Raw genomic sequence first — 72,089 nt, 5'->3', positions numbered from 1 at the left:
GCAAATTGACTGAGAAATGGCAGATGGAGTTTTATCCAGATAAATGTGAGGTGTTGCACCTCAGTTGGGCAAATGCAAGGAGACAGTACACTGTTCAGGGAAAGGTCCTTAACAGCATTGCTGAGCAGAGAGATCTTGGGATCCAAGTTCATAGCTCCTTGAAAGTGGCTATACAGGTTGATGGTAAGAACGCTTATGGAATGCTTGCTTTAATGAGTCGAGGCATTGAGTTCAAAGTCAGGAGGTTATGTTGCAACTTTGTAAAACTCTGGTAAGGCCTCATCTGGAAAATTGCATACATTTCTGGTTGCCCCACTGTAGGAAGGATGTTGAGGCTTTGAAGAAAGTGCAGAAGAGGTTTACCAGGATGCTGCCTGCTTTAGAGGGCATGTGCTATCATGAGAGGCTGGATAAACTTGGGTTGTTTTCTCTGGGGCATCAGAGGCTGAGGGGAGACCTGAAGGAGGTTTACAAGATGATGAGAGGCATTGATAGAGTAGACAGGGAGTATCTGTTTCCCAGGGTTTAAATGTCTCATACCAGAGGGCATGCATTGAAGGTGAGAGGCAGTAGGTTCAAGGGGGATGTGAGGTGTAAGTTTTTTTACTCAGAGTTATGGATACCTGGAATGTGCTGTCTTGTATGGTAGTAGAAGCAAATACATAAGAGGTTTTTATTTGGATGTAAGGAAGATGGAGGGACATGGACGTGGTGTAGCTGGAGGGATTTGTGTTTTGGATTTGCTGTATAGCTGATTTGTCACAACATCTGCCTGTGTGTTTACCAACTGCTCTCTCCTCAGCCCTATCACTCCAGTTCCCATCCCCTTGCCAACAGCTCTGGCAAACCCGCCTGTAACCATATTGGTTCCCCTCAGGTTGAGGTGTAATATGGGGGCCGAGGGCACGAAAGCAGAGGGTCATCACTACCTTGGGTATTCTGGTGCCAAGCATTTGACAGAGACACTCCTAGTGCTTCCCCTTGGCACCACTGGCAGTGGACTAATCCAACTCCTCCACCTTGGGTGACAACTGCAGGAACAGTGCTTTGGAAGGTGGTACTGGACATGGGCTTGGAAATGACTGGCTGCAAAAGCTTCATCTGGAATGATGAGCCAAAGGACATTGAGATGCAAGCACAGCCTCAGAGAGGCTAGGGGAGGGGGTCAATGATAGGGGTCAAAGCGACCAGTGAGCCATGTCCCTGCTCCTTCAGTACCAGTGAGGGATCTCCTGGAGGCTCTGACGCTGCAGCACAGGACCTGGAGGAAGCCCGACGTGGAAATGCAGGTGCTCAGTACATTTCAGCCGAAATGACAGGAGGTCGTGACCAACTCAGGCTCCCTCTTGGCTTCAAAAGGTGGAGAACCCTTGGGAAGCTTCCTTGAGGTGAACCGGCAGGAAGGGAAGGTTGAAAGGGAATCCCTAGGAATAGGGATGAGGGCAGCTATCCAGGTCCGATCTCATGATTGCAGCTGCCGAAGAGGTTCAACCCTCACCAAGAGCCCCTGCCACTCGGAGGAGGTGCCACTGGGGCCCACATACCCTCCCTGGGTGTGCCACTACAGGAACAAAGATTTCCCCCACAGGAATTGTGGAAAGACGCTGCGGGAATGTCCAAAAGAGTGGTTCCCCTAAATGAGCTGGTGCCAACAGGAGACCAGGGTCCTGAGACTGGCTTGGTGCCAGCAGAGAGCATGATGTGTGCCTTTGGTGAAGCATGCACCAACAGTAGCTGGAGGAAACCAGCCTGATTCTGCTAACGGTGGGTAGAGACTCCTCAGAGGCATCTGGGGCCTGACAAGGACCCTTCTTCTATTCTGGGATGTCTCGGTACTAATGTGTACTGGAGTTTACCCGACTAAATGGCCTGGGAGGTCAGCAACTGGTTGTCAAGTGTCCTTAACCTGCCGCTCTCACTCTGTACCAACGGGTGCAACAACCGAGGGAAACCCCTGTGACTCTGTTTGCCTCAGTGCCTGGGTGGCAATCACAGCCGTTGGCTAGAATTGACCATGTGGATTGGGCCCTTATTTATTGCTTTTAGTCTCCTTATCTAAGAAAGATGTGCTGGCATTGGAGAGGGTCTAGAGGAGGTTCACAAGAATGATCACAGAAGACAGGAAAATGGGGTCGAGAGGAATAATAAATCAACCATGATGGAATGGTGGAGCAAGACTCAATGGGTCGAATCGCCTATTTTAGCTCCTGTGTCTTACCCACTGCTGATGTCAGGCCCACAGCCTAAAATTTCCCGGGTTATTCTTAGAGCTTTCTTAAACAACAAAACAACATTCAATCCTCTGACACCTCACCCGTTGCTAAGGATATTTTAAATACAGTATCTCTGCTGGAGACCCTGCACGAGCCTCCAACAATGTCCAAGAGAACACCTTGTCAGGCCCTGGGATTTATCCTCCCTAATTTGCTTCAAGACAGCAAACACCTCCTCCTCTGTGATCTGTACAGCATTTCTGACCTCGGTGCTGCTTTGTTTCAATTCTGCAGAATGCGTTTGTCCCTCAGCGTTGTCGACATGGGGATCTGTCGTTGTGTCAGAATCAGACCAGGTGGGAGTGTTGTCCACAGAGAACATGTCATTGCTGCAGGGAGCCACAAGGTGGGAGTGTTGTCCACAGAGAACATGTTATTGCTGCAGGGAACCACCAGGTGGCAGTGTTGTCCACAGAAAACTTGTCATTGGGGCACAAAATACTTGCAGGTGCTGGGGTCAAAGCAACACTCACAACACGCTGCAGGAACTCAGCAGGTCGGGCAGCATCCATGGAAATGATCAGTCAATGTTTCAGGCCGGAACCGTTCGTCAGGACTGAAGAGGGAAGGGGCAGAGGCCCTATAAAGAAGGTGGTGGGAGGGTGGGAAGGAGAAGGCTGGTAGGTTCCAGGTGAAAAACCAGTAAGGGGAAAGATAAAGGGGTGGGGGAGGGGAAGCAGGGAGGTGATAGGCAGGAAAGGTGAAGGAGGAATAGGGGAAAACACAATGGGTAGTAGAAGGAGGCAGAACCATGAGGGAGGTGATAGGCAGCTGGGGGAGGGGCAGAATGAAATAGGGAGAGGGAGGGAATTACCGGAAGTTGGGGAATTCTATGTTCATACCAAGGCGCTGGAGACTACCTAGACTAGTGGTCACCAACCTTTTTAAGCCCAAGATCCCCTACCTCAACCTCAGTGAAAGGCAAAATCTACCTACTAAATCGTTTCGAGAAAAAACAGCTCAGATCGTACTTCCAATTTGAGGCCTTTTATTTGGGCGAATTGTATTTGAATTACAAAAAATACTTTTGTCAAACTTTCAAATTAATTCAAACAAGAAAACACTGTAACTAGCAGATCAAACAGGCCATAGCTGTCTTTCTTTAAGAATATTACAATACTTCACACCTTTAATTCTAAGCCGGAGGATTGGAGAGTGGCTCATGTTGTTCCGTTGTTTGAAAAAGGATCGAAAAGTAACTCGGGAAATTATAGGCCGGTAAGTTTAACGTTGGTATTTGGTTAGTTATTGGAGGGAGTACTAACAGACAGAATCTACAAACATTTGGATAGACAGGGACTTATTAGGGAGAGTCAACATGGCTTTGTGCGTGGTAGGTCATCTTTGACCAATCTATTGGAGTTTTTCCACGAGGTTACCAGGAAAGTGGATGAAGGGAAGGCAGTGGATATTGTCTACATGGACTTCAGTAAGGCCTTTGACAAGGTCCCCCATGGGAGGTTAGTCAGGAAAATTCAGTCGCTATGTATACATGGAGAGGTGGTAAATTGGATTAGACATTGGCTCAATGGAAGAAGCCAAAGAGTGGTAGTAGAGAATTGCTTCTCCGAGTGGAGGCCTGTGACTAGTGGTGTGCCACAGGGATCAGTGCTGGGTCCATTGTTATTTGTCATCTCTATCAATGATCTGGATGATAATGTGGTAAATTGGATCAGCAAATTTGCTGATGATACAAAGATTGGAGGTGTAGTAGACAGTGAGGAAGGTTTTCAGAGCCTGCAGAGGGACTTGGACCAGCTGGAAAAATGGGCTGAAAAATGGCAGATGGAGTTTAATACAGACAAGTGTGAGGTATCGCACGTTGGAAGGACAAACCAAGGTAGAACATACAGGGTTAATGGTAAGGCACTGAGGAGTGCAGTGGAACAGAGGGATCTGGGAATACAGATACAAAATTCCCTGAAAGTAGCGTCACAGGTAGATAGGGTCGTAAAGAGAGTTTTTGGTACATTGGCCTTTATTAATCAAAGTATTGAGTATAAGAGCTGGAATGTTATGATGGGGTTGTATAAGGCATTGGTGAGGCCGAATCTGGAGTATTGTGTTCAGTTTTGGTCACCAAATTACAGGAAGGATATAAGTAAAGTTGAAAGAGTGCAGAGAAGGTTTACAAGGATGTTGCTGGGACTTGAGAAACTCAGTTACAGAGAAAGGTTGAATAGGTTAGGACTTTATTCCCTGGAGCGTAGAAGAATGAGGGGAGATTTGATAGAGGTATATAAAATTATGATGGTTATAGATAGGATGAATGCAAGCAGGCTTTTTCCACTGAGGACATGGGTTAAGGGTGAGGGGGAAAAGTTTAAAGGGAACATTGGGGGGGCTTCTTCACACAGGGAGTATGGAATGAGCTGCCAGACGAGGTGGTAAATGCGGGTTCTTTTTTAACATTTAAGAATAAATTGGACAGATACATGGATGGGAGGTGTATGGAGGGATATGGTCCGTGTGCTGGTCAGTGGGACTAGGCAGAAAATGGTTTGGCACAGCCAAGAAGGGCCAAAAGGCCTGTTTCTGTGCTGTAGTTTTTCTATGGTTTCTAAGTTTCATTATTTAATTTTATTTCAACACGAGAAATAAATGAATAAAAATTGACTGTTGCACTCAGTGTGATGACTGAATACTTTCTGCTAGTTCCCTGAAATTTGGCTCATAACAAATGATGCTTCAATAGCAGCCTTATTTTGAGCAGCATGTTTTGTGAAAAACGATTGCTGGGCCTTCAACCCCAATTTCAGCTCCTCAACTTTCCAGGCACGAATTGCGCTCTTTGGGGGTTAGGTGTCTTTAAATTCCTGGTGGTTGGTGTTGCGGAGCCGCTCCAGATTCCCTCTTTTAGTCAGTGCTTGTGTTTGGTGGCACAACACACACACACACTTGTCTTTCACCAAGTGAAATAGAAATTCCTCTTCCCATTCTGGATGGAATTTGTATGTTTGTGCCTTCTTTCGTGGAGCCTCTGCTATGTTATCAGGATATCACGAGCGATTGCCGATTGCGTCACCTCTGATCTGAGCCGACATTCACCTAATTAATTAGCTTGTTTATTTCGGCTTTTTTTCTTAAAAATGTGCTGTGTGCAACCCGACTACCGCTGCACCACTGCCTGCTTCGCGGCCCGGAGGTTGGGGACCACTGCCGTATATTGATGTTTGCGACAGTCAGTACTCTTATCCCGAATCTGATTGGTCACGTTGATGCAGCACAGGCTACGCTGTAAATGCGGTGCATGGCGAGGGAACTAGACACATGCGCACCGGGCAGAAAGAACGGAACTAAACCCCCGCAACCCGGAAACAATCTCTCTTTACAAACAGCTTTTTAGCGAAAATATTGCTATATTACCATTATCCTAATTAGTATTACTTACTTTTATCATGCTCACACTACAACAGTATTTGTGTATTTATTTTTGATTTTTCTTCGGGATCTACTGGGAAAGTCTGAAAGATCGACCGGTCGATCACGATCGACGGGTTGGCGACCCCTAACCTGGACGGTATATGAGATGTTGCTCCTCCAGCCTGAGTTTCGCCTCATCATGGCAGTAGAGGAGGCCAGGTATGGACATATCCGAATGGGACTGGGAGGCAGAGTTGAAGTGGGTGGCAACCAGGAGACCCTGTCTGTTGTGGCGGACGGAGCGGAGGTGCTCGACGAAGCGGTCCCCTAATCTGCGTCGGGTTTCACCGATGTAGAGGAGACCGGACCAGGAGCACCGGATGCAATAGATGACCGTAACAGACTCACAAGTGAAGTGTTGCCTCACTTGGAAGGACTGTTTGGGGCCCTGAATGGTGGCAAGAGAGGAGGTGTAGGGACAGGTGTAGCACTTGTGCTAACAGGGATAAGTGCCGGGTAGGAGATCCGTGGGGAGGGACCGCTCCCTGCGGAATATGAAGAGGGGTGGAGAGGGAAAGATGTGTTTAGTGGTGGGGTCCTGTTGAAGGTGACCCAAGTTGCGGAGGATAATGTGCTGGATCTGGAGGCTGGTGGGGTGGCAGGTGAGGCATTGGGGCACAGCCAGACACCACATTGAGTGAACGGTGCAACACACACAAAATGCTGGAGGAACTCAGCAGGCGAGGCAGCATCTCTGGAAAAAAGTACAGTCGACATTTCAGTCCGAAACTCTTCAGCAGGACTGGAGAAAAAAGCTAAGGAGTAGGTTTAAAGGGTGGGGGAGGGAAGAGTGAAATCTGGAGGAGGGAAAGAAGTAAAGAGCTGGAAAGTCGATCGGTGTAAGAGACAGAAGGCAATGGAAGAAAGTGAAAGGGGGAAGGAGCACCAGAGGGAGGCAATGTGTGGGCAAGGAGATGAGGTGAGAGAGGGAAAAGAGGATGGAAAATGGTGAATGAAGGGGGAGGTGGGGGAAATTACCAGAAGTTTGAGAAATCAATGTTCATGCCATCAGGTTGGAGGCTACCCAAACGGAATATAAGGTGTTGTTCCTCCAACCTAAATGTGGCCTCATCACGACAGTGGAGGAGGCCATGGATGGACATATCGGAATGGGAATGGGAATGGGAATGGGAAGTGGAATTAAAATGGGTGGTCACTGGGAGATCCCGCTTGCCCTGGCAGACGGAGTGTAGATGCTCGGCGAAGCGGTCTCCCAATCTACGTCGGGTCTCACCGATATACAGGAGGCCACACCGACAGCACCAAACACAGTATATAACCCTAACAGACTCACAGCTGAAGTGTCGCCTCACCTGGAAGGACTGTTTCTGGCCCTGGATAGCAGTGAGGGAAGAGGTGTCGGGGCAGGTGAGGCACTTGTTCCACTTGCAAGGATAAGTGCCAGGAGGGAGATCAGTGCGGAGGGACGAATGGACAAAGGAGTGGTGTTGGGAGTGATCCCAGTGGAAAGCAGAAAGTGGTGGGGGGAGGAGGGAAAGATGTGCTTGGTGGTGGGATCCCACTGGAGGTGGTGAAAGTTTCTGAGAATTATGTGGAGACGCAGAGGCTGGTGGGGTGGTAGGTGAGGACAAGAGGAACCCTATCTCTTGTAGGGTGGCAGGAGGATGGGGTAAGAGCAGACGTGCGTGAAATGGAAGAGATGTGGTTGAGGGCAGTGTTGATGGTGGAGGAAGGGAAGCCCCTTTCTTTAAAAAGGAGGACATCTCCTACCATCCAGGGCCCTAAACAGTCCTTCCAGTCTTTTCTCCAAGGTGGGGGAGTCTGAGAGTAGATGGCACAGGTTCAAGGTGAGAGTGGAATGATTTAAAGGGGACCTAAGGGATAAGTTTCCCACACAGAAGGTGGTGGGCACATCGATTGAGCTGCTGATGAAAGATTCAAGATTCAAGATCTTTAAATGTCATATCCAGTACATCAGTGTAAAGGAGAACAAAATAATTGTTATTCTTCATCTGAATCAGCACTGAATAAAACACAAAATGATTAAGAACACAATAATAAAAAACACAATAAATATAACTTATATACATAGATTGATTGTAAGTGACGCTAGGCACAGGAGTGTCTGTACATTGGGAGACTGACAGGATGTGATAAAGTAGTGGTGGTTGGGGGTGTGGAGAGGTGAGGTAGTGGGTGGAGGTGTTGATCAGCCTCACTGCTTGGGGCAAGTAACTGTTTTTGAGTCAGGTGGTCCTGGTGTGGATGCTACATAGCCTCCCTGTTGGGAGTGGGACAAGTAGTCCGTGAGCAGGGTGGGATCCTTTATGATGTTACTGGCCCTTTTCCAGCACCTTTCTGTATATATATCCTTTTTAGCTGGAGGGCTGGTGCCAGTGATGCTATAGGCAGTTTTGACTACCCATTACAGAGCCCTCCAGTACACCACAGTGCAGTTTCTGTTCCAATCAGGGATGGAGCATGTTAGGAAGCTCTCTACTGTGCACCTGCAGGAGGTTGTGTGTACAGATGTGCATAGTCCAGCTCTCTTCAGCCTCCTCAGAAAGTAGAGGTGTTGGTTAGCTTTCCTGATGGGAAGAGGCTCTGAACTCTCCCAATTGTAGAGGAAGTAGTAGCTGCAGGTACAACTACAAATACAGCATTTCAATACCATTTGAACAGGTACTTGGATAGGAAACGTTCAGGGCAAAAAGCTGGCAGATGGTACCAGCTCAGGGAGGCATTTTGGGCTGAAAGCCTGTTTCCAAGCTGAATAACTCTGAGTCTATGATCTGTATCCTTTTGCAAGAGAACTGGCTGAGATATTGGATTCATCATTAGTGACAGGTGAGGTGCCGGCAGAGTGGAGGGTAGCAAATATGCCTTTATTTAACACCAAATGACCATAAGACACATTAAAGAATTAAACCATTCAGCCCATCAGGTAGACTCTGCCGCTCCAACATGGCTAATTTATTGTTCCTCTTAACCTCATTCTTTTGCCATCTCCCCACAACCTTCGATGCCACGATTAAATCAGAATCTGTCAACTTCTGACTCAAATATACCCAGTGATGGCTTGCACAGCTGTCTGTGGCAATGAATTCCACAGATTCAGCAGCCTCTGGCTAAAGACATTTTTCCACCTCTGTTTTAAACGGACGCCCCTCTATTCTGAGGCTGTGCCCTCTGGTCCCAGACTCCTCCACCATAGGTAACATCCACTGCACTGCTAGACCTTTCAACATTTAATAGGTTGCAATGAGATCCCCCCTCATTTTTCTAAACCCCAGGGAGTACAGGCCCAGAGCCATCAACTGCTTCTCATATATTAACTCTTTAATTCCTGGGGTCATTCTCATAAACCTCCTCTGGACCCTCTCCAATGCCAGCACAATTATTTTGTAGACAAGGGACCAAAATCTGCTCACAATGCTCCAAGTGCGGTCTGCCCAGTGCCGTAAAAAGCATCAGCATTGCATTCTTGCTTTTGTATTCCAGTCCTTTTGAAATGAATGTGAACGTTCAATTTGGCTTCCTTCCCACCGACTCGACTTGCAAGTTAACCTTCAGGGAATCCTACACTAGGACTTCCAAATCTCTCTGCTTCTCTGATATTGGAATTTCCTCCTCATTTAGAAAATAGTCCACACTTTTATTTCTTCTGTCAAATTGCATGACAGTGCACAATATTCCATCTGACACTTTGCCCATTCCCTTAATCTGTCTAAGTCCTTCTACAGACACTCTGCTTCCTCAACACTACCAGCCCCTCCACCTATCTTCATATTGTCTGCAATCTTGGCCGCAAAGCCATCAAATCCTTCATCCAAATCATTGACATAAAACGTGTACAGAAGCGGTCTCAACAACTGCTCCTGTGGCAAATCACTGGTCACCATCAGACAATCAGTTCGACCCCCTTTATTTCCACTCTTTGCCGTCTGCTCATCAGCCAATCTTCTGTTCATGTTAGTATCTTTCCTGCAATACCATGGGCTCTTGTTAAGCAGCCTCATGTGTAACATCTTGTCAAAGGCCGACTGAAAATCCAAATAAACAACATACACTGACTCTCCTTTGTTTATCCTGCCTATTATTTCCTCAAAGCATTCCAACAGATTTGTCAAGAAACATTTCCCCTCAAGGATACAATTGGCCTATTTTATCATGTGCTTTCAAGTACCCAAACTTCATCCTTAATAAGAGATTCCAACATCTTTCCAAACTCTAAAGTCAGGCTAAATTGCCGATAATTTCCTTTCTTCTGCCTCCCTCCTTTCTTAAAGAATATCATGACATTTGCAATTTTCCATCCTCAGGAGCCACACCGGAACCTATTGATGCTTGAAAGATCATTACTAATACCTCCACAATCTCTTCAGCTACCTCTTTCAGAACCCTGTGGTTTAGTCCATCTGGTACACCTCCATGCTTTTCAGCTTCCCAAGCACCTTCTCCCTGCTCTTCAGTTTTAGCAACGACACTCCAGAAAAATTATAAGACATAGGAACAGGTGGGCCGTTTGGCCCAACATGCCTGCTACACCATTTCATCACGGCTGATCTTTTTTCCTTCTCAAACCCTTTCTCCTGCCTTCTCCCTGTAACCTTTCACATCCTCTCTGATCAAGAACCAGTTAACCTTTGTCTTAAATACACCCAATGATGGGGCCTCTGCAGCCGCCTGTGGCAACAAATTCCACAGATCCCCACCCTGTGGCAAAAGAAATCCCTCCTTATCTCCATTCTAAATGTGTGTCTTTCTATTCAGAGGCCGTGCATTCTGGTCCAAAGCTCCCACAGTATTGTAAACATCTTCCCTACATCAATTTCATCTCGGCCTTTCAACACTCAATAGGTTTCAATGAGGTCCCCCCTCATATTCCTGAACTCCAGGGAGTAGAGGCCCAGAGTCAACAAATGCTCCTCGTACGATGACCCTTTCATTCCCAGAATAATTCTCGTGAACCACCACTGAACCCTCTCCATGTCAGCAGATGCTTTCTTAGATAAGGGCCCAAATCTGCTCATAATATTCCATGTGAGGCCTCACCAGTGCCTTATAAAGCCTTGCTTTTCTATTCTAGTCCTCTCAAAATGAATGCCAACATTGCATTTACCATCTTCACCACGAACTCAACCTGCAAGTTCACCTTTAGGGAATCTTGCACAAGGACTTCCAAGTCCCTTTGCAATTTGGACTTTTGAATTTTTTCCCCATACACTTTTATTCCTTCTACTAAAATGTATGACCATACACTTCCCAACACTGTATTTGATCTGCCTCTGCCACTTATTTTCCCAGTCTCTGAATCTACCTATGCCCTTCCGCAAACTCCCCGCTTCCCCAGCACTACCAAACCATCCACCTATCTTCATCTCGACCGCAAATTTGGCCACAAAGTCATCAATTAGTCATACAAATCATTAACTTTCACATAGAAAGAAGCAGTCCCAACACAGGCCCCTGTGGAACACCACTAATCACTGGCAGCCAACCAGAAATAGCTCCTTTCTTCCCAGTCTTTGCCCCTGCTGATCAGCAAATGCTCTGTCCATGCTGGTATCTTCCCATTAATACCATGGGCTCTTACCTTGTTAAATAGCCTCATGTGTAGCACCTTGTCAAGGCCTTCTGAAAATCCAAGTCCATAATGCCCACCGCTTATCCTTTGCCTATCCTGCTTGTTATTTCCTAAAACAATTCCAACAGATTTGGCAGGCAGGATTTTCCCTTAAGGAAACCATACTGACTTTAGCCAATTTTATCATATGCCTCCAAGTACCCCGAAACCACATCTTTAATAGTCAACTCCAACATCTTCCCAACCACTGAGGTCAGGCTATCTGGCCCAAAGTTTCTTTGCTTCTGCCTCCCTCATTTCTTGAAGAGTGGAGTGACATTTGCAATTTTCCAGTCCTCCGGTACCATGCCAGAATCTATTAGTTCTTGAAAGATCATGATGACTACCTCCACAATCTTTTCAGCTACCTCTTTCACAATCTGGTGTTTAGTCCATCTGGTCTGAGTAATGTATCTACCTTCAGACTTTTCAGCTTCCCAAGGACCTTCTCACTAGTAATAGCAACTGCACTCACTTCTGCCCCCTGTCACTCCCAAACTTCTGGCATACTGCTATTGTCTTCCACAGTGAAGACTGATGCAAAATACTTCCTCACTTCATCCGCCATTTCCTTGTGCCCCATTACTACTTGTCCAGCATCATTTTCCATATCGACTCTTGCCTCTCCTTTACTATTTTCATATCTGAAAAAAATCTGGTGTCCTCTTTTATATTATTGGCTTGGTTACCTTCATATGTTATCTTTCCCTCCTTATGCCTTTATTAGTTGCCTTGTGTTGGTTTTTGAAAGCTTCTCAATCCCACTAAATTTTGTTCTATTAAATGCCCTCTTTTTTGCTTTTATGGTGTATTTCACTTCTCTTGTCAGACAGGGATGCGTCATCCTGCCTTTAGAATAGTTTTTCTTTGGGATTTATCTATTCTACACCTTCCAAATTGCTCTCAGAAACTCCAGCCTTTCCTGATTTGCTGCCATCCCTGCTACTAACTTCTTTCAATCAATTCTGGCCAGCTCCTCTCTCATGCCTTTGTCATTCCCTTTACTCCACTGTAATACCGATACATCTGACATTAGCTTCTCCCTCTCAAATTGTCAGATGAATTCCAGCAAATGATGATCACTATCTCCTGGGGATTCCTTTACCCTAATCAATTCCAGCTCATTGTACAATACCCAATCCAGAGTCGTCTTTCCCCTGCTCGATAGTCATCTTGCAGGCACTCCACAAATAATCTGTCTTGGGATCGAGCGCTAACCTAATTTTCTCAATCTACCTGCATATTGAAAAGCCCATGACTATCATAACACTGCCCTTTTGATATGTCTTTTCTATCTCCTGTTGTAATTTATATCCCGCATTCCAGCTACTGTTAGGAGTTCTGTATATAACTCCTATCTGGGACTTTTAACCCTTGCAGTTTCTTAATTCTACCCACCAGGATTCCACATCTTCCAATCCAATGTCACCTCATTGTCAGGATTTGATTTCATTTCTTTACCAACATAGCCATTAACTTTGCCTCCAACTTTCACCCTGCCCTCAAGTTTATCTGGTCCATTTCCGATGCCTCCCTCCCCTTCCTAGATCTTTCTGTCTCTATCTCTGGAGACAGCTTATCTACTGATGTCTACTATAAGCCTCCTGACTCTCACAGCTATCTGGAGTATTCCTCTTCTCATCCTGTCTCTTGCAAAAATGCCATCCCCTTCTCACAATTCCTTCGTCTCCGCCACATTTGCTCTCAGGATGAGGCTTTTCATTCCAGGACGAGGGAGATGTCCTCCTTTTTTAAAGAAAGGGGCTTCCCTTCCTCCACCATCAACTCTGCTCTCAAACGCATCTCCCCCATTTCACGCACATCTGCTCTCACTCCATCCTCCCGCCACCCCACTAGGAATAGGGGTCCTCACCTACTACCCCACCAGCCTCCGGGTGCAACATATTATTCTCTGTAACTTCCGCCACCTCCAACGGGATCCCAGAACTAAGCACATCTTTCCCTCCCCCCCTTCTGCTTTCCGCAGGGATCGCTCCCTATGCGACTCCCTTGTCCATTCGTCCCCCCCATCCTTCCCCACTGATCTCCCTCCTGGCACTTATCCTTGTAAGTGGAACAACTGCTACACATGCCCTTACACTTCCTCCCTTACCACCATTCAGGGCCCCAGACACTCCTTCCAGGTGAGGCGACACTTCATCTGTGAGTCAGCTGGGGTGATATACTGCGTCCGGTGCTCCCGATGTGGCCTTTTATATATTGGCGAGACCCAACGCAGACTGGGAGACCGCTTTGCTGAACACCTACGCTCTGTCCGCCAGAGAAAGCAGGATCTCCCAGTGGCCACACATTTTAATTCCACATCCCATTCCCATTCTGACATGTCTATCCACGGCCTCCTCTACTGTAAAGATGAAGCCACACTCAGGTTGGAGGAACAACACCTTATATTCCGTCTGGGTAGCCTCCAACCTGATGGCATGAACATTGACTTCTCAAACTTCCGCTAATGCCCCACCTCCCCCTCGTACCCCATCCGTTATTTATTAATATTCACACATTCTTTCTCTCTCTCTCCTTTTTCTCCCTCTGTTCCTCTGACAATACCCTTTGCCCATCCTCTGGGTTTCCCCCCCCTCCCCCTTTTCCTTCTCCCTGGGCCTCCTGTCCCATGATCCTCTCATATCCCTTTTGCCAATCACCTGTCTAGCTCTTGGCTCCATCCCTCCCCCTCCTGTCTTCTCCTATCAGTCTGGATCTCCCCCTCCCCCTTTCAAATCTCTTACTTGCTCTTCGTTCAGTTAGTCCTGATGAAGGGTCTCGGCCCGTAACATCGACTGTACCTCTTCCTAGAGATGCTGCCTGGCCTGCTGCGTTCACCAGCAACTTTGATGTGTGTTACAGTGTGTATTCTTGGATATGAAGTTCCCAGCTATAATCTTCTTCCGGCCACATCTCAGTTATGCACACAACATCATACCTGCCAATCTAACTGTGCGACAGGATCATTAACCTTATTCCATATAAAGTGTGTATTCATATATAAAACCTTCATCGCCCTTTTCGATGTTGTCCCCATGTTTCACTTCAAACCTGATTTTCCCAATCTACCTCCATATTGAAATCTCCAACAATTATTGTAACATTACCCTTTTGAGATGCTTTTTCTATCACCCACTGTAATTTGTATCCTTCGTCCTGGCTACTGTTCAGAGGCCGGTTTGTAACTCCGATCAAGGACTTTTTACCCTTACAGTTTCTCAACTCTACCCACAAGAATTCTACTTCTTCCATTCTGTTGTCACCTCTTCCTAAAGATTTGATTTCATTTTTTTTATTAACAGAGCCACTCTGCCCCCTCTGCCTATCTGCCTGTCGGTTGTCTCTTTGGATGTTAAGCTCCCATCTATACAGTGTCTGAAGTCACCATTTTCTTTACCTTTTTTTGAAAGTCACCTCACACTGCTTTGTCCATTGTCATTTCTTCCCCATCTGTAGTAATGACTTCAAGGGGTGGGGCACAGTAGCCAGGTTTGGCAGGAACCTTTGGACTCTTTTTCCAGCTCCATCTGCAAGTAGGAATCAGCTAAATCCACATTGGTGAAGTGTTTTCCTCCAGAATGGTTTGCAATGATATCCTCCATCCTAGCCAGAGGGTATTGATCTACTTTCAGTACTGGGTTGATAGTAACCTTAAAATCACCACAGATCCCGACAGACCCATTCTTCCTGGCTACTGGGACCACTGGCATTGCTCATGGTCTCCACTCAACCTTGGAAAGAATTCCTTCAGCCTCCACGTGATCGAGCTCACTGGCTAATTTATCACAGATGTTGTAATGAACCAGATGGGCCTTGCAAAACTTGGGTGCGGCATTTTCATTTAACACTATGTTACCCTTGATATGTGAGTTTTCTAGTGCCATCCTGGAATTATGCCATGGTATCATCCAGTAGCTTTCTTAATTCACTATTATATAGCTTCATTGACCCAGCTGGTAGCGTAGTGGAATCAGCGTCGGACTTTGGAATGAAAGGTCCAGAGTTCGAATCCAGCCGGCTCCCCTGTACGCTTTCCATCCGTGCTGGGTTACAAACTGGTGATCTCTTTTGAAACTCACCCGGTAGAAAGCAATGGGAAGCTACTGCTGTAACTTGCCTTGTACGTGGTTCCCCACTACATCAGTGAGGCGTGGAGGGAATTGTCCGCTAACCGGAGAAACTCCGGATGCGACGTACATTTCCTTTCCATAGCTTCAGTACAGGGGACGAGGGCATGCAAATGGTGGATGGATTTCCTATCATGTTGCAATTGACTCAGCCAATCACTCCCCGACACTGGTGGTCTTTCTGTTTTTACCACATACAAGCTCAATGTGAATTGTTGGTTGTTGTATTTCACAGTTACTTCAGTTATTGCCACAGGATTGACCCTTTTTTCCAGAACAAATTCTTAGTTGAATATCTGGAAGCTTCAGTTCAGTATCTTTGAAATGCCGTTCAAACTCATTTTGTGGAATGAAGGAACAACTGAGCCAGCATCCAATTCCATTTCAATTTATTTTTCATTTGCTTCTGGTGTAAGCCATATTGCTTGTCTATTGTTGATGTTCACTCTGTAAATCTCAAGCATACACAGTCCTGTGTCACTCTCAACGTGATCAGATTTTTCATCAACAGTGTGCAGATTAGAGCTCTTTTTGAAACTGCAACTTGACTTTTTAGCGATTTCTCTTCCCTAAGCAGTCCATTTATTTTTGCCTGCCTGACACGCAGACAGTATGTGTCCTACTTTGCTGTATTTTCTGCAACTTTCACCTTTCGACCTCCATTTGTTTGATGAATGTGAGCCCCTGCCATAATGGTAACACAATTTGTTTGGCCAGGTTGGTTTCTGTTTAGACGTTGCAATTTTGTTCACACTCACTTTCATTCCTGCCTGCAACTCAATTGCATCTCTGACTGTGGTTTCCATTGAAACAGTGATTTCAACTGCTCTTTTAAATGTAAGTTGTGCTTCACTTAGGAGCCAGTTTTGAATGCACTGTTGGAAGATTACACAAACTAAACAATTTTCTAATGCATCTTTAAGCCCATTATTGAACTGAAAATGCTCGCTAGAAAATTAATAAGAAAAACGTACTTTCTTACTTACTTGGAACCTCCATCTGTGCTTGCCCAAGTCGGTCCTTGCCTCAGCCTGCTGAGCCAAAGCCAGACCACTCTAACACTTGCCCACCCCAATAATGGCCTACAGTTCCTATCTTTTTATGGCCACATATTGATTTCATTCGAAAACTTAAGAATGACAGCTAATAAAATCTTAGGAGTTGAAGAATGGTACAGATGACATTTGTGGGAGATAAATTGGCAGAATGGCAGTGAGGGAAGGCCAGGAGACAGAGTTCATATGGACGTCAGTAAGGTCTTTCATAAGGAAACACAAAGTAGACTATTCTGGAAGTGCAGATGACAAGGAATCCGGGGATAGCTGAGTAATCTGATCCTGTCACAGTTTGCGCTGACAACGACTGGCCTAGATACAGAGGGACAGCAGACTTTGGCTTGGTGAGCACTGGCAATGACTCAGCCCAGGTGTGGAGGAACACCAGTCTTCCATGGAGATACGGAAACAAGAGGTTAGACACGGGAAAGGCAACAGAGCTTTGGTGGCACAACCAAGTGACACCCCATGACAAATCATTCTAAACACACAGAGGGACTCTGCAAACAGGCTAAACGAGAGTCTGCTTTAAATAATCAGAGAATGTGGAAAACCCATGCCAGTCACGATTAACTTGAGAAGATTAAACAGAAAGCACAAGGGCATAATGGGTCTAGTTGAGACACCAGTTTGTAAGTACAGGTGTTTGAAAAACCAAGCTTTACCCCAGTGCTATGCGGCATGCTGCATGCTGCAGAGACCTGCAGGGCTCATGACAGATACACAATTGGATTGATAGTAGAAATCAGATTTGAATGTGAAGGGTAATTTCTCTGACTGAAGACCTGTACCTAGTGCTGTGTAGTAGACATTGATGCAGAACACATTATTGTTTGTCATCTATATCAATGATTCAGATGAGAATGTACAAGACAAGGTTAGTAAGTTTGCAGATGTCACTGAAATAGATGGTAGAGTGAACAGAGAAAACGGTTATCAAAAATTACAGGGCAATTTTGATCAGTGGAGTTCATGGATTGAGGAATGGCAAGTGGAGTTCATTTCGGATAAGTTGCATTTTGAAAAGTCAAATTCAGGTTCAACATTCATAGTGAATGGTAAGGCCCTGGGGAGTGTTGCAGGACAGGGAAAACTTGGAGTAGACATGCAAGGCTTACTGAAACTGGAGTCAAAGGATGACAGAGTGGTGAAGAAGACTACTTGCCATGCTCACCTGCGTAACTCAGACATTATGTATAAAGGTTTGGAGATTATGATGCAGTTGTTCAGGACACTGGTGAAGCCACACTTACAGTATCATAAATACAAGAGATTCTGCAGATGCAGGAAATACAGAGTAACAAACATAAAATGTTGGACCTCACTAGGTCAGGCAGCATCAATGGAGGGGAATAAATAGTTGACATTTCAGACAGAGAACCTTCATCAGAATTTGAAAGGAAGGGGGAAGAAGCCAGAATAAGAAAGTTGGGAGAGGGTCTAATGAGGACAAGCTGGAAGGTGATCAATTAATCCCCCTTCATAGATGCTGTCTGACCCACTGAGTTCCTCCAGCTATTTGTGAGTGTTACTTGGAGTATCATGTTTGGTTCTGAGGGACTTGAGTGACTGAGTTATAGGGGGAGATTGGATAGGCAGGGACTTCCTTCCTTCAAGTGAAGGAAGCTGAGAGATGATCTCATAGAGGTCCGTAAATCCTGAGGGGTATTGACAGGGTGAATGCACACTGTTTTGTTCCTTGAGGTAGGGAATTATGAATTAGAGGGCATAGGTTTAAGGTGAGAAGGAAAAAGACTGAAAAGGAACTTGAGGGGCAACTTTATTTACATAGAGAGTGCTATGTATATGGAGTGAGCTGCCAGAGGAAGTGGTCCAGGCAGGTACAATAACAACTTTGAACAGATACATAAATTGGAAAGGTTTAGAACAGGAGTTCCCAATCTTTTTGTGCCATGGACGCCTACAAGTAACCAAAGGGGTCCATTGAACCCTGGTTGTGAGCCGCTGGTTTAGAAGGTTATGGGCCAAATGCTGACAAATGGGTCTCGCTCGGATGGGGTATCTTGGTTGGCATGGACTGGATGAGCCAAAGGACCTGTTTCCATGTTGTCTGAAATATGGCTCTGCATGACCAGCTCAAAGTTGCCAGTGTGGCTAATAATGAAGTGACCAGTGTTACTGCCTGCAGTCTGACACCTCACTCTTAACCAATACAGTCTGTATATAATCAATGTGGAAGGAGGCTGATATTCAAACAACAAGTGTTAACCTTCCCAAATGTCCAATCCCAAAAGAAACAGAAAAGGTCCTTAAACATCTTTGTATCAACTACAAACACAATCCATAACTGACCCCCACCCACCCACCCACCCAACAGCAGCCCGAACACAACTGATGCCTCAATGACCTTTTGGTAAGAACCAAACTGCAGGACGTGGTGCACATTGGCACAATGACACAGGTAGAAAAGGGGAAGATGTCCTGTGCAGTGAGGACAAGGAGTTAGGGAAGAGGCTGAAGAGCAGGACCTCCAAGGTAGCAATCTCTGTATTACTCTCAGTGCCACATCTGAGTCAGGACAGGATAGGATGGCAGTACAGGGTTCAGATTTCTGGGTTATTGGGATTTATGTGTGACCTTTATAAAAGGATAGGTTACACCTGAACCCAAGGGAGCCCAATATCCTTTTGGACAGGTTTGCTGGAGCTGTCAAAGAGGATTTAAACTAATTTGGCAGGGGGATGGCAACTGGAGTGCTAGGGCTGAGGATGGGGCACTTCATATACAGGCAGGTGCATTGTGTGGTGAGACTGACAGGGAGGACAGAGGGATGATAGGACAAAACCACAGTCAGTGGGATGAGTTGAAGTGTAACGTGGGGGCAAAATCTAAAAGGGTGATGAATATAGGACTGAAGGTGTTATGTTTGAATCCATGAAGTATACAGAATGAGGCAGATGATCTAGTAGCACAGTTAGAGTTTGGTAGGTGTCATGGACCATTCAGCTGGGACTTCTCATATACAGAAACAAACGACAGTACATCATGTCTTTCCCCATGGTCCAGAGTGAAAACGACCAGAGCAAAACCGTTCTTATGATCAATTAAATGGTGAAACTCCTGACTGCCGTCTAGGAGGCCTAAAGCTGAGGCAGATCTGGCTGACTGGGAAGAGATACTTTCTGGAGGGGCCTCACAATAGTGGCAAATCTAAAATCAACTGTCTACGATAGCCAATGAGGAAGGCTATCGAATTTTACAGCGGGATCTGGGCCGACTGGAAAATGGGCTAAAAATATCAGATAGAGGACAATGCAAACCAGTGTAAGGTGTTGCACTTTGGGAGGACAAACCAGGGTAGGACTTACACTGAGGAGTGTGGTAGAACAGAGGGATCCAGGAATACAGATCCATAATTCCTTGAAAGTGGCATCATGGATAGAGAGGGTCGTGAAGAAAGCTTTTGGCACATTGGCCTTGATGGATCAAAGCACTGAGTACAGGAGTTGGGATGTTATGTTGAAGTTGTATAAGTTGTTGGTGAGACCTAATTTGGAGTATTTTGTGCAGTTCTGATCACCTTGCAACTGGAAAGATGTCAATAAGATTGAAAGATAAATTTTGCAAGGATGTTGCCAGTACTTGAGGACCTGAATTAATGGGAAAGGCTGAATATATTAGGACTTTATTTCCTCAAGTGGAGAAGAATGAGGAGAGATGGGCACCACAGAAGCACAGCGGTTAGTGCGACGTTATTACTACTCAGGCTGTCAGAGTTCGGAGTTGAACTCCAGCGCTGTCTGTAAGGAGTTTGTACATCCTCCCCGTGGAATATGTGGATAACATTTGTGTCCCTTCTACTTCTTGGTACTAACCCAATAGCCACAACCATTCTCCTCCACGGATCGACTGAGTCGTGGTGATGGTGTGAAACCACCTCTCTTGTCTCAGGGTCATTTTCTTCCCATCTTTTCTGGGGTCAGAGAGTTCACCCTCCCCCTCATTGGTATCTATATGGACCACGACCTCTGGCTGCTCACCCTCCCACTTACGAATGCTGAGGCCTCGATGTCAGATGCCTCGGAATCTGGGAGGGAACATACCAACCTGGAATCTCACTGTCATCCACAGATTCTCCTTTCTGTTCCCCTAACTTATGAACCCTCTCTAACCACAGCTCACCTGTTGTCCACTCTTTCCTTCTGAGCCACAGAGCCAGACTCAGTGCTAGGGACCTGACTGCTGTAACATTCTTCTGCTGGGACATCCCTCCAACAGTATCCAAAGTGAATTAGTTGTTGTTGAGAGGGGTGGCCACAGGGGTAGTCTGCATTGGCGGTTCACCATCCTGACTGTCACCCAGTTTCCTGTGTCCTTTCACCTTGGCTGTAATGACCTCTCCATAGGCCCTGTCGACAACCACTCAGCCTCCCCTCCCAGTCAACTTTGGCCAGCTCCTCTCTCATGCCTCTGTAATTTCCTTTACTCCACTCTAATACTAATGCATCTGACTTTATCTTCTCCTTCTCAAACTCCATGGTGAATTCTATCATATTATGATGATTAGCTCCTAAGGGTTCCTTTACCTTATGCCCCCTAACCAAATCTGGTTCATTATACAATACCCAATCCAGAATTGCTTTTCTCCTAGTGAGCTCAACCAGAAGATGCTCTAAAAAGCCATCTCATAGGTTTTCTACAAATTCCCTTTCTTGGGATCCAGCACCAACTTGATTTTCCCAATCTACCTGCGTTTTCAAATATGCCATCGCTATCATAATATTGTCCTTATTACATGCCTTTTCTATTACCTGTTGAAATTTCTATCCCACATTCTTTTTACCTTGCAGGTCTTAACTCTACTCACAAGGATTCAACATTTTCCATTCCTATGTCACTTCTCTCTCAGGCTTTGATTTCAGTTTTTTACCAACAGAGCCTCCCCTACCCCTCTGCCTACCGGCCTGTCCTTTTGAGACAATATGTATCCTTGATTGTTAACCCACCAACTGGGATCTTCTTTCAGCCATGACTCCATGATACCCACAATGTCATACCTACCAACCTCTAACAGTGCTATAAGATCATCTACCTTATTCAGTATACTGCGTGCATTGAAATATCACACTTTTAATCCTGTATTCATCATCCTTTTCAATTTTGTACCCCTGGTACACTTTAACCGAACCCACTAACTGCAATTTTGCCCTATCATCTGCCTGTCTTTCCTCACAGTCTCACGACACACTGCATCGAGCTGTATACCAACTGTCCCACCCCCAGCCCTATCACTCCAGTTCCTATCTCCATGCCAAATTAGTTGAAACCGTCCACAACAGCTCTGGCAAACTTGCCACAAGCATATTGGTCCTCGTCAGGATTTCAACATGCAGGTCAACATGGAAAATCAGGTTGGTGCTGGACCTCAAGAGAGGGAATTTGTAGAATGCCTGTGGGAAGGCTTTTTAAAGCAGTTTGTGTTTGAGCCCACTGGGGGCAAAACAATTCTGGATTGGCTGTAGAGTAATCAACCAGATTTGATTAGGAAGCTTAAGGTAAAGGAACCCTGAGTATTAAGGACAACACATTTCCCGGTCTGTATTTGGACATTGGACACCATCTTCAGACGTGCTCAAGGGATGTGTATGACATCATTGAAGGGACTTTGTTGACATCACTCAGGGAGCAGACCCTTAACAAAGTCCCAGGATCACTAAATACAGTGGGCCCCAAGCAGCAATTACATCTAGTTACCCAGAGTTGACCCCCAAAATCTCAACAACTAATCTATCACCCCTTCATTCTAAACCTTGCCTCCTGTAGGAATGGAAGGAATTAGTACATTGTCTCACTGTTGCTGGAGTTTTAATACATCCTTACCACTATCTCCATCAGTGCTGACTTTACTCCCAAGGTATGTGAACCCATCTTCCTCTTCCACTTGCTGATTATTGATGATTACTGGTTGGTGGTTGGAAGTGTTCATCTTCATGATCTTTGTTTTTCTCACTTGAATGTTCATCCCAAGTTGCGATGCATATGATGTAAGTCTGTCTGATTTCTCCTGCATGTCACAATGACGACTCGCTAGCAGACTGTTATCTTCAGCAAAAACTAGGTCTTCAAGTGTTGAGGTAAGTGTCCATTGAATACCCCCTTTCTTTTCTGTGATTGTTTCCCTCATAAGCCAATCCATTGCTAAAATGAAGAGAAAAGGTGCCCGAGGATGATTCTGGGAATGAAAGGGTTAACATATGAGGAGTGTTTGGCAGCTTTGGGCCTGTACTCTTTGGAATTTAGAAGAATGCAGGGGGGTTTCATTGAAAGGACAAGATTGGGTGAATGTGGAGAGGATGTTTCCTATGGTGGGTGTATCCAGAACTAGAGGGCACAGCCTCAACATTGAAGGGTGACCTTTTGGAACAGAGGTAAGGAGGAATTTCTTTTCGCCAGACAGTAGTGAATCTATGGAATGCTTTACCATAAACTGCCGTGGAGGCCAAGTCCGTGGGTATATTTAAGGTGGAAGTTGACTGTTTCCTGATTGGTCAGGGCACCAAAGGATATGGCGAGAAGGCAGGTGCTTGGGGTTAAGTGAGATCCAGGATCAGCCATGATGGAATGGTGAAGCAGACTCGATGGGCTGAATTGTCTAATTCTGCTCCTAACCTTAACCCTTTCTATATTCCTCATAATCTTGGAGACGTCTATCAAATTTTCATTTTATTTGATTTTATTTAGAAATACAGCACAGAATAGGCCTGTAGGGCTCTCAGTATACTAGATGGAGTGTTAACTGTTGATCGCTTATTACCAAAATGGCTTCTCTGAAGTGTTATATTAAAATGGCTTCTCGTAATGTTAACTGCTAAGCAAGGGGTTCTCTGTAACTGCAATGTTTGGGTTATACAGTGTGATAATGGAAATTGTATTCATTCGTTAGCCAATGGAAGTCACGTTCTGTTATCTTGTATATGTGTGCTGAGTTGAGGAGCGCGGGCTTTTTCGGGAGGCGAGCAGAGAGGACGGACGTGTGAGGAACGGACAGCGGTTCCAGGGCAGCGGACACCGGACCTCGGGGGTTCGGAGGGTGGCCGGAGTCTTGGAAGGACGTTGTGGATGGAATTGGAGGTGTGAGCTCCAACATATTAAAATATTATGTGCACAAGACTGATAAGTTACTTATGCGGCACCTTTTCTTGTAGTTGTTTCTACTGACCCATCACCAAACATTTGCTGTAAAGTATAATTCTTTACTCACACTTTGTATATTATTTCATATTTGTGTTGTGGCTGATTATTGGGCAACTCACACCTTATCCACACCAAAGTAATTGCACTGTTTGGCGGGGTCGACGGCTATTCACCCTAGGCAACGGGCGGTCAGTGGGGCAAAGATCATTACAGGACCTTCCAGCCCTTTGAGCTGCACCACCAGCAACACCCGATTTAACCCAAGACTAATCACGGGGCAATTTGCAATGATCAATTAAACTACCAACTAGTAGATCGTTGGACTGTGAGAGGAAACTGTAGCACCCAGAAGAAATCCACACATTCCACGGGGAGGACGTACAAACTCCTTACTGACTGTGCCGGAATTTAAATCCGAACCCTGACAGCCCGAGCTGTAATAATAATGTCCACCATCCACTTTGCTGCTGTGGTGTCCCATCTCTCCTCATTCTTCTCCACTCGAGGGAATAAAATCCAAATGTACTCAACCTTTCCCTATAAATCAGGTCCTCAAGTACTGGCAACATCCTTATGAAAATTATGACATCCTTCCTGTTGTTAGGTTAGGTGACCAAAATTGCATAAAGTACTGCAAATTAGGTCTCACCAATATCTCATACAACTTCAGCAAAAACAGTCCAAGTCTTGTACTCAATATTTTGATTTATGAAGGCCAATGCGCCAAAAGCTTTCTTTAGTTGTGACGGCACTTTCAAGGAACTGGGAACTGTATTCCCAGATCCCTCTGTTCTGCTGCACTCTTCAGTGCCCTATCATTCACCGTGTGACTCTTACCCTGGTTTGTCCTCCAAAACTGCAACAACTCACGCTTGTCTGCATTAACTTCTGTATGATAATTTTTAGCCCATTTTCCAGGTGGTCCAGATCCCGCTGCAAACTTTGATAGCCTTCCTCACTGTCCACTACACCCCCAATCTTGGTGTCATCCACAAATATGCTGATTCAGTTTACCACACTCTCATCCAGGTTGTTGATACCGATAACAACAATCAGCCGATCCCTGCGGCACAACACCAGTCACAGGCCTCGAGTCAGACAGGTAATCATCTACGACCACTCTTTGGCTTCTCCCAGAAAGCCAATGTCTAATCCAATTTACTACATCATCCTGAATACCAAGCGACTGAACCTTCTTGACCAACCTCCCATGCGGGACCTCATCAAAGACCTTGCTAAAGACCATGTAGACAATATCCACTGCCTTGCCTTCTTCAAGTTTCCTGCTAGCTTCCTTAAAAACATCAATAAGATTGGTTGGACATGACCAAACACACACAAAGTCCTGTTGATAATCCCTAATCTGTTCTGGTCCATCCTAATACTCATATAGCCAGGCTATTAGAATATTTTCCAATAACATATTTTCAAAACAGGGAAAAAACTCAAAAATCAGTGGTGCAAAAGAAATTGGGAGACCTCATGCATAATTCCCTGAAAGTTAACTTGCTGGTTGAGTTGGTGGTAATGAAGACAAATGCAATATTAGCAATCATTTCAAGAAGACTAGAATACTGCCGAGGCTTTGTAAGACATTAATCAGACTACACGGGGAGTATTGTGAGCCATTTAAGGCTCCCTATCTGAGAAAAGATGTGCTGGCATTGGAGAGGGTCCCGCGGAGGTTCAGAAGAATGATCCCAGAATGAAAGGGTTAACTTAGTTAAGGCATTCGATGGCTCTGGGTCTGGGTCTGGGTCTGGGCCTGGAGCTAAGAAGAATGAGAGAGGGAGAGGGAGAATGAGATAGGGTGGGTGTGGAGAGGAGGTTTCCTGTACTGGTGAAGTCTCGAGACAGAGGGCACAGCCTCAGAAAAGAGGGTTATTCATTTAGAATGGAGATGAGAAAAACAATTCTTCAGCTAGGGGGTGCTGAATCTTTGGAACTCCCTGTCACAGATGGCTGTGCAGGCCATGTTATTGGGTATATTTCAGAGCACACTTGTATTGTGAACAGTTTTAGGCCCCTTATCTAAGAACGAAGTGCTGGCATTGGAGAGGGTCTGGAGGAGGTTCACGAGAATGATCCCAGAGGGTAGGAGAATGGGGTTGAGAGGAATAATATATCAACCATGATGGAATGGTGGAGCAAGGCTCGATGGGCCATTTGGCCTATTTCTGCTCCTATGTCTAATGGTCTTATGGTCCAACTTACCCACTATTGATGTCTGGCCTACCAGTCTAAAATTTCCTCTGTTATTCTTAGAGCTTTTCTTAGTTGTGCTTCAGTCCTCCGGCAACTCACCAATTGGTAAGGATTTTTTAAGTACAGCATCTCTGCTGAGGATGAAGCAATTTCTGCACAAGCCCCCCACAACATCCAAGAGAACACTTTGATCCTGGGGATTTATCCTCCCTAATTTGCTTCAAGACAGCAAACACCTTTTCTTCTGTAATCTGAATAGGATCTATGACCTCGCTGCTGCTCTGCCTCAATTCAGCAGAATGCGTTTGTCCCTGAGCATTGTCCACATGGGGGCCTGTCATTGTATCAGAATCAGACCAGGTGGGAGTGTGAGCCAAAGGGACCTGTCATTGCAGCAGAACACCACCAGGTGGGAGTGTTGTCTGCTAGGAAGCTATCATTCCAGCAGAGATCCACCAGGTGGGAGTGTTGTCCACAATATGCCAGTCACTTCTGGAGACCATATTCAGAGTATTGTGCACAGTCCAGTCTCCTTGCTACAGAACAAATATGATCAGTTAGAGAGGGAGCAAAACAGACTCACAAGGTGTAACTGTGTCATTGTGGGGGCTGGGTTAGAAGAAGAGGCTGGATAGACTGAGACAGTTTCCCCTGGAATTCTGGAAACTGATGGGTGACCTGATGAATCTTTAAAAAATTATGAGGGGCTTATCTAAGGTGGGTGGTCATAGTCTTTTCTCCAGTGTAGGGGAATCTGAGATCAGAGAGCACAGGTTCAAGGTGAAAGGGAAAAGATTTAAAGGGGACCTGAGGGATAAGTTTCCCACATAGAAGATGGTGGGTATCTGGAACGAGCTGCTGACGAGAGGTTCAAGAGTCAAGATTTTAAAATGTCATTTCCAGTACATAAGTGTAAAGGGAACAAATCAATTGTTACTCCTCATCCGATGCATCACAAAAAAACACAATTCGATGAAGAACACAATAATTAAAACACGAATAAATACATAAGATAGTTTACATACATATATTGATCATGTGTCCATAAAGTGACGCTAGGCACAGGAGTGTCTCTACAAAGGTGACTCAGACAGGAAATGATAAAGAGGTGGTGGTTAGGGGTGAGTTAGTGCGTGGAGGTGTTGATCAGCTTTAGTGCTTGGGGAAATTACCTGTTTCTGAGTCTGGTGGTCCTGGCATGGATGCCACATAGAGTCCTCACTGATGGGAGTTCGTCAGCAGGGTTGGTCGGATCCTTCATGACCTGGCACTTTTCCGGCACCTCACTGTACCACAGCACCTTAATGCCATTTGGACGGGTACTTGGGTAGGAAACATTCAGGGGAAACTGGGCAAAAAGCTGGTAGATGGATCGAGCTCAGGGAGGCATTTTGGGCTGAAGGGCCTGTTTCCAAGCTCTATAACTTTGAGTCTATGATCGGTATCCCTTTGCAGGAGAACTGGCTGCAAAATTGGACAGGTGAGGGGCCAGTGACTGGAAAGTAGCAAATATGCCTTGATTTAAGACCATAAGACATAGGAGCTGAATTAGGCCATTTGGCCCATCAGGCATGCTCAGCCATTCCATCATGGCATCTCCCTGTAATCTTTGATGCCCTGATTGATCCAGAAATCTATCAACTTCTGACTCGAATATACCTAATGATGGCCTGCACAGCTGTCTGTGGCAATGAATTCCACAGATTCAGCAATCTCTGGCTGAAGAAATTTTTCCAAATCTCTGTTTTAAATGGGCATTCCTCCATTCTGAGTCTGTGCCCTCTGGTCCTAGACTCCTCCACTATAGGAAACATCCACTCCACATCTAGACCTTTCAACTTTCGATAGGTTGTAATGAGATCCCCCCTCATTCTCTGAAACTCCAGGGAGCGCAGGCCCACAGCCATCAAATACTTCCCGTCTGTTATCTCTTTAATTCCTGGGATCATTCTCGTAAACCTCCTCTGGACCCTCTCCAATACCAGCACATACCAGCACAAAGCTGCTAATAATACTCCAAGTGTGGTCTGACCAGTGCCTTAAAAAACGTCAGCAATACATTCTTGCTTTTGAATTCCAGTCCTCTTGAAATGAATGCAAACGTTCAATTTGGCTTCCTTCCCACCGACTCGACTTGCAAGTTAACCTTAAGGGAATCCTACACTAGGACTTCCAAGTCTCTCTGCTTCTCTGATATTGGAATTTCCTCCTCATTTAGAAAATAGTCCACACTTTTATTTCTTCTGTCAAACTGCATGACAGTGCACTTCCCTGCATAATATTCCATCTGACACTTTGCCCATTCCCTTAATCTGTCTAAGTCCTTCTACAGACACTCCGCTACCTCAACACTACCAGCCTCTCCACCTATCTTTATATTGTCCACAAACTTGGCCACAAAGCCATCAAATCTTTCATCCAAATCATTGAGATAAAGCGTGAGAAGAAGCGGTCTCAACAACAGGTCCTGTGGCAAAAGAGTAGTCACCAGCAGTCAATGGGTAAAGGCCCCCTTTATTTCCACTCTTTGCCTTCTGCTCATCAGCCAATCTTCTATTCATGTTAGTATCTTTCCTGCAATACCATGGGTTCTTGTTAAGCAGCCTCATGTGTAACATCTTGTCAAAGGCCTTCTGAAAATCCAAATAAACAACATACACTGACTCTCCTTTGTTTATCCTGCCTATTATTTCCTCAAAGCATTCCAACAGATTTGTCAAGAAACATTTCCCCTGAAGGAAACAATGCTGACTTTGGCCTATTTTATCATGTGCTTTCAAGTACCCAAATATCATCCTCAATCAGAGATTCCAACATCTCCCCAACCTCTGAAGACAGGCTAACTTGTCGATAATTTCCTTTCTTCTGCTTCCCTCCCTTCTCAAAGAATTTCATGACATTTGCAATTTTCCATCCTCAGGAGCCATACCAGAATATACTGATACTTGAAAGATCATTACAATGCCTCCACAATCCCTTCAGCTACCACTTTCAGAACCCGGGGTGTAGTCCATCTGGTACACCTTTATCTTTTCAGCTTCCCAAGCATCTTCTCCTCAGTGATAGCAACAACACTTCAGAAAATCACAAGACATAGGAACAGACAGGCCATTTGGCCCATCATGTCTGCTACACCATTTCATCATAGATGAGGTTTTTTCCCTTCTCAATCCCTTCCTCCTGCCTTCTCCCCATATCCTTTCACTTCTTGACTGACCAAGAACCTGTTAACCTCTGCCTAAGATACACCCAATGATGGGGCCTCAACCGCTGCCACAGATTCCCACCCCATGGCGAAAGAAATTCCTCCTTATCTCCATTCTAAATGTGTGTCTTTCTATTCAGAGACTGTGCATTCTGGTCTAAAGCTCCCACAGTATAGCAATCATCCTCTCCACATCCACTTTATCTAGGCCTTTCAACATTCGATTGGTTTCAGTGAGGTCCCCGCTCATTCTGAGTGGAGTGATTGGGCTATACCCATGGTAACGGTGAGCAAGAAAAGGAAGGCCGGAGCCATTCGTATATGTGGGGATTTCAAAGTCAGCATTAACCCGGAGCTGTGTATTGTGCAGGAATAGAATACATTTTTGCATCTTTGGCAGGCAGGGAGAAGTTTTCAAAGATTGACGTCACAAGCCAATCTGCAAATGTAGATTGAGAAGTCAAAGGTCCAAAGTTCAAATTTAATGTCAGAGAAATGTACACAATATACATCCTGAAATGCTTTTTCTTCACAAACATCCTTGAAAACAGAGAAGTGCCCCAAAGAATGAACGACAGTTAAATGTGAGAACCCCAAATTCCACCCCCCGCCAGATCCCCCCTCCCGCGTGTAAGTGGCAGGAAGCAACAATCCCCCTCTCCCTGACCATCAAAGATAAACACGCATCGGTACTATCACCGAGCCCAAGCGTGTGCTAAGCAATAGCAAAGACGCAGACCAAAGTTACCCCAAAGGCATGCATTTCATCCGAAATTCGACAACCCACAGGTTCTCTCTCTCCCTGGCAAGGGAGAGGGAGGTGTCCCCCATCTTCACCGCGAGCGGGAGACATAACAACCCGCTGGTTTACGATGTTAAAAGTCCGCATCATCGCTTTTGTCGAGCTATGTGTCCGAAGATCACAAAGACCTCGGGTTTTCGGGCCTACAGCGAAAGATTTTCTTGCCTCCCTAACGACACACGAGTCACCGACCTTCGATCCGCCCGTCTCTGGAGCCCCGAGATCTTAGGCTTCCAAACACGATTGAGATTCTCAGGCCATGTTGAATAGTGGCCAGTCGTGGAACCCCGAGAAGGGGTCCCATTTCCCCAAAGAAACGAACCTGCGTGTAACTCCAGGTCAGGGTGTTTAAAAGAACCCTGAAAGGGAAAAATAAAGATATTAAAGGTAGAAATAGAGCTGTTTCCAAAGATGCAAGTAAAGGAGTCGCCGTTAGGTGCCATCATTCCTCCTAAGCTCCGCCTCCTCACAATCAGCACTTATAAGGGACTGTTCCAGTATCATCGTCTCGTCTTTGGTGTCACATCAGCTCCAACATTTAGCAGAGAGCAATGGACCAAGTGCTCCAAGATATCCCAGGGACACAACGTTACCTTAATGACATCATCCTGACTGGATGGAGCACCTCCAGAGCCTTGGCAAAGGGCTTACCAGGCTGAGTGAGTATGGAGTACGCACGAAGAAAGTTTTCCAAGTATGAAATTTCATATTGTGGACATGTCATTGACAGGCATGGCTGACATAAGTCACAAGAGAAGATGGAAGCAGTGCTACAGGCACCCAAACCAGAAAATGTGTCACAACTCAGGTCATACTGGGCCTTGTAAACTCCTTTATTTGAAATCCTGAAATCCAGAAAGCTCCGAAAACAGAAGTCTTTTTCGCCAACAGCTAACGTCACTCAGGTGTGACGTGGCAGCACTGTCAGAGGACACCAGACGTCAGTTGTGTCTCAGTGCTCGTACTGGTTACACATGCATTTGCTGTTCGCTGATATTTTGTGTTCACTGTTGACTTTGTGTTTAATTTCACTGTGAAAATGTCAAAAAGAGCTGCAGATACCCCTATGGGTAACAATGAGAAAAAGAGAAGGAAGCATCTATCATTATCAATAACGCAGAAAGTGGAGTTACTGCAGAAGCTTGATCGTGGTGTGTCTGTGCGGCGTCTTACTGAAGAAAATAGTGTCAGAACTACCACTGTACATGATTTAAATAAACAGAAAGACAAGTTACTGAAGTTTTATAGTGACAGTGACAGTGACGTTCTACATTTATTCCAATAAGTCATTTACCATGTGTTTGATTCGGTTCATTTGAAGCTGTATATCCTTATGTTTTATTGAATGTTTTTGTTGGAAATAAAATGTTTTCTTGTCATTATTCCCTAAACAATACAGTATAACAACTATTTACATAGCATTTACATTGTATTAGGTATAAGTAATCTTGTTACATACACCTGTCAGGGTGCAATCTCCAGTTACCTTTGAAGGTAACCGTAGCCTTCAGCCAGGAGCAGATGTCATCAGGTGGTTCCCAACCTTCACAGAGTGTTTTGACCCTTAACCACGACACACTCCAGTTGGTGGGCTGGCAGTGGTGGCCAAATCACTGCCCATCTGCTCCTGGCTTCCAGCTCCCCTTCTCTCACCTACTCCAAATCCAACAAGAGGCTCATTATGCCTCTTCCCCCATCCTATGAGTTTCTTGTTTTTTGCTCCTTTCGTCCAGGCCCAGATCTGACAAAAAACTCCATGCTGATTTGGCTGGGAAACCTCTGCAGCCGATCTCACAGGGAACAACCATGCCTGCCATCCCTTGTCTTTGCACTCCTGTACTAAGGGCTGGTACTTCAAGGCCCTTCTCTCGTGGGCCTCTTCCCACCCCTCCTCCCACGGCAGTCAGTTCAATTCAGAATTATTTTCTTGTCTTCGGTTGACCACAGTACAATGTCTGGGCGTAAGGTTTTGTGCACCACATCTGGGAACTGCAACCTCCTTCCCACATCGACCCTCATTTCCCAGGACCTGGCTGTTAGCAGCAGATTGGGCTTTGATTGTTTGGCTACGAAAGGCCTGGCTCCCCCTTTGATGAAGGTGATGGTCTTCCTCAAATCTGTGTCAGCCGTCCTCTTCTTGCACCTCTCCCGCTCTAGTGTGTCAGCAAGAGCCAGAAGCACCTTATCATGGCGCCACCTATACCGTCCATGAGTTAGGGCTGTTTTACACCCGCACAGTATATGAGCCAGTGTCCCCTTTTGACCACAGAGCTTACAGTTCGGGTCCCCTCTCATCCCCCATGTACAGATGTAATGGTGAAGGAAGGGGGTCATACACGGATCGCAAGAGGAAGGAAATACGGAAGGGCTCCAGTCTCCATAACTCTCACCATGAGATTTTGCGCTTGGGCAGATCCCATTTTGCCCAGGCACCCTGGGACCCTTGTCCCACTGCCTTTGACATCCACTTCTCTTCCTCACGGATCCGTACTTCTGCCTGTACCATGTCTAGCCTGTTCCTTTTGCTTGCGTTTCCCTACTGCCGGAAGTGAACTGAGCCGAGGTCTTCCCACCTGACGCAGGGGTTGCCGATGATATCTCGCAGCTTCAGAGAACACGCTGCCTCCTCCACAGCTGCGTTGGCTGCCCACTTGCGCCCAGATCTGGTTGTAACGCCTGCTTGCTTTACCAAGACATCATCAGAATCTCTCAAGCTTAATAAGGTTCTGCATTTTGCCACCTTGAATTCCTCCACAACAGATGACGGGGGAAGCTGCGGTTGCCCAGAACGAATGTAGAGGCCCACTGAAGAGAAGCTTGGGGGAACTCCCAACCATCTCCCCAGGTGCTTGTTGGTTTTCCTCTCAATGCCCTCTATGGCAGTTATGGGGAACTCATAAAGTGTGAGGAGCCAGAGAAACCTGGGCAGAATGCCGTATTGGTAAAGCAAGGTCTTGAATTTACCGGGAAGTCCGGATTTGTCGATCTTCTTCCGCCATTCGTCTGTCTGCTTCACAGTATTGGTGACATTGGCCCCATCTGTCAGTGACACATTAAACCACTTCCCCAAGCATTTTATCGGGTTATCTTCGATGGAAGGGATGACCTCACCCTGAACTGGGAGGCTAAACTTGCTAGTAACTTTGCCCTTTTTGATCACCATGCACCTGGACTTCTTGGCCTTGAAGGACATCCTTACCCAAGTGGCTACATTACCCAGGGTTTCCAAGTATTTTGCATCACTTTTCTCTGTGGAAATCACTGGCAGTATGCTGGCAGTTTGAGAGTTTCAGGGGACAGAAGTGATTGCATTTACTGCAACTAGGGAGAAGATGCTTGGGAAGCTGAAATATCTAAAGATAGAATAGTCATCTGGACCTGATGGACTGCACCACAGGCTCTGAAAGAAGTAGCTGAAGAGACTGTGGAGGCATTGGTAATGATCTTTCATGGATCACTAGAGCCTGGCATGGTTCTGGAGGACAGGGAAATTGCAAATGTCACTTCACATTTGAAGAAGGGAGGGAGGCAGAAGAAAAGAAACAATTGGCTAGTTTGCCTGACATCAGTCTTCGTAAAGATGTTGGAGTCTATTGTACAGGATGAGGTCTCAGAGTACATGCAGGCAAATGATAAAATAGGCCAAAGTCAGCATGGGAAACCCTTGCCTGACAAATCTATTGGAATTGTTTTTGGAAATAACAAGCAGAATAGAGCCCATGGTATGAGAGGAAAGATACTAGCACGGATAGAGGACTGACTGATGACCAGGAGGCAAAGAGAAGGAATGAAGTGGGTTTTTTTCTGGTTGACTGCTGGTGACTAGTGTTGTGCCACAGGAGTTGGTATTGGGACCACTTCTTTTCATGTTGTATATCAATGATTTGGATGAAGGAATTGATGGTTTTGTGGCCAAGTCTGTAGACAATACAAAGATAGATGTAGAGGCAGGTTATGAAGAGGAAGCAGGGTATCTGCAGAAGAACTTGGATTGGGGAATGGGCAAAGCGACAGATAGAGTATTATGCAGGGAAGTACATGGTCATATACAAGTACATTGGACACATCAACCTTTGGAAGATTTGAGCTCCAACCTTGTGCACAACTGACTGTTTTAATTATGATGAGCCCTCTTGATTTTCTTCCCTTTTTTTCTTTCCTCCTCAGTAATAGTTTGGTGAAGCTAACATTCAGAGATATATTTTCTTCATAATTGTATGTAGTGTACGATCTGTTATTTCTTGCCGATGGGCAATTGCATGGCAGCAGTAGTTACACTGTATTCACACAGATTGGGGTTCAGGTCGGTGAGTCATCCCAACTTCCCCGGTTTGGTGGGACCCAAGTCATATAGACCCTGGACATACAGAGTATGAGAAAGGTGGTTTTATTGCTGGTGAATCCAGTGGCTGTTAGTGAAGGGATAACAACCCTTCAGTAGTGAAGCCCACCCCCCAGGGGGAGGGGAAATATGAGACTTGAGTGGAGAGAACATCTCAGATGCTGGATGAGTGGCAGTACTCTGATAATGTGAAAAGACAGTGACTAGTGGAGTGTCTAAAAGGTCTGGCTGCTGAGGTGGTGAGGTCCTTAAAAGCAGAGAATCCATTTGCCAATTCAGTGGGCTACATGCAAGTGTTAGAAAACATTTCTGGCATGGCGGGAAGACCAATGCAGCTTAAGAATGGGTTCAGGTGCATGTTTCAGGAGGAAGAGGAGCAACTTTGTGCCTACAGTTTTCAATAAGAGAGCAGCTTGTTTGTGGCGTAAAGGGGCAGAAGTTCATTATTTCCTGATCAGCCAGGGCTGGAAAGGATATGGTGAGAAGGGCAGGTGCATGGGGTTGACTGAGATCCAGGATCAACCATGATGGAATGGCAATGAAATAAATGACCTAATTCTGTCCCTGTGTCTTATGGAGCCGGAACGTTGATGCGGATGCATGACACCATCTTCAGACAGGCCCAAGGAGTGCATCTGACATCACTGAAGGGCCTCTGTTGACATCACCTTGGGAGCAGATCCTTAGCAACGGCACAGGATCAATAAACACCGTGGACCCCAAGCAGCAATTACATATATTGACCTAGAGTTGACCCCATAATCCCAACAACTAAACTATCATCCCTCACCAATACAATCCTTCTAAACATTGCCGCTCAAAGGAATGGAAGGAATTCATACATTGTCTCACTGTTGTTGGAGTTCCCTCTCTCAGGCAGTCTCTCCATCTGGTCCAGGTTTCCTCCTTCCTCTTCACACGGAAGATGTTGTTCATGAAACGAACTTGAGGCCATGAATAAATCCCAATGAGGTAACAATTCCCGACTGCAAGGTGAGACCTTTGTGCTAGGTAGTGAATTCCTGACCCGATCAGTGCCATTCCATTGGGAATGCCAATGAGCAGGATGACCCAAGCACCAGATTTGTCACTTGTGGATCTGGCAAATCTCCACATCATCATCTGAGTATCAATGTAATCTGCAGCCCACAATGAGGCATTTTCACACATTGTGTCAACACCTACCTCCAGATCAGCAAACTATCCTCCAGTCAAGCTGAAAGTGGATGTTCTGCCTCTCATCTCCAAGTGACCAGAGTTTAAATCCTATTGTGATGCTGCATCTCATTGTGATGTTTCTCACTGGTGTCACAATGGCCTTGAGATGTCAGATCTCTCCCTGAGTGACCACACCTCAACATCTCCATATTTAGTACACGCCTTGGTCATTTGGCTGGGTTACAATGACGTGATGAGGGTGAAACGAATAACTGGTTTACTTGCTGCCCCTGGATCTGTCATTACAACAGGATACCACCAGAGTGTTGTCCACAGTGGACCTGTGATTGCGACAGAAGGCCACCAGGTGGCAGTATGGACCACAGGGGAGCAAAGCCAAACCCTTTCTCGCCTCCTCCTAATCTTGTAGACATCTATATTTGGAGATACAGCGTGGAATAAGCCCTTCCAGCCCTTTGAGCCGCACCACCAGCAGCCGTCAATTTAACCTGAGACTAATCATGGGGCAATTTACAATGACCAGTCCACCTACCAAAGGCTAGGCGTTTGGACTGTGAGAGGAAATTGGGATACCCAAAGAAAATCGAGACATTCCATGGGGAGGACGTACAAATTTCCTACAGACAGCACTGGAATTTGACTCTAATCTTTGACTCTCTGAGCTGTAATAACGTCGCACCATCCGCTATGCTACGTGCTGCCCCATCTCTCCTCATTCTCCTCCACTCCAGGGAATAATGGGTTAACATATTCAACCTTTCCCTATAAATCAACTCCTCTAGTACTGGCAACATCCTTGTAAAATTTATCTTTCAATCTTATTCACATCTTTCCTATTGGTAGGTGACCAGAACTGCACAAGGTACTCACCAACACCTAAAACAAAATTGGGAAAACATCCCAACTCTTGTACTCAATATTTTGATTAATGAATGCCAAATGGGCAAAAGCTTTCTTTACAACCCTATCTATTTATGATGCCACTTTCAATGAATTAGGGATCTGTATTCCCAGATCCCTCTGTTCTACCGCACCCCTCAGTGCCCTTCCACTCACCGTGTAAGCCCTACCCTGGTTTGTCCTCCCAAAGTGCAACATCTTACACTTGTCTGCATTATCCTCCATCTGATATTTTTTAGCACATTTATCCAGCTGGTCCAGATCCCTTTGTAAACTTCGATACACTTCCTCGCCGACACTACACCCCAGTCATGGTGTCATCCAGAAATGTGCTGATTCAGCTCACCACATTATCATCCAGACTGTTGAAAAACATGACAAACAACAATCAGCCGATCCCTGCGGCACAACAGCAGTCACAGGTCTCGAGTCAGAGAGGCAACCATCTACTACCACTCTTTGGCTTCTCCCAGAAAGTCAATATCCAGTCGAATTTACTACATCATCCTGAATGCCAAGCGACTGAACCTCCTTCACCAACCTCACATATGGGACCTCATCAAAGACCTTGCTAAAGTCCACGTAGACTACCTCCACTGCCTTGCCTTCATCAACTTCCTGGCCAGCTTCCTTGAAAACATCGATAAGATTGGTTGGACATGACCAAACACACACAAAGTCCTGTTGATAATCCCTAATCTGTTCTGGTCCATCCTAATACTCATATAGCCAGGCCGTTAGAATATCTTCCAATAACTTATTTTCTAAATAGGGAGAAAATTCAAAAATCAGTGGTGCAAAAAAAATTGGGAGTCCTCGTGCATGATTCCCTGAGGGTTAACTTGCAGGTTGAGTTGGTGGTAATGAAGGCAAATGCAATGTTAGCATTCATTTTAAGAGAACTGGAATACAACAGCAAGGCTGTCATGCTGAGGCTTTATAAGACATTGCTCAGACCACACGTTGTACTGTCAGCAGTTTTAGACCCCATATCTAAGAAAAGATGTGCTGGCATTGGAGAAGATCCAGAGGAGGTTCACAAGAATGATCCCAGGAATGAAAGGGTTAACATGAGGGGTGTTTGATGGCTCTGGGTCTGGGCCTGGAGCTCAGAACAATGAGGAAGGTGGGGTGGTTCTTACTGAAATCCATCAAATATTGAAAGGCCTAGATAGAGTGTATGTAGAGAGGAGATTTCCTGTGGTGGGAAGTCTCGGAATAGAGGGACATTAGCTTAGAACAGAAATGAGGAAAAATTTCCTCTGCAAGAAGGTGGTGAATCAATATTTCAGACCACTATGAACAGTTTCAGGCCCCTTATCTAAGAAAGATGTGCTGGCATTGGAGAGGGTCCAGAGGAGGTTCACAAGAATGATCCCAGGAATGAAAGGGTTAACATGAGGGGTGTTTGATGGCTCTGGGTCTGGGCCTGGAGCTCAGAAGAATGAGGAAGGCGGGGGGGGGGGGGGCGGTGGTTCTTACTGAAATCCATCAAATATTGAAGGGTCGAGATAGAGTGTATGTAGAGAGGAGATTTCCTGTGGTGGGAAGTCTCGGACCAGAGGGCACAGCCTCAGAATAGAGGGACGTTAGCTTAGAACAGAGATGAGGAAAAATTTCCTCTGCAAGAAGGTGGTGAATCTGTATTTCAGACCACTATGAACAGTTTCAGGCCCCTTATCTAAGAAAGATGTGCTGGGATTGGAGAGGGTCCAGAGGAGGTTCACGAGAATGATCCCAGAAGACAGGAGAATGGGGTTAAGAGGAACAATAAATCAATTATGATGGAATGGTGGAGCAGACTCAATGGGCCGAATGGCCTATTTTACCTCCTGTGTCTTACCCACTGCTGATGTTAGACTCCCCCGCTGGAGGAAACAACCACTCAGCATCCACTTTATCTGGACCTTTAAACATTCGATAGGTTCCATCTTTCATTCCTCTCAACTCCAGGGAGTACAGACACAGAGTCATCAAATGCTTCTCACATGTTAATTCTTTAATTCCTGGAGTCATTCTCATAAACCTCCTCTGGACTCTCTCCAGCGCCAGCACATTTTTTTCGTAGGTGAGGGACCTAAAACTGCTCACAATACTTCAAGTGTGGTCTGACCAGTGCCTGATAGAAGATCAGCATTACATCACAAACAAGAGAAAATCTGCAGATGCTGGAAATCTGAGCTACACACACAAAATGCTGGAGGAACTCAGCACACCAGGCAGCATCTCTGGAAAAGAGTACAGTGGACGTTCTGGGCCCAGACCCTTCAGCAGGACTGGAGAAAAAAAGGTGAGGAGTAAGTATAAAAAGTGGCGGAAGGAGAGACAAACACAAGGTGATTGGTGAAACCAGGAGGGGGAAGATGAAATAAACAGCTGGGAAGTTGAACGTGAAAGAGATGCAGGGCTGGAGAAGGGAGAGTCCGTCGACTGTTTCTCTCGCTGCTTCTCTCATTGCGCTCTATGCCCCACGCTTTCCGCCATGAGGAGGTACCTGGAGTCCCTATCCCAGTCACTTCCACAACTTTGGGATTCTCTCTCCACCTGCCTGTAATGGACCTGTCTGCTACTTTATCCTCCGCCAAATCCGCACTTTCAATCATCAGTTCTTTGACTTTCTCACATCCTGCAAGGATCGGAAGATCACCCGTCTCCAGACCACAGAACCTGCCAGTAATGACATCCCCCAACTCCCCCTCGCCCTCTCCTTCACCATATCCCATCTCCTTTCCTCTCTCCTTGCCTGCCCACCAAGAATGTACAAGGTAAGGTTAGTAAGTTTGCAGATGACACTGAAATAGATAAAACAGTGAACAGTGAAAAAGGGTTTCAAAAATTCCAGAGCAATTTTGATCAGCTGAGTACATGGACTGAGGAATGGCAAGTGGAGTTTACTTCAGAAAAGTCTGGAATATTGCAATTTTGGAAAGTCGAATTCAGGTTGGACATTCGTAGTGAATGGAAAGGGCCCGAGGAGTGTTGTAGGACAGAGAAACCTTGGAGTACACATGCAAGGCTCACTGAAACTGGAGTCAAAGGTTGACAGGGCAGTGAAGATGGCTTTTGGCACGCTCAGCTGCATAAATCAGCCATTGAATTTAAAGGTTTGGAGATTACAGTGCACAAGGGATTTTGCAGATGCTGGAAATCTAGAGCAACACACACAAAATATCGGACCTCAGCAGGTCAGGCAGCATCTATGGAGGGGAATAAATGGTTGACACTTCAGACAGAGGCCCTTCATCATTACTGAAAAGGAAGGGGGAAGAATCCAGAACAAGAAGGTGGGGAGTGGGTCAGGAGGACAAGCTGGAAGGTGATCATTTATTCCCCTCCATAGATGCTGCCTGACCTGCTGAGTTTCTCTAGCATTTTGTGAATGTTACTTGGAGTATCATGTTCAGTTTTGTTTGCCCTGCTATAGCAAAGTTGTTATTAAACTGGAAAGAGTGCAGCTGAGATTTATTAGGATGTTGCCAGGATTTAAAGGACTGAGTTACAGGGGGAGTTTGGATGGGCTGGGACTTTATTGCTTCAAGTAAAGGAGACTGAGAGGTGTTCTCATGGAGGTGTATTAAATGCTGAGGGGCATTAGTAGGCTGAATGCACACTGCTTTGTTCCGAGAGGTAAGGAATTAAGAATTAGAGGGCATAGGCTGAAGGTGAGAGGGAAAAGACTGAATAGGAACCTGAGGGGCAACTTTATTTACACAGAGTGTGGTGTCTATATGTAGTGAGCTGCCAGAGGAAGTGGTTGAGGCAGGTACAATAACAACTTTCAACAGGTACATAGATTGGAAAGGTTTAGAACAGGGGTTCTCAACCTTCTTTTATGTCAGCGACCCCTCCCATTAACTGAGGGGTCCATCAAACCCAGGTTGGGAAGGTTATGGGCCAAATGCTGGCAAATGGGTCCAGCTTGGATGGGGTATCTTGGTCAGCATGGACTAACTGGGCCAAATGGCCCGTTTCCATATTGTATGAAGTATGGTTGAAACCTCGTTGGTTTCCTTGGCTGTACAAGTCAAGGGAAAACACACTCTGGTCCTGCCAAACCCGTGAGATTGAGACGACCCTCCTACCCCAAACCCCGGCTTGTGTGGATATTGTGTTATTTGCTACCCTGTTACAACTCAGTGCCAAGAAATAACAGACAGCACACTGCATACGACTAAAGGAATTATATTTATGATTCTTATTTAGCTAAAACACAGTCAAATGTGTACAAGTTGGAGCTCACCTTGAACTTCTCTGTCACTCACGCACCGGGCCTTAGGTCTGTGTGAAAGCACACACCACCTTCTGAACGTCACTCGCAATCCATCTCAAACAATCAGGTCTCCCACTGGGTCGTATCCTACGACAGGTTCTCCCCGGCATCTTCTCTCTTCATCTCCCACTGAACAAAAGACCCAAGACCAACCTTCGTGACCCTCACCAAAAAAACCTCCCCGCAGTTCCACCATCCTAATTGGATGGCACACATTTCTCATCATCCTTTATGTTCAACAATAACCCAAAAAGGCTGAAAGCAGGACAGATTGCTCATACAGAACTTCCAAATGAAATACATACAGCCTAACAGTAAAGTTGTGAACCAGGGCATTACATGGTTCTGTATGATCAGATCGACGTTGCCAGTGTGGCTGATAATGAAGTGATTGGGATGTCGAGGTATTGGGATGAAAAGTCCTTTTTGATGGACGACAGATCATAGTCTCTGGGGGTTTGCCACTTTCAAGGAATTATGGATCTGTATTCCTTCTGTTCTACTTCACTCCTTGGTACTCTTTCACTCCCCGTGTGAGTCCTACCCTGGTTTGACCTTGCAAAGTGCAACACCTTACACTTGTCTGCATTACCCTCCATCTGATATTTTTTAGCCCATTTTCCAGGTGGTCCAGGTCCCACTGCAAACTTTGATAGCCTTCCTCACTGTCCACTACACCCCCAATCTTAGTGTCATCCACAAATATGCTGATTCAGTTTACCACATTATCATTCAGATTGTTGATACAGATAACGACAACCAACCGATCCTGCAGCTCAACACCAGTCACAGTGAATTAGATTAGTGAATTTGGCACAGTCTAATACACACAAAGCCATACAGATATCCCCAACCAATCCCAATATTTACATAGCCAGTCCATCAGAATACCTTCCAATAACTTATTTTCTAAATAGGAAGAAAATTCAAAAATCAGTAGGGAGTCCTCGTGCATCATTCCGTAAAGGTTAACTTGCAGGTTGAGTCGGTGGTAACGAAGGCAACTGCAATGTTAGCATTCATTTCCAAGAGGACTAGAATACAACAGCAAAGATGAAAAGCTGAGGCTTTGTAAGACATTGGTCAGACCACCCGGGGAGTATTGTGAGCAGTTTTAGGCTCCTTATCTAAGAAAGGATGTGCTGGCCTTAGAGGAGTTTCACGAGAATGATCTCAGAAATGAAAGGGTTAACATATGAGGAGCGTTTGATGGCTCTGAGACAGTACTGTCCGCAGTTTAGAAGGAGGGGGGATCTCACTGAGACCTATGGAAAATAGAGCAGATGCGCAGAGGTTGTTTCCTGCAGTGAAGAATTCTCAAACCAGAGGGCACAGACTCGGAGTAGAGGGACGTCCATTAGAATAGAGATGAGGAGGAATTTCTTTCGCCAGAGGTTGATGAACCTATGGAATACATTACCACAGACGGCAGTGCAGGCCAAGTCACTGAGAATATTTCAGGCAGAGGTTGATAAGTTCTTCATTAATCAGGGTGTCAAAGGTTAATGGGAAAAAGCAGGAGAATGGGGTTGGGAGGAATAATATATCAGACATGATGGAATGGTGGAGCAGACCCGATGGGTTGAATGGCCTATTTCTGCTCCTATTTCTTATGATCTTGTGGTCTAACTTACACACTACCAATGTCAGGCTCACCAGCCTAAAATTTCCTGGGTTATACTTGGTGGTTTTCTAAAACAACAGAACATTTGACGTGCTCCAATCCTCTGATACCTCTCCCATTACTGAGGACATTTTAAATACAGTATCTCTGCTGGGATCCCTGCAAATTATGCACGAGCCTCCCACAAACTCTGAGAGAACACCTTGTAAGGCCCTGGGGAGTTATCCACCCTCATTTGTTTCATGACAGCAAAGAACATAGAACATGAAGTGTACAGCACAGGAACAGGCCATTCACACCACAATGGTGCGTTGAATCAGCTGAAAGGCAAATCAAAAACACCCAAACACTAATCCCTCCTACCTCCCTCATATCCATATCCCTTCATCTTCCGTACATCCATGTACATATCTAAACGTCTCTTAAAATCATCTCATGTATTTTTGCCTCACTCACCATACCAGGTAGCACATTCCAGGCATCCATCACTCTGAGTTGAACATATTACCACTCACTACTGCCTACTGCCTCTCACCTTCAATGCATGCCCTCTGGTATGAGACATTTAAACCCTGGGAAACAGATACTCCCTGTCTACTCTATCAATGCCTCTCATCATCTTGTCAACCTCCTTCAGGTCTCCCCTCAGCCTCCGATGCCCCAGAGAAAACAACCCAAGTTTATCCAGCCTCTCATGATAGCACATGCCCTCTAAACCAGGCAGCATCCTGGTAAACCTCTTCTGCACCTTCTTCAAAGCCTCAACATCCTTCCTACAGTGGGGCAACCAGAAATGTATGCAATTTTCCAGATGAGGCCTTACCAGAGTTTTATCAAGTTGCAACATAACCTCCTGACTTTGAACTCAATGCCTCGACTCATTAAAGCAAGCATTCCATAAGCGTTCTTACCATCAACCTGTATAGCCACTTTCAAGGAGCTATGAACTTGGAACCCAAGATCTCTCTGCTCAGCAACACTGTTAAGGACCTTTCTCTTAACAGTGTACTGTCTCCTTGCATTTGCCCAACTGAGGTGCAACACCTCACATTTATCTGGATAAAATTCCATCTGCCATTTCTCAGCCCATATCTGCAACTGATCAATATTGTGCTGTGTTCTTTGCCAGTCTTCTATGCTGTCCACAACTGCACCAATCTTGCTGTTATCCATAAATTTACTAACCCACCCACCTACATTTTCATCCAGGTCATTTATATACATTACAAACATCAGAGTTCCCAACACAGACTTTGCAGAACTCCACGAATTACAGACCTCCAGTGTGAGTAAGTCCCTTCAACCACTGCCCTCGGTCCTCTTTGCGCAACCCAGTTCTGAGTCCAAGCAGTCAATTTGCCGCAGATCCCATGCATCTTAATCTTCCGGAGTAGCCTCCCATGAGGGGCTTTTTCAAACATCTTACTAAACTCCATGTAGACAATATCCACTGCCCTCCTCATGTGTTTTATTTGATCCTGACTTCCGAAGCTTTACATATACTTCCTTTTCCTTCTTGATTAACTTTATCACTTCCTTGGACTTCCAGAACTCTCTTATCTTTCTATCCCCATCCTTCCTTCTAAGAGGACCACAGCTTTCCTGTACTCTGTGCAATTGATCATCAAACACCTTCCACATGTCTAATATGTGCAAACAGCCTTTCCTCTGTAATCTGTATCGGGTGCATGACCTCGCTGCTGCTTTGCCTCACTTTCACAGACTGTGTCCATCCCCTTGTGTATTCCACAGGGGACATGTCATTGTGCTAGGGCACCACTAGGTGGGGATGTTGTCCACAGGGGACAAGTCATTGTGCTAGGACACCACTAGGTGGGGATGTTGTCCACAGGGGACATGTCATTGTGCTAGGACACCACTAGGTGGGGATGTTGTCCACAGGGGACAAGTCATTGTGCCAGGACACCACCAGGTGGGGATAGCAACACACATCAAAGTTGCTGGTGAACGCAGCAGGCCAGGCAGCATCTCTAGGAAGAGGTACAGTCGACATTTCAGGCCGAGACCCTTCGTCAGGACTAACTGAAGGAAGAGTTAGTAAGAGATTTGAAAGTGGGAGGGGGAGGGGGAGATCCAAAATGATAGGAGAAGACAGGAGGGGGAGGGATGGAGCCAAGAGCTGGACAGGTGATTGGCAAAGGGGATACGAGAGGATCATGGGATGGGAGGTCCGGGAAGAAAGACAAGGGGCGGGGGATCCCAGAGGATGGGCAGGGGGTATAGTCAGAGGGACAGAGGGAGAAAAAGGAGAGTGAGAGAAAGAATGTGTGTATAAAAATAAATAACAGATGGGGTACGAGGGGGAGGTGGGGCATTAGCGGAAGTTAGAGAAGTCAATGCTCATACCATCAGGTTGGAGGCTACCCAGATGGAATATAAGGTGTTGTTCCTCCAACCTGAGTGTGGCTTCATCTTTACAGTAGAGGAGGCCGTGGATAAACATGTCAGAATGGAAATGGGATGTGGAATTAAAATGTGTGGCCACTGGGAGATCCTGCTTTCTCTGGCGGACAGAGCGTCAGTGTTCAGCAAAGCGGTCTCCCAGTCTGCGTCGGGTCTCGCCAGTATACAGAAGGCCACATCGGGAGCACCGGACGCAGTAGATCACCCCAGCCGACTCACAGGTGAAGTGTCGCCTCACCTGGAAGGACTGTTTGGGGCCCTGAATGGTGGTAAGGGAGGAAGTGTAAGGTCATGTGTAGCACTTGTTCCGCTTACAGGGATAAGTGCCAGGAGGGAGATCAGTGGGGAGGGATGGGGGGGACGAATGGACAAGGGAGTCGCGTAGGGAGCGATCCCTGCGGAAAGCAGTGGGGGGGAGGGAAAGATGTGCTTAGTGGTGGGATCCCGTTGGAGGTGGCGGAAGTTACTGAGAATAATATGTTGGACCCGGAGGCTGGTGGGGTGGTAGGTGAGGACCAGGGGAACCCTATTCCTAGTGGGGTGGCAGGAGGATGGAGTGAGAGCAGATGTACGTGAAATGGGGGAGATGCGTTTGAGAGCAGAGTTGATAGTGGAGGAAGGGAAGCCCCTTTCTTTAAAAAAGGAGGACATCTCTCTCGTCCTGGAGTGAAAAGCCTCATCCTGAGAGCAGATGCAGCGGAGACGGAGGAATTGCGAGAAGGGGATGGCGTTTTTGCAAGAGACAGGGTGAGAAGAGGAGTAGTCCAGATAGCTGTGAGAGTCAGTAGGCTTATAGTAGACATCAGTGGATAAGCTGTCTCCAGAGACAGAGACAGAAAGATCTAGAAAGGGGAGGGAGGTGTCAGAAATGGACCAGGTAAACTTGAGGGCAGGGTGAAAGTTGGAGGCAAAGTTAATAAAGTCAACTAGCTCAGCATGCGTGCAGGAAGCAGCGCCAATGCAGTCGTCGATGTAGCGAAGGAAAAGTGGGGGACAGATACCAGAATTTTTTTTTATTTCAAAATATACTTTATTCAAAAATAAATATATACAATAAACCATTCAATAACTTTTCATCCTTTACATACGTTTCCATTATACTCAGTAAAATATCCGTGTTTATAGCCACCCACGTGGCACTCCAGTAGTTCAGCTTAGCATCTCACTGTTGAGGGGTATACTCCTCGCCCACCGACCCCTCCCACTCCCACGGGTGGAGAAAACCTATACTGTGGTCCTTCCCCACCGGGCCCTTGCGGTGGCTGCACCAAGTTTCAGTGCGTCCCTCAGCACGTACTCTTGCAGCCGAGAGTGTGCCAGTCGGCAGCACTCTCCCACGGACATCTCCATGTGCTGTTAGATCATCAAGTTTCGGGCTGACCAAAGAGCGTCTTTCACCGAGTTGATGATCTGCCAGCAGCACCGGATGTTGGTCTCCGTGTGCGTCCCCGGGAACAGCCCGTAGATCAGAGAGTCCTCTGTTACGCAGCTGCTGGGGATGAAACGTGACACTAGCCCGTCCATCCTCCTCCACACCCTCTTTGCGAACTGGCAGTGTGCAAAGAGGTGGGTCACAGACTCCTCCTCACTGCAGTCCTCCCGTGGGCAGTGGGGTGCGGAGACGACATTCCGGGCGTACAGGAGGGCTCTGACTGGGAGGGCCCCTCTCACCGCCAGCCAGGCGAGGTCTTGGTGCCTGTTGGTGAGATCTGGCGATGAGGCATTTTGCCAGATGAACTGGACAGTCTGCTCAGGGAACCACCCCACTGTGTCCATCACGTCCTTCTCCTGCAGTGCCTGCAGGACACTTCGTGCCGACCACTGCCTGATGGCCTTGTGGTCAAAGGCGTTCTCCTGGAAGAACTTTGCTACGTGGGACAGGTATGCCGGCAACGACCAGCTGACTGGGGCGTTGCGCGGGAGTGGGGCCAGACCCATCCTTTGTAGCCAGGGCGACAAGTAGAACCTGGGCACATAGTGGTACTTGGTGCCCACATACCTGGGCTCTACACACAACCTGATGCAGCCACATACGAAGCTGGCCATCAGGGTGAGGGCGACATTGGGGACGTTCTTGCCCCCGTTGTCCAGGGACTTGTGCATGGCGGTCCGTCTCACCCGCTCCATCTTGGATCCCCAGACGAATCTGAAGACAGCCCGGGTGAATAGGCACGGAACATAGATTGTTCCACAAAGCCAACAAAAAGGCAGGCATAGCTAGGACCCATACGGGTGCCCATAGCTACACCTTTAGTTTGGAGGAAGTGGGAGGAGCCAAAAGAGAAATTATTAAGAGTAAGGACTAATTCCACTAGACGGAGCAGAGTGGTGGTAGAGGGGAACTGATTCGGTCTGGAATCCAAAAAGAAGCGGAGAGCTTTGAGACCTTCCTGATGGGGGATGGAAGTATCCAAAAAGAAGCGGAGACCAGGTGGGGATGTTGTCCACAGGGGACAAGTCATTGTGCTAGGACACCACTAGGTGGGGATGTATTCCACAGGGGACATATCATTGTGGATGGACACCACGAGGTGGGGATGTTGTCCACAGGGGCATGTCGTTGTGCTAGGACACCACCAGGTGGGGATGTTGTCCACAGGGGACATGTCGTTGTGCTAGGACACCACCAGGTGAAGAGTGTTTGTTGTAATTGGAAATCAGGGTCAGAAGTGTTGGAAAATATGACCTCTTGAGATCCAGGTGAGCAAGGCAATCAATTTGCCAACTGACTACAGGACTTCGGGTGTCATGTTGCAGATAAGAAGGATAATAAATCAGCCATGATAGAATGGTGGAGCAGACTCGATGGCTGAATATCCAAGTTCTCCTCCTTTGCTTTCTGGTCTTATGTCGCAGATGGCAATGAGACCGTGTTGAGAGGATTGTGTGCAGTCTGGTCTCCTTGCTACAGAAAGCATCTGATAAGCTGTAGAGGGGGCAAAACAGATTCACAAAATGTAACTGTGTCAGGGTGGAGGCTGGTTTATAACAAGAGGCTGGACAGACTGAGACCGTTTCCCCTGGAATTCTGGAAGCTGAGTGGTGACCTCATGGATATTTGTAAAATTATGAGGGACTGAGATAAGGTGGGTGGTCACAGTCTTTTCCCCAGGATAGGGGAGTCTGAGACTGGAGGGCACAGGTTCAAGATGATAGGGGAAAGATTTGAAAGGGACCTGAGGGATACGTTTCCCACACAGAAGGTGGTGGGTATGTGGAGAAAGCTGCCAGATTGGAGATTCAAGATTGAGGATATTAAAATGTCATTTCCAGTGCAAAATTGTAAAGGAGAACAAAATAACTGTTATTCCTCATTCAATGCAACACAAAATAAAACACAATAAGATAACGGACGCACTAATAAAAAACACAATGAAAATAAGTAGATAAGATAGATTGATTGTATGTTCAGAAAGTGACGCCGGGGACAGGGATATCTGTACTTAAGGTGACGGACAGGAAATGAAAAAGCAGTGGTGGTTGGGGGTGTGGAGGGGTGGGTTAGTAGGTGGAGGTGTTAATTAACCTTGCTGCTTGGGGAAGGTAACTGGTAGAATCTTTCATGATGTTACTGGCACTTCTCCAGTGCCTCTCTGTATCTATGTCCTTGGTGGCAGGTAGGGCTGGTGCCAGTGATGCCATAGGCTGTTTTGACTACCCATTACAGAGTCCTCCAGTACACCACAGTGCAGTTTCTGTCCCAAACAGTGATGGAGCATGTTTGGATGCTCTCTACTGTGCACCTGCAGAAGGATGCGAGTACAGATGTGCAAAATCCAGCTCTCTTCAGCCCCCTCAGAAAGTAGAAGTGTTGGTGAGCTTTCTGTATGGAAAGAAGCTCTTAAATCTACAAATCGTAGAGGAAGATTTGGTGAGGTTTCCTGATTGCGTTGGATGGCTTCTGGGACCACGACAGGTTCTGCATTCTTCAGCTTCTTCAGCCAGGGCTTGTGAATCTATGGAATTCATTGTGACTGTGCAGGACGAGTCATTGGGTATATTTAAGGCAAAAGTTGATAGGTTCTTGATTAAACAGAGTGTCAACGTTTACCGGGAGAAAACAGGAGGATGCGTTTGAGAGGGATATTAAATCAGACATGATGGAATGGCAGAGCACATCTAATGGGCCGAATGGCTGAATTATGCTCCAAAATATTATGGTTTAAAATCAAGTAACATTTGGCTTGTGCCTATAAGCTGTTTGCCTCATTGGTTATGTCTGTGTTTCTTGTATTTGTGATTTTAGTTATCTGCTCTCAGCTGTACAGCACTTTGGTCAACATGGGTTGTTTTTAAAATGTGCTATGTAAGTAAATTTAACTTGACTTGATTTGCTACAGACCAGGCTGCCGGCACCTCACCTGTCACTAATGATGAATCCATTATCTCAGCATCTCATACTTGGGAGGTTAACAATCAAGGATTAGATTATGAGGACACGCAGTCCTCTTTTATTGTCATTTGGTAATGCATGCATTAAGAAATGATACAATGTTTTTCCAGAATGATATCAGAGACACATGACAAACCAAGACTGAAAAACTGACAAAAACCACATAATTATAACATATAGTTACAACAGTGCAAAGCAATACCGTAATTTGATAAGAACAGGACATGGGCACGGTAAAGTCACAGAGTCTCTCGAAAGTCCCATCACCTCACGCAGACGGTAAACCTCCAGCGCTGCAAACTTGCCGATGCAGCATTCCAGAAGCATCCGACCACAGTCCGACTCTGAGCCTCCGACCAGCTCCCCGTCACCGATGCACCGAGCACCATCTCTGCCGAGCGCTTTGACCCCGGCCCTGGCAACAGGCAATAGGCAAGGCCGAGGATTTGGTGCCTTCCCTCCAGAGATTCTCGATCGCACAGTAGCAGCGGCAGCGAAGCAAGCATTTCAGAAGTTACTCCAGATGTTCCTCCGTGCCTCTTCAGGTCTGTCTCTATCAAATCAAGATTGTGCACGGTGTCCTACTTCACAGATATGATATCAATTCGGAACGGCCGCGCGCACTGCGTCATGCCCCCATCTTGTCCTCCCTCCTGGATAGACATTGGTTTGAAAGTACCGGCAGGTAGGCAGAGAGGGTGGGGAGGCTCTGTTGGTAAAAAAAAATGAAATCAAATCCTTAGAAAGAGGTGACAGAGGAATGGAAGATGTTGAATCCTTGTGGGTAGAATTTAAAAACTGCAAGTTGAAAAAAGACACTGTTGGGAGTTATGTGCAGGCCTCCGAACAGTAGACAGGATGTTGGTCAGAAATTTCAACAGGTAATGGAAAAGGCATGCATTAAGGGCAATATTATGATCGTGATGGCATATTTCAACATGCAAGTATATTGGGAAAATCAGGTTGGTGCTGGATCCCAGCAAAGGGAATTTGTAGCATACCTATGAAATAGCTTTATAGAGCAGCCTATGGCTGAGCTCACCAGGAAAAAAGCATTTCTGGATTGAGTGTTGTGTAATGAACCCAGTTTGATTAGGGAGCATAAAACAAAGAGACCCTTAAGAGGCAGTCATCGTAATATCATAGAAATCCTCGTGCAGTTTGAGAAGGAGAAGATCAAGTCAAATGCATCATTATTACAGTGGAATAAAGGGAATTACAGAGGCATGAGAGAGGAGCTTGCCAAAGTTGAATGCAAGTGGACACTGGCAGAGATGATGACAGAACAGCAATGGCAAGAAGTGCATCCAGCTGCAGCTTCGAACACTCAATGTAAAGAGTTGGAGCTGGAACTGGAGGAATTCTGGATCATTCGGGAGGCTGAGGGGGTGATAGACAGGGTGTATAGAGAGGTAGTTACACCCAAGGTAAAACAACACAGGAAACTGGGTGACAGTCAGGAGGGTGAGCAGCCAATGCAGAGTACCCCTGTGGCCATCTCCCTCAAAAACAAGTAATTCACTTTGGATACTGTTGGAGGGATGTCCCAGCAGAGGAAAGTCACAGCAGTCAGGTCTCCAGCACTGAGTCTAGCTCTGTAGCTCAGAAGGAAAGGGTGGACAAGAGGTGAGCTGTGGTTAAAGGAGATTCTTTAGTTAGGGAACAGAAAAGTGGCTCTGTGGATGAGAACAGGATCCTAGGTTGGTATGTTGCCTTCTGGGTGCCAGAATCCAAGGCATCTCAGGCAGAGTTCTAAACATTCTTAAATGGGAGGGTGAGCAGCCAGAGGTCATGGTCCATATCGATCCAAATGACATACATATGTAGGAAGAGGGACGAGGTTTGTCAAAGTGAGCTCAGGATGTCAGGTGCAAAGTTCAAAGACAGGACCTCCAGGGTTGTGATCTCAGGATTGCTACTCGTGCCATGTGCTGGTGAGGCCAGAAGTAGGAAGATCATAGAGTTTAACATGTGACTAAGGAGTTGGCGTAGGAGGGAGGGCTTCAGATTTTTGGGATCATTGTGCTCTTTCCGAGGGAAGGTAAATCTAAAACAAAGGGGCAGTTTGTACCTAACCTGGAGGGGGACAAATATCCCAACAGAAAGGTTTGGTCGTACTGCATGGGAGAGTTTAAACTAGAGTTTCAGGCAGATGAGAATCAGGATGCCAGAGCAGATAGTGGAGTGGTTCTGGAGACATTGTTAAGAACTCAGACAAAATCAGGAAGCAAAAGGTTGATCATGGGGGGGACTATTGTTCTGAGTTGTGCCTATTACAATGCAAGAAGTTTTGTAGGAAAGACAGGTGAGCTCAGGGCATGGATCAGCATGTGGAATTATGTTATTGTTGTCATTAGTGAGACTTGGTTCGAGGAGCAGGTCTGACAGCTCAATATTCTGGGGTTACACTGTTTTTGACGTGATAGTGTGGGAGGGATGGCTTTACTCGTCAGGGAAAATGTCATGGCAGTGCTCAGTCAGGACAGGCTGAAAACTCATCCAGTGGGTGGAACTGAGAAATATGAAACGTATGACCATGTTAATGGGGCCATATTGCAGACCACCCAACAGTTTGCATGATTTAGAGGAACAAGTTTGTAAAGAGATCACAAACTTGCAAGAAATATAAAGTTGCGATACTATGTAGATGTTTTTAACTTTCCATGCATTGACTGGGACTCCCAGACTGTAGCGGGGCTAGATGGGATAGAGTTTGTCCAGTGTGTTCAGTGCATGCAATCTTCAATGAAAGAGTGTGGGACACTTGATCTCCTATTAGGGAAAGGGACAGGGCTGGTGGCAGAAGTTTGCGTTGGGGAACACTTTGCATCTACTGATCATAATCCCATTAGTTGAAACATAATTATAGAAAATGATAGGTCTGCTGCTCGGGTTGATATTCTATATTGAAGAAAGGCCAATTTTGGTGGTATGAGAAAGGATCTGGCAAGTGTGGATTGGGACAGGCTGTTCTCTGTCAAAGGTGTACTTGGTAAGTAGGAGACTTCAAAAATAACATTTTGAAAGCACAAAGCATTTATGTGCCTGAAAGAATAAAAGGGAAAGATAACAGGTTTATGGCACTTTGCTTTTTGAGAGATATACTGAGGTCCTGATGAAGAAGAATAAAGAGTCATGCCAGGTACAGGCAGGTGGAAACAAATAAGGGACTTGAGGAGTACAAGAAATGCAAGCGAACACTTAAGAAAGGGATCAGGAGGGCTAAAAGGCATGAGGTTGTTCTAGCAGACAAAGTGAAGGAAAATCCTAAGGGATTCTACAGATAACTAAAGAGCAAAAGGATTGCTAGGGACAAAATTGGTCCTCTGGAAGATCAAAATGGTGATCTGTGTGTGGAGCCTAAAGAGATGGTGGAAAGCTAAAATGGATCTTTTGCATCTGTATTTCCTCAGGAGATGGACACAAAATCTGTAGAAGTGAGGCAAAGTAGCAGCAAGGTCACGGACCCTACACAGATTATAGATAAGGAGCTGTTTGCATTCTTGAGGCAAATCAAGGTGGACAAATCCGCATGGCCATACAGGGTGTTCCCTGAACCCTATAGAACCAAGTGCAGGAATCGCAGGGGCCCTAGCAGAGATGTGTAAATCATCCTTAGTGACAGGTGAAGTACTGGAGGATTGGAGGATAGCTAATGTTGTTCTGCTGTTTAGGAAAGGCTCAAGGAAATTATCGGCCGGTGAGCCTGACATTAGTAGTGGTAAAATTATTGGAAAGTATTCCAAGGGATCAGATATACGAGCATTTGGATAGACAGGGAGTGATTAGGGATCGTCAGCATGGCTTTGAACGTGGTAGTTCATGTTGTTACATTGGCTTTCGTTGATCAAAGTTTTCAGTACAAGGGTTGGGATATTACGTTGAAGTTGTACGAGACGTTGGCAAGGCTTAGTTTGGAATATTGTGTTCAGTTTTGGTCACCTACGACAGGAAAGATGGAAACAAGGTTGAAAGAGCACAGAGAAAATTTACAAGGGTGTTGCCAGGTCTGGAGGACCTGAGTTATAAGGAAAGATTGAATTGGTTATAACTATATTCCCCAGAATTTAGAAGATTGAGGAGATATTTGATAAGGTATACAAAGTTATGAGGGGTATAGATGTGCAAAATGCAACCAGGCCTTTTCCATTGAGGTTGGGTGAGACTACAACTAGAGGTCATTGCTTAAGGGTGAAAGGTGAAATGTTTAAGAGGAACGCAAGGGGAAACATCTTTACTCAGAGGGCTGCGAGAGTGTGGAACAAGCTTCCAGAGCAAGGGGTGGATACGATTTTGATTTCAATGTTGAAGAGATGTTTGGACAGGTACATGGCTGTTAGGGGTACAGAGGGCTAAGGTCTGGGTGCAGGATGCTGGAACGGGGCAGTTTAAATGGTTTGGCACTGACTAGATGGGTCGCAGGGCCAGTTGTGCTCTGTGTTTTTCTATGATCCTGTGACTCTATCTGCCTAGTCCCATCACCCTGCACTCTCATCCATGTACACATATAAATTTCTCTTTAATGTTGAAATGGACCCCACATCCACATCTTACACTGTCTCGGAATAACATAGGCCAATTATTATTGGCTGTTGGTGTTTCACAGGGCTTGGTATCGGGACCAGTCCTTTTTACAGTAAATGTCAATCATTTTGATGACAGAATTGATGGCTTTATTGTCAAGTTTACAGATGAAACAAAGATAGGTGGAGGGGCAGGTAGTGCTGACGAACCAGGGAGTTTGCAGAAGGACTTGGACAGATTGGGAGAACAGGCAAAGCAGTAGTAGATAGAATATTGTGTAAGGTAGTGTATGATCAAGTACTTTGATAGAAGGAATAAAGGCATAGAATATTTTCTCAATGGGGAGAAAATTCAAAAATCAGGAGGTGGAAAGAGACGTGGGAGTCCTTGCACAGGATTCCCTAAATCCCTTGTGCAGGGATTCTACCACTGTGTGTGTTGCTTCGGAATCTGTAAAGGTTAATTTGCAGATTGAGTTGATTGTAAGAAAGGCAAATACAATAAATGCATTCATTGCAGGAGGATGAGAATATAAGAACAAAGACAGGACACTGAAGCTTTATAAGGTATTGGTCAGCCAACATCTGGAGTATTGTGAGCAATTTTGGGCCCCTTATCGAAGATGTGCTGGCATTGGATAGGTTCCAGAGAAGCTACACGAGAATGATTCCAGGAATGGAAGGGTTAACATATCAGAAGCATTTGATGGTTCTGGGCCTGTACTCACTGGAGTTTAGAAGAAAGAGAAGAGAGATTGATGATGGTAGGGCAGTGGATATTGTCTACATGGATTTTAGTCAACTCTTCAAATGTGAAGAGGTTAGGTTACAACTTTACAGCTCTGTATAGGCCACATCTGAAGTATTGCACACAGTTCTGGTCAATCCACTCGAGGAAGGATGTTGAGTCTTTGGAGAGAATATAGAAGAGGTTCACCAGAATGCTGGCTGGTTTAGAGAGCATGTTGTGAAGGTGAAATAGGGTAGGTTCAAGGGGAATGCGAGGAGAAAGTTTTTTGTCTCAGAGTGGTGGATGACTGGAATACGCTGCCTGGTATAATGGTAGGGGCAAATACATTAGAGATTTTTCAGAGACATTGGGATAGGCACATGGGTGTAAGAAAGATGGAGGGATATAGGCATTGTGTTGGTAAGAGAGATTATTGTTTGGGTGTTTTTGATTCGCTTTTTAGCTGGTTTAGAATAACACTGTGGGAAAAGTGTCCTTTTCCTGTGTTGTATTTTCTGTGTTCAATGTTATAATATGGGTGGATCTCATTGAAACCTGTTGAAGATTGAATGGGCAGACAGAGTGAATACAGAGAGGATGTTTCCTACAGTTGGTGAATCTAGGACCAGAGGACACAGCCTGGGTTCTGCTCACGGCAATGGTGATTGGCTCCAGAGAATTGACGTCATTGTGCAGCCCAACCTATTTCACCCCTGTGATGAGCTTCACCTGTGGCCCCATTGGGCCTGTCTCGCTGGTGATTGGCTCATCCCCTGTGACATAGTGAAGGGATCCACGCCAGCTCTCACCTTTCGCCCATGGGTGGTCCTTCAGCAACAATATCAGCTGTTGGCTCCAGCGGACTGCCCTCATCCATTGCCTGACCTGCAACGTCATCACTGATTGGCTCATATTCAATAATCCCACTCATTGGGGGAAATAGGGAAACAAGGGATTCCGAACCCATCTCTGGCATACCAACCCTGTTTGAGGACAGTGACCATGATGAGGATTGGGCACCCACCGCAACACACCCCCCCACCCACCCCCGCATCTTACCAGGGGCCAGGTGCACCCAGTGCTCCCAAAACCCAATCCTCCCAGTATTCAGATACGGTGGCCGCTCGGGTAAAACAGCGGCAGCAGGGAACGGGAGGCCTCTCTACCCTGAGATCCATAAAGGGAATACCGAGGACTGTTCCGAGACGGGGACGGAAGAATCCAATAAAACCCCAGAGTTAACGGCTCCACCAAGACAATTGCCCACCCGAATGCTGCCCAGTCCACAAGCAGTGGAGGAGGGACAGCCCTCCGTGATCCCTGTGTATGCACCCTGGAAGCCTCAAGAAATGATAATGATCATGAATCAGGCCTCAGGTAGAAAAACAACCAGCACAGTTTGCTCAGTATGTCAGCAGTACTATACACATGTATAAGGTGACCCTGCAAGATTTATTCGATCTCTGCTGCATGATTCTCTCAGCTGATGAGGGTGAAAATGGAAGGCAGAATTAAGATACCACAATGAGAATGAACAGACAGACCAGATTATCCAAGCCTTGGAAAGGGCTCTCCAGCAACCTGTAAACATCACTAAAGTACTTGAATCCAAACCTAAGCCTGGGGAATCGGGACCAGACTATTGTGAGCTATTTGTGGCCTGCTACAGCACTTTCGCAGGAGACCAGGCCTTTGATAATGGGAATCCGTCCCCCCAGTTTAATGCCTTACTACTCCAATGATTACCCACTAAGTCAGCCAACATGATTACAACAAATAATATGGATTGGCCTGACAATGACCGAAATCGAATGCGAGGAGCTTTGACATATCATTGGGACCCGGCTTCTGAATTCTGATCAACCCCGAAGGGAGACTGGCAAGATTTGCATGCGGGCCAGCTCCCATACTGGAAGATGGGACATCTGGTAAGACACTCTATTAATATTTACCGAACCCAGGATGTTGTACCCCATCTCTGGGCAATTTCGGACCATGAAGTCGGCCACACCAACTGCCCCCCTGTCCAGATCACCGTGAAAGAAGGACAGACTCCCCCATCCATTCCACAATACCCCCTCAAACCCGAGGCAATACAAAGGGTGCAGTTGTTAGTTGACTCCCTTTTGGCACAAGGAATCTTGATCCCTTGCACCTCTCCATGCAATACACCTATCTTCCCGGTACCTAAACCAGGAAGCAAGGACTGGCACCTCGTCCAAGATTTGCACAAAATAAATGAGATTGTGGCTGCTCTCCATGCTCTGGTTCCGAACCTCGCAACGATCCTGAGTCACATACCAGCTACTGCCCTGGTATTTACTATCATTGACCTATAGCACGCATTTTTCGCTGTCCCTTTGCACCCGGATTCTCAATATTTATTCGCATTTACCTATCAGGGATGTCAGTAAACTTGGACGCATCTACCCCAAGGATTTGTACATTCTCCCACACTCTTCTCACAGACGCTCCAGAAGCAGTTACGTGATCTCCAGTTGCCTGGCAACTCTACTACAGTCCAGTATGTGTATGACTTATTACTGGCAAGTGACATTTTGAAGAGTTGTGAAACTCCTACTAAACTTTTTGCATTCATTGGGATACATTATTCCACCCCACAAAGTAAAGCGATCACAGCCCGAGGTAAAATTCTTGGGCATCCTGATAAGTGTGGCAGAGCGGCGCCCCACAGAAGATCGGATAACACCCATTGTAAATACTCCCCCACCTACTACCCCGAGACAGATGCGAGCCTTCTTGGGGCTCCTGAATTTCTGTCGGCAATGGATTCCTCACATCGCCACTCACACCAAGCACCTGACCCCCCTCGCTTCATCAAACTCACCATCTGCTTGCTCGCTTACAGACACACAGCTGGAAGCTTTCAATGAGCTAAAGGAGAGCCTCATTCGAGCACCAGCTCTTGGTCGCCCACTCTATGACTGACCATTCCAGCTCTACGTAACCGTAAAGGAAGAATGTGCTACTGCAGTGTTCAGACAGGAAGCGTCCAGTAGCCTATTACTCAAACAAGCTTGATCCCGTAGCTGGGGGAGTACCTTCATGCATACAAGTACTTCCAGCCAACTACGTTTTAGTAACAGCAGCATCCAACATAACATTGCACCAACTTGTAACTGTCCTGACACCCCACTCATTGGTAGAATTGTTGACCTCTCAGCAGACCAGTATCTCATTCAAGCACGACAGAATCGATATGAAACAGCTCTACTAACTAATCCATTGCTTACTTTCTCTCACTGCACAATGCTTAATCCCACTACCTTCCTAACTGACCTTCAAAGCATACCTCCTCTCCACAGCATGATTGTGTGCTTAGAAATCATCTTTTCACTACCGCTCGAGAGGATCTAACTGACCAGCCCCTTGCAGATGCAGACTTGACATTTTATGTGGATGATAGCTCTTTTGTGGATCCAGCAGGGAAACGATGTTCTGGCTTTGCGATAGTGACGTCAGTGAAGTAGTTGAGCAGGCCTCTTTTGAAGCAGCTGTCTCAGCCCAGAAGGCTGAGCCGTTTGCTCTGACTCGTGCCTGTATCCTAGTAACAGACAGAAGTACAAACATTTACACAGACTCTCGTTATGCATTTAGAGTTACACATGACTACGGGGCTCTCTGGGAACATCGGAGATTTCCGACTTCCTCTGGCCACCCCATTAGTAATGTCACCTTTGTAGACAACTTACTCACTGCTCTACAGCTACCTCGAGTTTTGGCTATCATTAAATGTGCAGCCCACACCCGCATGTTTGACTGGGTCTCTAAAGGCAGTTCTTTAGCGGATGAGTCAGTGAAGAGTGCGGTACAATCCTCGTTGGTTGTAGTCCCCTCAGGTTCACGTCATGCAACCTACCACGACTCAATCAGAATGGGTACGCCAGACATGCGGGAGGTACGTACCTTTCAGGGAGACCCCTCTGAGGTGGATCATCCCAGCGGGACAGGTTTGTGTTCCCACACAGTTTTTACCAATATTGGTCGATTATATACATAATTGTACACACCTGGGAAAGGAGGGAATGGTTGGTAACCTGTACCCTACACACCAGGTACGACTCCCTTGCCAGGTGGACTTTCCTCATGTCTACAAGTTGATTTTATTGATTTGCCTGGAATACATTGCTATAGATACTGCTTAGTTATTATAGATGTATGGGGCTTACTGTGTATAAATATACAGCTGTAACCTGAGGGAGCGGGTCCACTTGTCAGATGGTGGCAGTACTTAGGTGCCTTCCCTTTGACAACTGAGTCTCAAACTCCTGCAGGAAGGTGCACAATAAACTGGAAATTATAAGAAGCTGGTCTCCCGAGTTTTATTCAGATTCCACTTTAACACCACAGTGCTGCCGATTGGCTCATACAATGGGTCAGCCATGACACAGCCAATTATCTGGCCCAACAACTTGAACCGGGTCAATGACAGCCAGCCGTTTAAATGGTTAGTCGTACCATACTCAACCTTTTGATTCCAGACCTTGTCTGAGGACTTAACAACCCGTTTTAAACACTTCCCCAAGGTCACCCATCATCTGTTGCATTCCAACAATTAAAGACCTCGCCTGGTCAATCTCTCCATGTAACTAAGGCCTTCTCCTTGTAAATCTCCTCCGCACTCTTCCCAGATTAACCATATTAAGTCTTCTTAATCTTTCAATCTTTCCTTTAAAAGGATGCCCAAAACTGTACATAGTACTCCAAGTGTGGCCTCACCAGTGATTTATACAACTGCAACATAATATCCCTGCTCTAATGCCCAAATGAATACTAGCATGCTAAATGCTTTCTTTCACCACCCTGTGTACCTGTGAAGCTGCTTTCAATGGACAATGCATTTGTACTTCTAGGTTCCTCAGTTCCACTAAATTCCCCAGTGCCCTGCTGGTCATAATATGTTCCATGTCACTTTGACACCCACCCCAGACATTATTTCTTCTCCTTTCCATTGGGCAGAACGTACAAAAACCTGAAAGCAAGTCCTACAAAGCTGAAGGACAGCTTCCACTGCACTGTTATAAGTCCATTAAGTGGTTCTTGGATATGATAAAATGGACACTTGCCCTCACAGTCTACCTCATTATGATCTTGTACCTTCTTGTCTACCTGTGCAGCACTTTGACACTTTATTCTGTTATTATTTTATCTTCTTCTACCTTAATGTACCGTGCAACGATTTGAGTGTATGAACAGTATACAGGACAAGGTTTTCATTATGCAGTATGCAGGACAAGGAGCCTACTGGGCTTAAACATCTCCCTCTGCAAATGGATCCTGGACTTCCTCACAGGGAGACCTCAGTCAGTCCGGATTGGAAGCAACATCTCCAACACCATCACACTGAGCACGGGGACCCCCCAGGGCTGTGTGCTCAGTCCACTGCTGTTCACTCTGCTGACCCACGACTGTGCTGCAACACACAGCTCGAACCACATCGTCAAGTTTGCTTATGACGCGACCATGGTGGGTCTCATCAGCAAGAACAATGAGTCAGCATACAGAGAGGTGGCGCAGCGGCTAACGAACTGGTGCAGAGCCAACAACCTGTCTCTGAATGTGAACAAAAGAAAACAGATGGTTGTTAACTTCAGGAGGACACGGAACGACCACTCTCCGCTGAACATCCACGACTCCTCTGTAGAGATCGTTAAAAGCACCAAATTTCTTGGTGTTCACCTGGCGGAGAATCTCACCTGGTCTCTCAATACCAGCTCCATGGAAAAGAAAACCCAGCAGCGTCTCTACTTTCTGCGAAGGCTGAGGAAAGTCCACATTCTACAGAGGTTGTATTGAGAGCATCCTGAGCAGCTGTATCACCGCCTGGTTCGGAAATTGCACCATCTCAGATCGCAAGACCCTGCAGCAGATAGTGAGGTCAGCTGAGAAGATCACCGGGGTCTCTCTTTCTGCCATTAGAGACACTTACACCACATGCTGCATCCGTAAAGCAAACAGCATTATGAAGGACCCCACACACCCCTCATACTAACTCTTCTCCCTCCTGTCATCTGGCAAAAGGCACTGAAGCATTCGGGCTCTCACGACCAGACTACGTAACAGTTTCTTCCCCCGAGTCATCAGAATCCTCAATACCCAGAGCCTGGACTGACACCAACCTACTGCCCTCTACTGTGCCTATTTGTCTTGTTTATTATTTATTGTAATGCCTGCACTGTTTTGTGCACTTTATGCAGTCCTGGGTAGGTCTGTAATCTAGTGTACTTTTGTGTTGTTTTTTTACCTAGTTTAGTGTAGTTTTTGTATTGTTCATGCAGCACCATGGTCCTGAAAAACGTTGTCTCGTTTTTACTGTGTATTGTACCAGCAATTATGGTCGAAATGACAAAAAGTGACTTGACTTGACTTCATTGCATCTCAGTTCGTGGGACAATAGTAAATCAATTAACCAATAATTTTACACACCTCTACAAGATCCCTCATTGTTCTCCTCAACCCAAGGAAGATAGAGTCAACATGTTCAAACTCCCTCCACAACTCAGTCCCAGCAACATCACTAGAAATCTCCTTTGCCCTCTTTCCAGTGTAAGGATATCACGGGGTTTTGCAGGGACCATTCACTTTGGACTCCCAGATCCACTCCCATCCACTACCCTCCCCCTCTATTACACACTTCCCCTGCAACTGCAACATCCTCATAAGTGAAATATTGAAAGTAGGAACTAACACGTTTAGGGAACCTTGGTTTTCCAGTGATGTTGAGGCCTAGGTTTAGAAGAAGGAATGACTGATCAGGTGTAGGCAATATGAATCAAATGAGGTGTTGAAGGAGTGTAAGGTGTTTAAGGGCTTTACCAAAATTATCAGCAACCTCAGGCTCAGCACTGATGCCAACAGAGTCTCAGTTCTGATTCAAGATTCAAAGTACATTTATTATCAAAGTATGTACAAAATATCCAACCTTGAGATTTGTCTGAATTCACTTTTACTTTTCCTCAGGGAAGCGGTCTTAGTCCCCTGCTATTCTCCTTATACATGCTCTCCTTTGGAGACTTCATTAGAGAGCATAAACTTGATTTCCACAGTTATGTAGATGACACACAATTGTATATCTCAGATGAGCCTGATGCACCTTATCTTCCCTGTCTTCTGGTATGGCTGCAATAAACAAATGGATGAGCAATAATTTCAGAACAATAAATGAAGATAAAACTGAAACACTTTTAGTTGGTCCCAAAGCCAAAACAGATATACTTCTTGATAAACTTGGGAACTTGGTTCCCCTGGGTGTTATCCTTGACTCAGATTTGAATTTTTAATCCCACATAAAGAAAGTAACCAAAGCAGCATTTCTATACTTTACAAATATTGCAAAGGTACACCCATTTCTGTCATGTAATGAAGCTGAAAAACTAATTCATGCCTTTATATCAAATAGATTGGATTACTGCATTGCAATTTTTAAGTGGACTTCCAAAGCAATCTTTTGACAAACTACAACTCAGTCATAACACTACTGCTGGACTTTTAACTGAAACCAGGATGAGAGAGCATATCACTCCTGCCCAACCTGCTCTGCATCAGCTTCCTGAATTTTTTTTAAGAATTGAACTTAATGTTCTCCAACTTGTTTTTAAATTTCTCAATGTTCTGGGAGCAGAGCACATCGCAGAATCATTTTCGTTTTTATAAACCTGCTCGAGCTCTTCGGTCTTCGTTCAACAGTCTCTTAAATTTAAACAACCTCCCTCAAAAGAGAATTGGCAGGTCAGTTTTATTGAACAATGCTCCTGAACTGTCAAATTAAATCTTAAAAGCATGAGGGATGCACATTCAGCTGACACCAGCTCAAACTCTACTAATTTAGCAACACACACAAAATGCTGGTGGAACGCAGCAGGCCAGCCAGCATCTATAAGAAGAGGTACAGTCGACGTTTCGAGCCGAGACCCTTCTTCAGGACGAACTGAAAGAAGAGATGGTAAGAGATTTGAAAGTGAGAAAGGGAGGGGGAGATCCAAAATGATAGGAGAAGACAGGGGGTGGGGGGGAATAAAAATAAATAAGGGATGGGGTAAGAAGGGGAGGAGTGGCATTAACGGAAGTTAGATAAATCCATGTTCATGCCATCAGGTTGGAGGCTACCCAGACAGAATACAAGGTGTTGTTCCTCCAACCTGAATGTAGCTTCATCTTGACATTAGAGGAGGCCATGGATTGACATATCAGAATGGGAATGGGACATGAAATTAAAATGAGTGGCCACTGGGAGATCCTGCTTTCTCTGGCAGACAGAGCGTAGGTGTTCAGTGAAACGGTCTCCCAGTCTGTGTCGGGTCTCACCAATATATAGAAGGCCACACCGGCAGCACCGGACGCAGTATATCACACCAGCCGACTTCACAGGTGAAATGTTGCCTCAGCTGGAAGGACTGTCTGGGGCCCTGAATGGTGGTGAGGGAGGAAGTGTAAGGGCAGGTTTAGCACTTGTTCCGCTTACTAGGATAGGTGCCAGGAGGGAGATCGGTGGGAAGGGATATGGGGAACAAATGGACAAGGGAGTCACGTAGGGAGCGATCCTGCAGAAAGCAGAAAGAGGTGGGGAGGGAAAGATGTGCTTGGTGGTGGGATCCCGTTGGAGGTGGCGGAAGTTACGGAGAATTATATGTTGGACCCGCAGGCTGGTGGGGTGGTAGGTGAGGACAAAGGGGAACCTTATCCTAGTGGGGTGGCGGGAGATTGGGGTGAGAGCAGATGTGCGTGAGGTGGGAGAGATGTGTTTGAGAGCAGAGTTGATGGTGGAGGAAGGGAAGCCCCTTTTTTTCAAAAAGGAAGACACCTCCTTCGTCCTGGAATAAAAAGCCTCATCCTGAAAGCAGATACGGCGGAGACAGAGGAATTGCGAGAAGGGGATGGCATTTTTGCAAGAGACAGGGTGGGAAGAGGAAGTCCAAGCAGCTGTGAGAGTCCGTAGGCTTACAGTAGACATCAATAGATAAGCTGTCTCCAGAGACAGAAAGATCAAGAAAGGGGAGGGAGGTGTCAGAAATGGACCGGGTAAATTTGAGGGCAGGGTGAAAGTTGGAGGCAAAGTTAATGAAGTCAACAAGCTCAGCATGCATGCAGGAAGCAGCGCCTATTAATTTAGCCTTACTTTTAATTAATAGCTTTTTGTCTTTTAGTTTCATTTTCTACTATAAAGCATTTGGAACTACATTGTTTGTTTGAAAAGTGCTCTGCAATTCAATTTGGCCAGATCTGTAAATAACATTTATCATCCTTGAGCCAATCGTACCAGCTCGTTTGGATGATCTGGGGTTCGGGGAGTAATGGAGGGGGAGGGAGCAGAGGGATCGCCATCTGAGCCATTCCCATCTGCCTGCATTTGGCCTGTAGCTCTCTAAACCCTTCCTATCCATCAACCTGTCTGAGTGTCTTTTAAATGTTGTTAGTGTATGTACCTGCCTCAACCAAATTCTCTGGCAGCTTGTCCCATATTTGGACCTCTTGCTCAGTTAATAATTTTTCCCTCGGGTCCCTATTAAATCTCTCTATCACCTGAAACTCCTGCTCTCTGGTTCCTGATTCCCCAACCGTTGGGAAAGACCATGCGCATTCACTCTCTCTGTGCCCCTCATGGTTTTATACACCTGTATAAGGTCACCCCTCATCCTCCAAGGCAAAGGTCCAAACCTGCCCAATCTCTGTACATAACTCAGTCCCATGAGAGCCAGCAACAGTCTCGTAAATCTCCTTTGACTTGTTCCAGCTTAATGGCATCTTTGCGAGAGAAGAGCGACCAACACTGAACACAATACTTCAGGTGCAGCTTCGCTAATTTCTTCTTCAATTAAAACATAAAACCAGAAAACATTAGGCTTCTCGGCCCATCAAGTCTGCTCTTGTCATTCCATCATGGCTGCTTGATTCTCCCTCTCAACCCTATTCTCCTACCTTTTCACTGTAACCTGACAAACCAAAAACCTATCAACCTTGGCTTCTGTTAGAATGTTTTTTAGGTCAGCACATATGGCAAATAATTTCAGCAACTGACTTTCAGCCACCAGTCTTCAGATACTCATATGAACTGTGGATTAAATCTAAAATACAGCTCCAAGGTTCCTAAGAACTGTGAACCACAGTTATTTGGAAGACCAGACAATGCTGATTAACATTCACTATATGTCTGTGGTGCGGGTGTGCAGTGGGAGGTGTGAAGTTTGTGTGTAGTTCAAAGAAAGCATTGTGGATGCATTGTAAATAGAGAATTTTCCTTTGATTTTTAGCGCATAAAATGTCATGTAGCATTGGGTCAGACAGATAACTGTCCTCTGACAGGCTCTCCATCTGATGTCTGCTGTATCTCATTTTGTTGAATAGAGAGGCTGCTGAATATTTAGCAGTACTTCTCTCCAGTGACTTTGTCCACGCCACAATTGGTGTCAGGAGTGGGATACCTTCTTGTAGCCCATTGTATGGATGATGATCTCAGCAGTCTAAGTGGGTGAGTATTTTTAAAATTAGCACTCTCACTTGGACTTGTTCAGATCGGTGGCTACAGGATCGCTACATATCATGAAAACAATGGAAAACTGAACTGGGAGATAAAAGTAATGTGCGTGCATGCACGTGCCTTTATGTAAGAAGCTAATCTTTGTGTGTTAATTTGGTTCGACGGGGCTACCAGTTGCAAAGTATGGTTCTTGAAGGGTCCAGATGCCAGTGGAGGAATGTACTCATTCCAGGAACCGTACTTCAGCAAGCATGTTTGTGAGTGTGTGTGCCTTGATGTAACTGATACAAAGGAACACAACAGGCTTCATGAGCTTAGAGGCACATCTGTGGCAGATTGCAGAGTACATTCTCTGCAGTTATAAGTATATAACTAGTATTTAACTAGTACCCTTTATTTATATTTTGTAGTGTGGGAATTTGTCTGGAGATATTTCAGGGAAATGTTTGACCTAGATATATCTGTTAGGATGGCAGCGATCGTGGTCAGGCAACATCAGGTCGAGAACCCTGAAGACCCAAGCCAGCTGTTGATCCTGACTATGGCTATTCATAAACCTTCCACCTCAGGGAGAAACACAGCATTTTGTCAGAATTGCCCTCGGTTAAAGTTACATGTGGGAATTCAGAATTATGGTGCAAACTCGAGGAATACTTTGCTTCAGTATTCACTACGGAAAAGGATATTGGCGATTGCAGGGATAACTTACAGTGGACTGAAAACCTTGAGCATACAGACATTAAGAAAGAGGATGTGCTGGAACTTTTGGAAAGCATCAAGTTGGGTAAGTCTCCGGGACCTTATGAGATGTACCTTAGGCTACGGTGGGAGGAGAGTGCTGAGTCTCTGGCAATGATCTTTGCATCATCAATGGGAACGGGAGATGTTCCAGAGGATTGGAGGGTTCCCTTATTCAAGAAAAGGTGTATAGATAGCCCAGGACATCATAGGCCAGTGAATCTTACTTCAGTGGTCGGTAAATTGACGGAGGAGATCCTGTGAGGCAACATTCATAAACACTTGGAAAGGCATATGATAGGGAATAGTCAGTATTGCTTTGTCTTATGAGCCTAACTGAATTTTTTCAGGATGTCACTAAACACATTGATGAAGGTAGAGCATATAGATGTAGTACATATGGATTTCAGCAAGGCATTTGACAAGGTACCCCATGCAAGGCTTATTGAGAAAGTAAGGAGGCATAGGATCCAAGGGGACCTTGCTTTGTGGATCCAGAATTGGCTTGCTCACAGAAGACAAAGACCAGTTGTAGACGGGTCATATTCTGCATGCAGGTCAGTGACCAGTGGTGTGCCTCAGGGATCTGTTCTGGGACCCCTAAGATTTTTATAAATTACCTGGATGAGGAAGGGGAGGGATGGGTCAGTAAATTTTCTGTGACTCAAAGGTTGGGGGGGTTGGGGGGTGTTGTAGAGCAGGGGTCCCCAACCTTTTTTGCACCATGGACCGGTTTAATATTGACAATATTCTTGTGGACCGGCCGACCGGGGCGGTGGGGGTGGGGATGTTCAAGTGGGGTTAACCTCACTTCAACATGTCTTTTACACTAAGGGTTGCCAACTTTCTCACTCCCAAATAAGGGACAAAAGTAGCAGTCAAATCCTGATGAAGGGTCCTGGCCCGAAACACCGACTGTACTTCTTCCTATAGATGCTGCCCAGCCTGCTGCGTTCACCAGCATTTTTTGTGTCTGTTGACGGGACACTTGTTTACCCCAAAAAAGACTACCATGACCATGAAGCCTGGCGCGGGCACCTGTGTGCACATGCATGCGTGCACATATGTGACGTGCACATTTGCGTACGTGCTGATTTTTCTTCCACAAAACGGTTTTGGCTTAATTTTCCTGACTACACTGTACATACATTATTTCTACTTTAGATAGGCTGTGTATTTATATCATTCCTGCCTTTGCTATATGTTAGTGTTATTTATTTTCAGTTTTGTGTGTTATTTGGTATGATTTGTTAGGTTATTTTTTGGGTCTGGGAACACTGAAATTTTTTTCCCATATAAATTAATGGCAATTGCTTCTTCGCTTTACGCCATTTCGGCACGAAAGGTTTCATAGGAATGCTCTACCTTAGCGGGGGGAAATATGGGACAAGGGCAGTCCCGGTAGGGACAAACCAATTCAGCCCAATATACGGGATGTCCCGGCAAATACGGGACAGTTGGCAACCCGATGTTCAAGATCAACAGTGCGTGACAGGGAATGAGGAAAGGTGCAGCTGACTCATATCGTTTCCTCGCGGCCCGGTAGCACATACTTTGCGGCCCGGTGGTTGGGGATTGCTGTTGTAGAGAGTGTGGAGGGCTGTCAAAGGTTACAGGGAGATATTGATAGAATGCAAAACTGGGCTGAGAAGTGGCAGATGGAGTTCAACCCAGATAAGTGTGGGACGGTTCATTTTGGTAGGTCAAATATGATGACAGAATATAGTATGACTGATAAGACTCTTGGCAGTGTGGACGATCAGAGGGATCTTGGGGTCCGTGTCCATAGGACACTCAAAGCAGCTGCGCAGGTTGACTCTGTGGTTAAGAAAACATACAGGGCAGTGGCCTGCATTAATCATAGGATTGAGTTTTGGAGCCCAGAGGTAATGTTGCAGCTATATAGGACCCTGGTCAGACCCCACTTGAAGTACTGTGCTCAGTTCTGGTTGGGGAGGAAGGATGGGGAAACCATGGAAAGGGTGCAGAGGAAATTTACAAGGATGTTGCCTGGATTGGGGAGCATGCCTTCTGAGAACAGGTTGGGTGAACTTGGCCTTTTTTCCTTGGAGCGACGGAGGGTGAGAAGTGACCTGATCGAGGTGTACAAGATGATGAGAGGCATTGATCGTGTGGATAGTGTGAGGGGATCCAGGAGTGTCCCTATTAACTGATTGAAGAGAGACAGAGAGACATTTGTCATTGATGGTTTGTTTGGGGGAGAGGAGGGGGGGAGAGGAGGGGGGGGAGGGGAGGGGGGGAGGGGGGGGGAGTGGGGGAGGGGGGGAGGGGGGGAGGGGGGGAGGGGGGGGGAGGGGGGGAGGGGGGGGAGGGGGGAGGGGGGAGGGGGGAGGGGGGAGGGGGGAGGGGGGAGGGGGGAGGGGGGAGGGGGGAGGGGGGGGAGGGGGGGAGGGGGGGGGAGAGGGACAGTTATTTACCACCGATATGTTGCTTTTGAAAGGACAGAGAGAGAGAGAGAGACGAAGATTAACGGTTGGACTGTCACTTTAAGGCATTGGAAGTAACTTTGGATTTTTACTGAGTTTGGAGTTGGAGACAGCACTGAGCAGCTTGTAAGTTGCTATGGTGACCGAAGGCGGTGTTATTTAATGGACACTTGATGTTATGATTTTCAGCAGGTTGTTGATATTTCTTCAAGGACTTGTTTGCCTGCTTGTGCATTTCTTCACAGACCAAGGAAGGAGGGACTCTTTGAATGACAGGTGATGCTCAGCACAAAGAAATAAATAGGTCAGATGATACAGACCTCAGACACATGATCTGGACACTGAATCAGCATTGTTGTGCCCGCAGAGAAAGTGGGTTTTGGAGGACCGATCAGGCGGATCGATACAAATTGCTATTCCAACGGTAAAGAAGGGGTTGACTGGTGGGGAGTTGTCTATGTGTCCACCCTTGCCGGGGTGATAGCTCCACCACAGGAAAACCGGTCCCCCTGGTTAAAGTCACAGTCGGTGACTTGTAAAGGATTTCGGAGGGCGACAAGAAGATCGACGGCATCAGCTCACTCTCTCTCTCTCCCCCCCACACATCACTACTCAACTAAATACCACGAACTGAAATTAACTTTACTCAACATCGTAAGACTGTATCTTTTTACCCCTAGACTTAAAGAAGCTTGGTTTTCATACATATATATTCCACACTTACTTTTATATATAATCATTGCTAACCTGTTTGATTTGTCTACATTTATATTGCTGTATTGCTTAGTTACTAATAAATATTATTAGTTTATAGCAATACTGGACTCCAAAGTGTTTTCCATCTCTGCTGGTTCTTTATTCCTGTCACGGGGTACGTGACAATAGTCAGAGGCTTTTTCCCAGGGCTGAAATAGCTAGCACGAGAGGGCACAGTTTTAAGGTGCTTCGAAGTGGATACAGAGGAGCTGTCAGGGGTAAGTTTTTTTTATACGAACTCAGAGAGTGGTGAGTGCATGGAATGGGCTGCCACCGATGGTGGTCGAGGCAGTTACGATTGGGTGTTTTAAGAAACGCCTGGACAGGTACATGGAGCTCAGAAAAGTAGAGGGCTAAGGGTAACCCTGGGTAATTTCTAAGGGAAGGACATGCTCAGCACAGCTTTGTGAGCCGAAGGGCCTGTATCGTGCTGTAGGTTTTCTCTGTTCTATGTTCTCAGATGGATGAGAGGATTTCCACAAGCCTAATGATTTACAGAAGTGTGCCACTGCAAAATGCCCTTTCAACAGCCCAAATGCTGATGGGTCGACACAAACACACTAACCTTCCAATGCATGAAAACATGTTGACACCTACAGGAGCAAACAAGGTCAAAATGTCTAAAGTGAAAGGGAAAGAAAAAGAGAAATGGTATCATGACAAGTCTACAAAAAGCCTACCAGTTCTGAAGCCTGGAGATCAAACTCAAATCCCAGTTCACAATTCTGGAACATGGTCCATGTCACGATACGTGCAAGAGGAAGTCACTCCACATTCCTACCAGATTCAGACAGAGCAGGAACACCTCTGAGAAAGAACCGTATGGATCTACGTCCACAGGCTCCAACCCATGGCTGTGATGTCACCTGTCAGGACACAAAGGGGTCAGCATTTGTTAAAGATGAACATGTTGATCAAAGTTCTCAGAAAAACACAAATTGTAACACAGCAAATGTAAGCAATACTCCTGGGGAAACAACTAGCAGACCAAAAGGAGCATTAAACCATCTCAGAGACTGACTGAAAGATGTTGAGTGGATAAGGAACTGTAGTTGCACATTACAATTGAAGTTGAAATGTTGAACAGCTGAAAATTCAGCAAAAATAAAGGAAAGAGACCAGTTATGGAATGTAGATATCTTTGTTGGAAAGGATTATTGCTCCTTGCAGGTTTATGAGGACAAAGTATTGTATTTGTTTGTCTTTCAAGAGTGGAAAGGAAAGATGTTTTATTATGTGTGCATAATAGAGAACTTCATTTCCCAGTGAGCAATACGAGGGGTTCACCCAGAACCTGAAGCTGTGATGGTGACCTGGTTGTGCACATTGGGATTGAGCAGCAGTCCAGTACTAAAATGTTCCAATGTTTGCAGACGCTAAGTTTGTCTTTATTAAGAACAAAAATAACAATAACTTTGATTCTCCTGGATTCTCAATCTCATATTCATTCACACACACACACACACACACCCTCTACCTTCGACAAAGCCATGCTGACTATTCCTGATCAGATTGTGCCTCTCCAAATGTTCATAAATCCTGCCTCTCAGGATCTTTTCCATCAACTTACCAACCACTGAAATAAGACTCACTGGTATATAATTTCTTGGGCTATCTCTACACCCTTTCTTGAATAAGGGAACAACATCTGCAACCCTCCAATCCTCCAGAATCTCCCCAAGCCCCATTGATAATGTAAAGATCATTGCGAGAGGCTCAGCAATCTCCTCACTCGCCTTCCACAATAGCCTGGGGTATATCTCGTCCGATCCAAGAGGCTGATCCAACTTGATGCTTTCCAAAAGCTCCAGCACATCCTCTTTCTTAACGCCTACATGCTCAAGCTTCTCAATCCGCTGCAAGTCAACCCTACAATCGCCAGGATCCTTTTCCGCAGTGAATACTGAAACAAAGTATTCATAAAGTACCTCAGCTATCTCCTCTGGTTCCATACACACTTTTCCAGTGTCACACTTGATTATTCCTATTCTCTTACCTCTTGCTCTTCACAGACTTGTAGAATGCCTTGGGGTTATCTTTAATCCTGCTCGCCAAGGCCTTCTCATGGCCCCTACTGCCTCTCCTAATTTCATGGCTTTTGCTTCCCCTTTATGCAAAGGCACCACATTTACATTCTTAGTTTAAAGCAAATTGCTTGGCTAGAAAGTCTGGCACCTTGTTTCCTTCAACCCCAACAAGGGCAGGGACCCATATGAAATGGATGCACAACCCTGCAGCCTCAACAGATGTTAAATGCATAAATGAAGATAAAACTGAAGCACTTTTAGTTAGTCCCAATGCCAAAACAGATCCACTTCTTGATAAACTTGGGAACTTGCTTCCTCTGTAAAATCAGAAGTAACAAGCTTGGGTGTTATCCTTGACTCAGATTTGAATTTTTAATCCCACATAATATAAGTAACCAGAGCAGCATTTCTACACCTTATAAATATTGCAAACGTATGCCCATTTCTGATAAGTAATGAAGCTGAAAAACTAATTCATGCCTTTATATCAAATAGATTTGGATTACTGCACTGCAATTTTTAACTGGACTTCCAAAGCATTTGATGGGTCCTGGGCATGCCAACCAATGAGGTCACTAAGTAGCTATCCTTCTGTGGACCAATGGGATTATTGGATCGGAGCCAATAGCTGATTCTGTTGCTGAAGGACCACCCACCGTCGACAGATGAGACTGGATAGGATCCCTTCGCTGTGTCACAGTTGATGAACCAATCAACAGTGAGACAGACCACGAGTCAATGGGGCTGCAGGAGGACCCAGGACCCATCAAAATTGAGTGAAATTGGTTGGACTGCATAATGACATCAAAGCTCTGGAGCCAATCACCATTACTGGAGGCACAACCTAACAGCCAATCGCAGGAGTCATTGCTGCAGAAACTGTTGGAGTTGAGAGTTCTGGGAATACTCACAGCCAAGGGCTTGGTCAACGAAGTTGGAGATGTTATTGTCCCACAGCCAATCACAGAAACCGGTCTGGAAGGATTTCTCAATGATATCAATATCCCAAAGCCAATCAGGCAATTCAATTTGGCCAGTTCTGTTAATAACATTTATCATCCTTGAGCCAATGGCACCAGCTCGTTTGGATGATCTGGGGTTCGGGGAGTAATGGAGGGGGAGGGAGCAGAGGGATCGCCATCTGAGCCATTCCCATCTGCCTGCATTTGGCCTGTAGCTCTCTAAACCCTTCCTATCCATCAACCTGTCTGAGAGTCTTTTAAATGTTGTTAGTGTATGTACCTGCCTCAACCAAATTCTCTGGCAGCTTGTCCCATATTAGGACCTCTTGCTCAGTTAATAATTTTTCCCTCGGGTCCCTATTAAATCTCTCTCTATCACCTTAAACTCCTGCTCTCTGGTTCCTGATTCCCCAACTGTTGGGAAAGACCATGCGCATTCACTCT

General features: G+C 45.8%; 1 long non-coding RNA gene across 1 annotated transcript; it reads right to left on the bottom strand.

Moving 5' to 3' along the window:
• Positions 1-49,634: 49,634 nt before the first annotated feature.
• Positions 49,635-69,455, bottom strand: LOC140191828 (uncharacterized). The gene is made up of 3 exons (XR_011883943.1): positions 69,337-69,455; positions 61,164-61,360; positions 49,635-49,676 (listed from the first exon to the last, which is right to left on the bottom strand). It is a non-coding gene; the product is annotated as an uncharacterized lncRNA (long non-coding RNA).
• Between the last annotated feature and the right edge of the window lie 2,634 nt (positions 69,456-72,089).

Source organism: Mobula birostris, chromosome X, assembly GCF_030028105.1.
Source record: "Mobula birostris isolate sMobBir1 chromosome X, sMobBir1.hap1, whole genome shotgun sequence".
Classification (NCBI taxonomy): Eukaryota; Metazoa; Chordata; class Chondrichthyes; order Myliobatiformes; family Myliobatidae; genus Mobula; species Mobula birostris.
Note: the sequence above shows the minus strand (reverse complement) of the source record. Positions and strands in the feature narration are given on the sequence as shown.